The 72089-nt window shown below is 34.7% G+C and overlaps 1 protein-coding gene across 2 annotated transcripts; it reads left to right on the plus strand.

Annotated features, from left to right (window-relative positions):
• Positions 1-3501: 3501 nt before the first annotated feature.
• ube2e3 (ubiquitin-conjugating enzyme E2E 3 (UBC4/5 homolog, yeast)) lies at positions 3502-55315 on the plus strand. 2 transcript variants are annotated; one of them, XM_088930514.1, is made up of 6 exons: positions 3502-3627; positions 4826-5032; positions 6333-6383; positions 51648-51780; positions 53382-53529; positions 54677-55315. In XM_088930514.1, exons 2-6 carry the CDS (start codon positions 4833-4835, stop codon positions 54772-54774), a joined length of 630 nt encoding a protein of 209 aa, XP_088786640.1. In that variant the 5' UTR covers positions 3502-3627; positions 4826-4832; the 3' UTR covers positions 54775-55315. The 2 variants fall into 2 exon arrangements, with proteins under 2 accessions (XP_088786640.1, XP_088786641.1); XM_088930515.1 differs by having other exon boundaries at positions 3523-3646.
• Positions 55316-72089: the final 16774 nt, after the last annotated feature.

Here is a 72089-nt window from a genome sequence, read left to right on the forward strand (position 1 = left end):
TTCAAAATCTTTTGCGTAACAGGAAAAACCTTAAAGTCCAATCTAACTTTGGGGGGATTATGTGCTCGTGTAGTGCTTTTTCTCAGCACACAAAGTGTAGGATTCTGGATTGGGCAACCTAAAGCCTCTTTAGTACCTTAGGAGTTCTTGATTTTTATCACCATTAACAACACCACGAACTTTCACTAACTTTGCAAAAATAACGTTGGGAGCCAACCTGTTTAGTGCAAAAGGAACCAGATGACACAAGTGGAACAATGAGAAGTGTATTTAAAACAGTTAACTGGAAACAGCTCTTTTACATGAACAGTCTAGAAGGTCTGGAACAGGCTAAGACATGCTATTGAAACTGATACCCTGATTTGTTTTGTTTGGATGAGCTCTTGATATCAATTAGCTATTAAAAACATTTTTTTCATTGGTAATTGCCATGTACAGTACTACACAGTACTATTATCTCAGTGTATCATTTTTAAGGAAATTGCATTGGTTTAAAAAAATACATAAAGATTTCCAATTAATAAAAGACATGCCCCAATTGATTCGTTTTTTTCAAATTACACACTGGGGCAGTCAAAAAACACTGCTCCATGCTGAATGACATCAAAGAACACCCTCAATTTATGTCATTTTCAATGTTCAGAAATAATGCAGTTCCAATTAAAAACACTAAAAAAACCATTACAAAAACTGTTAAAGTTAGAGAGGTTATTTCTGACAGTTTAAGAAAGGAATCTAAACTGTATCTCATAGTAAACCCCCCAAAGAGCACTGAGAAGAAAACACCTTCTGCAAAGGTACACCTGTCTGTCTTCAGAAATGGATTACCCTGCTGCTTCTATCAAACCTTTGAAGATAACAGAGCCACTGCAATCAAACACAACTGCAGTTTACTGGTAGCAGGGATTTCAGACAAACTGGCAAAAACTTGCCATGATAAATCCTTAAGAAGCCTATTGCCAGCAGCTGGCATTGCAAGCACACTTAAGAAAAAGAAAAGTCAGCTTCGAACTTGTGGACAGATTGAGCAGTAGGCCCTATAACTGGCACCAGGACCCAAACTGGGATGCCTGACAAACCTCCTCAGGAGTGGTACAGGAAGTGTAATGTGACAGGAAAGGAGGGATTTCTGTGGCAAAACCAATTACCTAATTTAAACGTAAGAGAACACATTAAACTGAACTGAAACGCACGCCTGGGGAATCAAGGAAGAATATTACTGCCTCACGCAAAAAGGACATTGAGTGTCATGATTGTAGCCCCTCCCCCTTAAGGGCGCTCCGGCTCTTTCACATTTGAGTTGATTTTGTGCACCTGCTCCTGGTTCCCTACTAAAGCCAGAGGCTCACTCTGTTCCGGGCTCTGCATTGGTTTTCAGTACCAGCCGAGTCCAGGACCTGGAGTGCCTGGTCCCATTCCCCCTTTTCCCCCCCGACCCTCTGCTGGATACCGCTCCGGTTTTTAACTCTGTTTAACTGTCTTCGTTTTGGATGGACAACCCGGCTCTGGATATTTGCCTCATCAAGGATTTCCCTATGGAAACTCTTTGGACTGTTTGCTCCGGACTCACCCCCCAGAACACCAGTGCACCATAGACACGCCCCCTGTTTCCTTCCAGCCCCTTGCATGCCTTTTTCCCCGTGTTTTCCTCACTTCTCCCCGGATTGTGTTGTCTGCATAGGGTCCTGAAAGATCGCTTTCGTTACATTAAGACCAGTGAAATCAGTTACAGCAGATTCAGAAGATTCCAGAAAATATTCTAACAGACCGACAAAACAGACTAAATACACCTACAAGCCTTTTCGTCTGCTTTTTGGAATTCATTTTTTTAATTTAGGAATTAGCCTGGGCCCTTTCTTCATCAGTTTGAGAACCACACTGTTTTCCTTTCAAAAGGAAAAACCACATTCTTGTGTAGGGAACGACAAATTATTTCTGTAAGCTACTCCAGATATGAGGTAAATGGTGAAACAAATAACTTATCTGGAATAAAAAGTAGTATGCTGTTTAAAATTCATTTTAAACTATGCAACTTTAACACATAAAAACTAACATCAGTACAGTTCTTATTTTTAAAAAAATGACTGTTATTAGAGCAATTGATGACAACATGTGTTATATTTGTCATTGTTATGTAAATCAAGCAAGAGGATTCCCGAGGATAACTGTGGAAAGACGCACATTTGTTCTTGACAACAAATGCCAAAACTATCTTTAACATATCCTTGATCGTGATATCATCATTCCTGGAAAGCATGGAGCACGGGCAAAATTCAAGTTAGCGTGAAAGCCAGCTATGGAAGATCAATTTAAAACGTTTCACATGCGTTTTCTAATGTAATTATTTTTCTTGTAATCTGTCTTATTCAGTGAAACAAAACCAAGAAATGTACGTAAACATTCTTCTAATGTTGTGAGTTTTAAATGACACATTTTGATGATGATAATGATAAGACTTAACTAAAGCAACTTCTTTAAAAACAACCTGGTGTTTACAGTATTCAGAACAATTATCATTCATTTCTTGGCTAGATAATGCTTCTCTCTCGAGCACAGACGTTCGGAGTGCGTAAATTCCCATGGTTTAACAAAATGCAAATTATTCCAGGTGATTGCTTCTTGCACAGAGAAGGCACTTCATCCTATGTCTATTTTCCAGATTTATAATTGCTGTGATTCGTTTCTTCCTGGCTTATTGTGCATGAAGCAAATATTTTAGCGTCGTATTCGTTGAAAAAATGAAAGAATGATTGCCTTAGTTTTAGACGCCGCACTCGAGTCCAAACTATGGACACTGTTGATTCAAATCGTTTTTAATGTTGCTTGCATTTTAAGAGTCGCAATTCTGCTAAAATGTTTATCGGTCTTGAAAACATAAAAGACGAACCTGCCCCAGTCTCATGGTTTATTTGAAACGTTAACATTTAAATTATTTAGAACCATGAAATATCCAGTTATTTTCTCCAAGAACGCATTACGACCTGATTTGCCATGCTTACCAAGGTTTCTTCTTACACGACTGTCCAGATGTTTTCAAGTTTCTTCATAGTAATTACCCTTAACTGATTGGGCAGTTATAAGTCACTGAGGTAACTGGTGAACTTGCACCCTGAAGTTGGAAAGTACAGAACTTACGATTCCACATAGAATTTACACTCTGAAAAGTTTGGAACACAGCTAAATGAGAGCAGACACTTGTCCTTTCCCGGTCCTTTAATTTATTGCATAACAACAAAAAAACATTGTCCTTGGCACTTAAGAATTCTTGTAGATGCCCTCTGTTTTTAATAAATCCTAAGTGCGCGCAGGATTCTCAATTCAGAATGAACTCGCAGCAGTGGCAGCCAGAATCATAATCGCTGAGTCGGCTGTTTTGGCACATTATCCTGCGGAGGGAGTGATCCAGAAGAGCCGTCCTCCCTCCGCCTCACAGCTTTGCTCCGAGTCCCGAGACTCGTGCGCCGTGCAGCGCCATCTGCCGAAATCAAGCTGGAATTACAACCCCTCTTCTCCTTCCGATTCTCCAATGTTCACAGCTCGGCCGGAGCCTGTCGTCTTCCCGGCTCCATTTCCACAGGATTTTTACCACTCGTAACCGCCCCAGATCAGGACAGGATCGCGCTAAAGGTAAAGAAGAAGCTTTCAGGTATAGGAAGAGTCCGGGGTAGGGGGAGAATTATCGTCCTTTCTTAGTATTTTTAGCAGCTGTCGCTAGAGAGGGAGCTAGAAACTGACTTCACGCATCAGTTGGTACACCATGCTGATACTGGAGTGCCTCCTACCATAACAAACCTCTTCGTTCTACAAAGGATTTAAAGCTCGGGTCCGCAAATTTTACTTTGCTCCCAGTCCGCGGCAAATTAGTTATATTTTCTTATTCGTCGGTAAAATGACGCTCCTTCCTTAAAGTGAGCGAAACATAAAAAGGTTTTATTTAGCCCCCCTCGCTGTGAAAAGGTGCAATTATGCTTTCCTTGCAGCTCTCGAATCCGACCAATTTCTGTGTGCTGCTGGCGATGTAAATAGCCGTGTTTTTCCATGTCATTTTCTCAAAACATTCCAGCCTCAATGCTTTTAGAGGCAAAGAAAAAAGTCCACTCGCACTAAACAATAGCAATATGGAAAGAGAATTAGCTATGTCTCTGTAAAGCATGTAAAATACTTCATTACTGTCAACGATGCAAATGCACGGTGGGTAGTGTAAATATTTACAAGCTGTTTATTGACTGTTAATTTTTGCGGCACATAATCATTTTAAATATTGAAATAGATGTTTATTTACCGTTTCTGATCAACGCTTGGAAACGCGTGCATCGCCTGTCCTTCAGAAGGAAAACACAGTACTAAAATAACGTGCATACCTCAGAATTCTACACAATAATGCAGTTCTTGCGGGTCCCGCACGAATTCGTGTATAGAGTTCTGTTCATTCTTACTAAAAAGACACGTCCTACAATAGTTAATGGATAAGTTTCTAGATGATTATAGCTGCACAGCTACATATAGGTTGCCCGAGTTACAATCCCAACAGTTACCTAACAATAAACATTATTAATTTGGGGCTGGTAATGATCAGTTCGCTTGGAAATAACCTGCCTTTCAAAGCTTGCAATGGCATTTGTGTGTATTTGAAAAGTTTATCAGTAATGCAAGTAGTGCATTCAGGAAATCAATAGACAAGTAGCGCTGTTTATAAACATATCCAAAAGAGAAACGGTGCAGAAAACACAGATTAAGCACTTATGTGCTGTTAGTGAAGTACGAGGTAGGGAGGGAGGGGGGTGTAGCGACTCCAGTCAAAGTTCAGAAGTTCTTGTTGTTCAAGGGGGAAAATGTCTAGTGACAGACAACGATCAGACGACGAAAGTCCGAGCACCAGCAGTGGCAGTTCTGATGCGGATCAGAGGGATCCGCCGGTACCAGAACCTGAGGAGCAAGAAGAGAGAAAACAGCCCACAGCAACTCAGCAGCAAAAGAAAAATACCAAATTATCCAGTAAAACAACAGCTAAACTGTCTACCAGTGCTAAAAGGTAACATTTGTTTAGTTTTTTTTTGTAAATCGGCGTGTTTGCAGTTTCCTGAAGGTTAATGTTTTCTAACATATTTGTAAGAGAGGCCACCCTTACAGTCCATCATTAGGTCTAATTTAATATAAATGATGTTCTAGACATATGTTTTTAAACAATGTCTTAACGCATTCTTTTAGACAAATTAGTTTATGAAAGATGATTTTCTAGTTGATGGTTTCTTTATTTAAGGATAGGTTTTGAGTTCGTAACTCACTGAAGACTTCATAAACCCAACTTCTTAACATCTCCAGTCAGTTCTTACTGCTTAATCATGATTAAAAGGAGTCACTTTTTTACTATGTTCGTACGTCAGATATATATTGAATCATTCTTTTTTTTCTTTTGCTAATAATTTATGGTTGGAAGGATCAAGTTCTGTATTAAGGTAAAAGGATGCAATGCTTATTGGACTGAACAGGTGTGTTGGCTGCCTGAGTTTGACATTTATATACTGTTGGTTTCTGCCACTGTGTGACTTTGAAGTCTTGGGTTTTCATTTCCATATGTGTTTTTAACAACTTTCCTGTTGTTACTTTTGTGTGCCTCTAAGTCAAAAGGAGGTAGAACTGTAAGACCACATTGAATAGACTAATGACGTGGTATGATCACCTTTGATTTTGGGGGACATTAGGCTGCTGTTTACAATAAAATCACAGGCAGAGACCAGTAGCGTGCAGTGGAGTAAGATCTGACAGCTGCTGCAACAAGAAAATCACGGATTTAGATTAAGAACACTTTGTTGTCATACTTTAAATCAAGAAAAAAAAATTAAATGAAGTTTACAAAATGCGGGGAATAGAGCATAGAAAAACATTAAAATGAAAAAAAAGTGGAATATTTTCCTTTTACCTGTATGCTCTTAACTTAGTAACAGTATTAAAGCATTGGTTTAAAGCCCTTGTCAAATATGCCTGAGCAACCCCCTCCCTTTCTGTCTCATTTGCATATAAGCTTTAAAAGAAAATCTTTTGTGCAGGAAGTGGCTGGAACCTGAAGATTGCGGTCTTGTCAGATGCCTATAAAATAAACCTATATGGTGGTGTGAAGAGTGGCATTATAAGGTGAAGAGAAGGGGAGAAATAAATGCTGCAAAGTTTTCCTGTTATGGGATTCGGGTTATGCCTCTGAGAACAAAGAGGAAGCAGCCATGTTAGCTTTACTGAAGGGAAAGCCAGTCTTGCATTTAACTGCGTGGTGGTAGAGGGCAGTGTAATTCCCCAACTACTTTAAATTCTCAGAGTCTTTTCTCATTTTCTCACAGAATTCAGAAGGAGCTAGCTGAAATTACTCTGGATCCTCCGCCTAACTGCAGGTATGTAGAGTAGTTTGCGTTTGTTTTCTTTGGGGGGTAATTTGACTGCCAAATGTTTATTAAAATCTAAAACTGGTAGTTGCCATTTGATGTTTTTAGAGGTTTTGATATATTAAGCAGTTTATGAGATGCCAGTAGATATTTTCTGAGTTTTGTTATAAGGCTGGCATTCCAGGAAAATGAGATTCTTATGTTTTAGAATGTTTTTATTTAGCATTTTCAGTAGTACAATAAATACTGCACTTGAATATATACCTTGGGTTATGTGTATTAAATCTACCTGCATTTGGTAAAGGGTAGATCAGGGTTTCTGTGTTGCTGACTATATTGCTGCATCAGATTTTTATAAATGAATATTTGCTTTCAAAAACTGATTGGTGTCAGTTTGGGGGGAGTTTGTGTTTCTCTTCTGTGGTTATAACTGAATATCCCAAAGATTTTGTATTTAATATTGAATGTGGATCTGTCTCTGCAGAGATTCTTTACTCTCTGCAGAGTGTGTTATAAGATTTATGATAGCTTACTAGTATATCCAAGTTTCAACAGCTATCAATATTGTTTCTTCGACACATTGGCTAGCAAGAATATTGGGTATTGCATATTTTTATAGAATGTCATCTTATTTTATACCTACATTGCATTCTCTTAAACTGACAAAAAGCAGAAGAAAAATAATTCTGTACTTTCATAGATTATTTGCAAAGGAAGTGTTGTTTGGAACTGTTTTATTTTTTATGAAGTTGTGCAGCCTTTTAGGATTTTATGAGGTTGAATTTCTGTAATTCACTGTTATAAAGCTTATGGGTATGCATCTACATTAGGTATTTAAGTTACAGTATTACAGTTCTCTAAAGAACTTAATCAAGGCATTCAAATGTTTTCAAAGTTTTTTTACCTTCAGCTAAGGTATTTCATTTCCTAATTTAAAGGTATTTATAATGAGATCTACAGTATGTTAAAGTAATAGGCCTTGGAGTTTTACTTCAAGTTTTATTTAAATCTTAAGTACTTTGATCTGAGTAAATTATCAGAAATAATATAAGTGCTTAGGCTATCAGTTGACATACTAATGAAAAGTACATTAATTATTTTGACCATCAAAGGGCATTTTGAATTGTCAGTTGGGATTTCTTTTTTAATCTTTGTGACATTTAGTTTGAATAGTTGGTACTTTATGGATGTTTGTATTTCTAGTACTTGATTGTGCTCTTTATCAATAATTGTTTACTTTTAAATAAACGTACAATCCCTGATCTACACAAAGCAAACTAGGTTTTTAGTTCAATGCCCCTGTACCAAAACTCTGGGAATTGGGAATTGCCTGCACAGTTAGCAAAATATATTTTGAATTCAAAGCTCATCAGATGGTTTACTATGACAAATGTTATTTTTAGTACTGATATCATACAAGTAACTGCATTAGACTGCAATTCTATTTTCTTTATGATGTATTCCAGTGTAAACTTGTTCCTAAAAATGTTCTGAAGTTGGAATAGTGAACATTAATTTCTCTGGTTCCTAAATCATCCTAAGTATTATTTCTCAGGATTAAAATATGTTAAATGAAGTAGGGGTTTTGATGCAAGTTTCATAGGTTCCTGTAAACTATTGAAAGTATGGTGGTTATTTTCTCTTTGTAAGAGAAAATGATTTAAATGTTTTAAAAATTACAGTGGTATGTATGTTATTCTCTGCAGCTCATTTAGTGTTTTGTTGCAATGTCAGGTTGAAGTATGTATATACAGTAGCAGAGGTGGTATTGAGAAGCTGTTGTAAAACCTAGTTTTGAAACTGAATAATTAAATAAATTCCTGTGTCAAAAATATATATTAGCTGCTTAGTTTCGGTAATTAATAGAGCCTCCATATAATACATGCTTTTAATGGTTAGGTCTGTGTTCCAATGGTTATTCTTTATAAATAATGATGAGATTTTAGAACAATGTCTTGTTTGTTATGATTGATTAAAAATTATAAGTATTTTAGCCAAATCAGCATTGTAAGATTGTTAGTGAATTCTTTCCCTTAAGGTTGTGAAATGTTTGTTGGAAGATAAAACTGTTTTGATCTGATAGCAAACTGTACTGCACTAAGTTGCCTAGAGTAAAAGACTTGCAAATCTATAAGTCTCATTGCATTGTTGACTAATGCTGCTTTCATCAATGAGTTCCTGAGGTGCTGTATTAAGGCTCAAAGTTATTGTTTACAAAATTCAGATGATTTGTTTTTCTTCCTGAGGAACTCTCTTTGCATAGTTTTACAATTAAATACAAACCTTCCGATGTTACTACCAGAAGGCCTTAGAAAAAAGCCCTAATCATTATATGTGCATTTAAATTGAGGCAGTCTGCTATAAGACAACACCTTAAGAAGGCTCCAAAGCTGAAATATTATCTTTTTTGTTCAAATTTTCAGTGTGGAACTATAACTTGTACTATAACTGTCAAGTAAGGGAAGTACTACAATATCTGTGTTTGAATAACCGTGAAATTTCATCTTAATTTTGACTCTTCTACAACAGAATGACCTGAACATTGATAAGGCTGTTTAGCTGGAATATGCTGTATGAAAGATAAAAGCAACATTTTTCTTCAAGGTATAAAAATCTTTAGTATTGTCTTAAATAGCTTTGGTACACACTGGTTTTTTATGACATCTTGTATATTGTGTTATTGCAGAATTACATTGTGCAAACAGAATATTTGACAAGCTGTTTAAGAAGCCGGAAAACACAAAGAGGAAGTGGGATATGTTTTCAATTTAGGTGCATATGTTTGGTGTTCTCTTTTGAATTGTTGTAATTAGCCACTAAATCCTTTAAAAAGGTTTGTTCACTCCTGCTAGTAACACTATTAAGTGTGCAGAACACAATGTGGGCTGAAAGAAAATGGTAAAATTGATCTGTATTAATCATATAGGTGAGGTTGCAGAAATCTGTTGGCTTTTAAATGAATATCTCTTCATGATCAAAGGACGATTGTGTGTCTGTGTAAAATAATACAGAAAAAGAAATGCAAGCAAACAAAAGAAACAGAAATCAAACATGCAGAGCTCACTTTAACAAGATCTACAGTGTTTGCAATGGATTCTTCACAAATCAGGGCATTGTTATCCTGTTTAGAACTGAATTGGATTATTACAGATCTGTAGCACTTTACTTCCAAGCTAGACTGTTCATAGTACTGGTATTTTCATTGAGAGCATGCCTAATGGCAGTGGAATTCTCCTACCATAAAAAAGTGAATCACTTCATTATGCATCATTATCAGATTTTGTTCTTATATTATGCCATTGAATTTTGAAGAAAAAAATAGTGATTTTATGTCAGTTATTATAGGCTGTAAAAAATGGCGTTATGGAAATGGTATTTTAACAAAAGAATATGGGATTGTGAGAAAGGTTATACATTTTTAGAGAATGCTGAAGATTCGTTTTTTGTCAATTTTTTAAATATACAGAAGGTTTAAATGCAACTTCTATCTATCTGTTTTAAACAATGTAAATCTGTCAGTATCTGTTATACATTGTCACATTCTTCAGTTCCTGCATTTGAACAGGTGCACAAGATAAATTTCACTGTCATGTCTTTTTGATGCTTAGGTGTATTCTTTACTACTAAACAGTGATTTTATGAAAAGTGACATTCAGAAGGAAAGAAGCAGTTAAATGTCTTATGGATTTTGAAATATCTTTACTCTCTGATATTTTTACATTTTGTATTTTATCAATGTCCATGCTAATCTGAATTCATGCTATATAGTATTTCAGATTGGAGAGTAACAGAACAAAGGAAGACTGGCATTAGACACTGTTAACAGACTATTACATTTTATTGTCTTGATTATACGTATAAAAGAATTGTGAAGGTAATACCAAAAATGCTGTTTGCAGAGACAGAAATATTTAATATGAGTAGCTGAAGTTTAAAGTTGTAAAAGGATATACATTACTTGGAATGGGCTGTGTATTTTTTAAAGTGTATAGATGGTATAGGTTTATAACAGAGCTTCCAACTTAAATTTGTCGTTAAGGTGTGATTTGTGTGGTTATGAATCACAAAAGCTAATCATATTGCCAATAATAGTTTGAGTCACCTACAGGCGTCTTAGGTGTAAACTTCTATTTTTGTCAGATTAGGCAATAACCAGATGTCGCAAGGTGAGTAAAGAGGTATTACTTTACTATTCTTTTTTAAAGTGAAAGCAGAGTGTTATAGCACTATACCTGTTTGTTTCATTCTAAGAAAACACTGTTCCTCCTTAATGTCTAAGGTTCTCTTTTCTGTTTTGGCAGCCAAGTAGCCATTTATTATACAAGTGACAGTCCTGGTCTTTATCTAGTGCTGGCTTCAATCCAGCTGTCAAATTCATGGCAGGGTATATTGTGTCACAAAACATCTAGCAGACATTTGCACTGCTGTGAGGATCTGTGAAATGTTTCAGTGTGAATAGAATGGGTGCCAGAAAGTTATTGATCTGCAATCAGGTGAAAAAAATAGTAAACATTTTTGTTTGAGTTTGCTAAGCTGTGTTACTTTATTGAAGACTATTGGTGGTGTCCATGGACCGTATATAAAATTATTGGGGTAAATCATTGTTTTAGCAGGCTATGTGATTTTTAAAGCCAGTTTAATACACATTGTAGTAAATGGTTCGTGTTCCAAACTAAGCCATTCCAGGACTTGTCTCTTACAAACTGTGCAGTAGTTTAAGTAGGCAGTTAATTAATCCTACTTACAGTGAAGATGCTTTGCAGTTTGATTCATCATGAAAGTGTTTGGAGGAATCTACTGTTTTGAGACAACTCTAACATTGTTATTACTTGACCAAAGGGATAAATTGTGGAATCTGGTGCTTATTAGTAGTTAATAGTATCCAGTACAGCAGTTTAAGAAATGAGAAATTTGTATGCCAATTCACAAAGCCAGAGCAAATGATTTATTGTATATTCTTTATTTTTTGTACTGTTGAATGTACATTTGACTAATGAAACTGTGAGGTCTGTTTAGCCAGTATTAATGTTAATATTATTACTTTGTTGTAGGCTAATGGCATTTTTATCTGTGTAAAACAGGCTAGTTTTAATTTGAAGTCTATGTTGAAATGCCCTGTGTGTAGTAATTACATTAGATATGGTGACTCCTTGTTTGATAACTACTTGAGGCTACACTGCATTTTTTTAGTGACTAACTTTTTTTTACTATAGTCTCAACTTTCTTTCCATTTGATGGATTCTTTAGAAGATTCGTATGGTTAACCTAAAGATGCACTTGATAATGAACCAAGTAGCGTCAGTTGTAATTTACCTAAGCCTTGGGGCAGTAGAAAAACAAGAAGGAGCAGTTTCCTGTATTGTGCAAGTATCTTTAAACAATTGATTATTACTAAGCATTCCTGAAATGCTTGGGCTAAAATCTGTTTTTGGAAGCTACCACCAAAGCACCAACTGTTTGTGCTTTTTAGGTATTTTGGGAATTCTTCTAAATTCACTGTGTGAAACTAAAATAGGCAAATTGTAAATTAATACTTCTTTTAAGAATAGGAGCTGATGATTTGCCCTGTGTCTATAGCAGGAATATCCACTGGTTTTAAATTTAAAATAACTTATCTCTGTGGTTGCTTTTGCTGTCCTTTTTCACAAGATTTCAGTTACTCTGTCCCCATAATCTTTTTTTTCATATGCACATTCCTGTAGAAGGATGTCTGTTCCCCACTGAGCCCATCAGTCAAGGCTGATAACAGATTTGAGCTTTGTCATGGATTGGCAGTTTGGCCTCTTTCTTCGATAACTATACCACAATTACATTTTGCTCAAGTGATATCTTTTATGACTGCATGTGTTACAGTAAGTGCCCAGTGCAACTACATGATGAAAAGAATGTTTTGTATACTTCCTGAGTTGTACGGTATCTATAACTTGTCAAGCACTGTGCAGAATGTCATACGATTCAGTTTTGCAGATAAACCAAATCTTAGATGCATACATAATTCTGTACAGCAAGAAGCCTGAGTAAGATATAAGCCTACTTTGTAATGAGATTTATCGTCTGCCTTGTTCAACACTGAGCTGCAACACTAAGTTGTCTGAATTGCCGTCTTCATTTGGGACTCTTTCACATTGAACTAAGTGCTCCTATTGCTTAGGAAACTTTAATGTATTAGCCTTAAATTAGTTTTAGATTGTAAGGTTACTGTATGGTGTTTGTAATACTCAACATAATAGCTGCTGTTAACCTTCCAATGTGTTTTTTTAATTTATTCTTGTACCTTTCATTTGCTCGACAGCTTTCAGTTATCAAAGATGTTTCAGTATACAGTATATTAAAGTACTACAAATTATTTTTAAAACAAATGAATGTAGATATCACAGAGTATACTTAAATTGGTATGCTTAGATGCTAATCCGATTGACTCTCATGTCTGAATCTGTGATGTTTCACAGGACTGTTTGCCCAAGACTACAAAACATCTTATTTTCCTCTCCCCCTAATCTTGTACTCTTTCATGCATTATTTCAAATGGGGATTACCTGCAGGAGCCAAGTTAATAAGGAGAATGAATCAGTTCTTGCCTTCTGTAAGGCCCATAGTTTATCTTGTGCCCTTGAAGAACTACCCTGTCACACTGAAAACTGGAAATTTAGAATACTCAAAGAAGCATTGTGGAAACAAAAACTAGGCCTCTGTATAGTTGTGTTAGTTATGGATGAGCCCGTGCCCCTCTTTAAGGAGAAATTTGCTTACATATCTCCCTTGGCTTTCTGACATACTGTATTGGGTTCTCACCTACTGTACAGTATTTACTCTATCACTGACACTGAGGAATTTTTTCCATTCCATACTTGTTATAAAGAAGGAAAAGGACACTAAAAGAGTCCTGTCTTACTACATTCGCAGAACAAAAGATTTCAGACCTTCAGGCCAGCTGCTTGTCTCTTAGAAATATGCAGACAAAAGAAAGACCAGATTCAAAACAAGCCATTTCAAATTGGTTAACTGATTTTATTGCCCTGTTCTTTGAGCTCTGCAAAAGATGTTTCCTCCCATCAAAACATTGTCTAAGGGGTCTTTCCACAAACCTGTAGTTAAGAAAAAAATCTGTCTGATTCTGTCTGTCTCACGCTTTTGCTTGCTAAAATTGAGTACAAATCAACAGGAGGGAAAATAAACCTTGACTTAATGAAAATGTTTGCAACTGAAATTGAGACCATATGCAAACATTCATTCTCTTGATGGTTTATGTATCATCATGGCAATTAAAAAAAAAAAATCCTTTAGGGTGAGTCATTGTTAATCCAGAATTTCTAAACAATTTTATTTAGTCTCTTTAAAAAAAGAAGGCCAAATTATATTGTTGAAATGAATTGTCACATTTAAATTTATAAAAAGCTAAACACCCCATGTCCATTATGAGATGAACACGGATGAACCTGACTACCAGATTTGTGTTTATTCATCCATGTAGAGATGTTTCCACATTTGAAGGTGAGTAACAAAGAAAATGTAATCATTCTCCACTCATGCTTACTAGCATGCTTTTCTAGCAGCATAGAAGCACTAGGTATATTACAGGAGATTGAATGTTAGGATTCGATTATTTTAAAACAAAAGTGGAACCTTTTTTCCACTGAATCTAACCTATTTTTCGTCTGATAAGCATTTTAATGTATTAAGTGAACTCTAAACTCTCAAGTGTGATTTCTCTGTAAAGCTTGCTCGTGTGGGACAGGGCTTGAGAAATTTAATTATGCATGAAGGACGTGTGAAATCTACCCTGACTGCTTTTGAACGTGAATTTAGCTCCCGGTGTTTGTCTGTGTTGGCATAAGTGGAACAAAGCAGATCTGTACTTTTTGTTCCTGTAGTAAATAAAATACATGCATTAAACTGAATTTGTAATGTATCTTTAGTATAAGATAGCTACAGTATAAGCAAGCAGTTTGAAGTATGGGTTTTTAATGCTATGAAAAAGTCAATAACATATTGCTAAGCTTGTCTGAATTCCTTTTTGTTTGCCATTTAGCACATAACCCACAATTAAATGTCTTGGCAATTCCTTTTCCAACAAGTCAGAGCACAGCAGCTTTATTCCTAGCTCTTTAGTACAGTTCACAGTATGTGATGGTAATAATTGGAAGGCCCATTTTGTGCACATGAATGTATTTTGTTTTTGTATGGCCATGTGATCCACTGTCATTTAAGTACAGTGAATATTTAAGTGAAGATCTTAAACATTTACTAGCGATAATATTGCATGAATGTGTTCATAGCAGAAAATAATTCAATGTTCTTTTTGCTGTTTTGCTAGGACTACATTACGATTTGTAATATATGTACCAAATGTAGCAGTTAGTAACATTGAAAAGCATTCGGGAATTACAATTTTGTAGTTATTTCATTGTGCAGACCCCTGCAATGTTGCAGTTTTTGCATTTTCTTTGAAGTTTTTGCTGGCATTAGACTTATTTTTTCCCAGAAAGTGTTCAGTTTGAGCTTTCACAATTTGACTTAAAATATTTAAAAAATGTTAATCCATCATTTGTAATTCAACAAAATGCGGCTTCATTGGAAGGGGTTCAATACTCTTACAAGACACTCTTAAGAGCTGTTGTTTAGCCTACTACTTAGACTCTTGACAGAGCTATTAACATTTTTTACTTGTTTTTTTTTCTGTTGCAGCACATTAGGCATTCTGTACTTAGTCAAGCAGTCCTTAAATCAGAGTTCTTAGATGTAAACATGACACTTCACTGTCTGCGTCACACCTGGTTTTTGTGAAAGCCCAGGCAGAGGCAGCACTTGCAGCTATACACTACTGATTGAAGTTTGTAGTATTCAGAAGATTAGAGCTGAAAACGTTACATGTGAACTACATTGCTTACCACTTCCTGGTATTCATTTCTTTAAATAGAACTACTTTGCTTCATTACCTTGCAATTCATGTGGGCTGGTAGTAGTGCCCTTGCCACAATTTAACTAGATGCAATGTACACTGTTATTTAATTTTAAGAAGTTTTGAATAATATTATATAATTAGCTATTAACTGTAAACCCTAATCTCAAACGCTGCGCAAGTACATGAAATACAGGGTACAACATAAGTCCTCAAGATATTTCTTATATATACTTTAAACTGGAAATCAAAGAACCTGAGTATCTATGGTTTCAGAAACAAAAATGGATCTGGCATAATGATTAAATGATTTTGGCATCATTGTGATAATTTTTCATTCAGCACGGATAGCAATGCACTCAAGTGACTTTGACCATTGAATAAGCACTAAATCACCTCATTAGTGAGAGAGCTGATTGGGCCCAGGTGAAGAGATTATTTCAATGTTGAATGTCAGAAAGAAAAACAAAGAAAGAAACCAATATGCCAGGTTTAACAAGAGAGCAACCACTTTGCTCTATTATTATGTTGGAGTAACACCTCAGATGGCACTACTGTGCAGCCAAATCCTCTTTAGTGATAAAATTGAAGTGATGTGTAGGTTACCCTGATGCACATTAGCAAATGCTGAAACGCACAACTATATGTTACCGACTAGTGAGTACAACTGACTAGTCGAAGGGGGAGGTCCAAGTGTGATGGCCAGGGCAGGAGTATGAGGAGGACTTTCCTGTGGGCTCATGTCCAGGCCTTTTGGCAGTAATAGGATTTAATTTATTTCACATTTTCACTATTATTTCACTGTTTCACAAGACAGCAACTGCAACTTCATAGAAGTTTACCATAGCTTCTAGTGCTTCTGACAAAGTTTGAAAACAGTATTAGCCTGAGACTTTCACAGCACTTCCTTGCTGATAAATGTTGATCAGCATAATGCATTTACCAACTGTATGTCATATTTGTTCAGTAATATGAGAGTGCTTTCTCCTAATATCTTTTAGATTTTAAAATCAGGAATTTGTTGGTTATAAGCAATGCATTTTTCTTGTTCTCACTTTGTATATACAGTATGTTAATGCATGACTGCCTACTGTGATTGAGTAATCAGTTTAACTTCTTTCTGGTTTTAGGTCTTTAGTTATGTGACGTTAGAAGATGCATGAACTAATCTCTGTGGCTAAATCTTACATTTCAGTAATGTACATTATAGTTTAGCAAACCATAATACATTTTTCAATGAAAAGGAAGTCATTATACAATTCTGGAACCATTCATTGTGAAAGGGCATATATGCAACAATGTCTAGACTTATAGTTGAAATTTAGCAAAAGAGAGCAAAATGTGTTCATGTTGTAGAGTGTTGATAGTTCGTACTAATCCTTATTATTAATTTATAATGTGTTCTTAAATATTTCTAATGATTGTAGAAATCCAGATATTAGTCTAGAAAATGTAAGTTGTCACAGCATTCCAATTTAGCTATTATTATGTTTTTTTCTGGATAAGCATTACATTCATGGAATGGTATTATGCTTTGCAGAGTACATATACAGTCGTTAACAAGGATTGTAGATTTGTCTGTTCTTTTATACCATAAATATAATGACGTTTGTAGCTTCAATTCTAAAACAAGAGTAAATGCCAATAAAATGCTATTTTGTAATACTGTGTATGCTCTTATTAAACCCCATTTTATAACTCATTTGATATTTATTCAGGCTTCTCATTATCAGCTCTACTACTCAGACAATCAAAAGAAACAGTAGAAGTGTGTCAGTGCAGAACTGATAGAAATTGTACATGGTGTTATGCACTGTAAATTGGAACATGCATTATGTTATTTTGTACTTTGGATAATGGAAAGTGCAAGCTGATGTTATGTACGAGTAATCCTTAATTCTTTAATACTTGACTGACAGCAGATAATTAAAAAAAACTTCCCATATTATACATATCAGTGTTTCAAAGGAAACAAACATGTTTCCTTTTAATAAGTCATATTACCCCTGCTTAGGGCTTTAATAGCCCTAGTAGCCCTAGCCAGCAGAATACAATGCAAATTCCTTTTCCACAGTGAAATATGATCACACAGTTATTGAGTGCTATAGTTAAAAAGAAACAAAGTGGAAGGGAAGAGACTCATGAAACAAACTTTTAAGCTGTGCTTTAGAAGTGTAATAGTGTCCTATAATATATATATATATTAGTGGTGCTGTTGTCAGAAGTGAAAGTACTATATGTACAGATGCAGCCATTCAAAATGCGCGGGCGATACCGCATTATTTTGCGGCACGCTGTACGCAGTCTACCGCAAGCTACCGGTAAATACCGCGAGTTACCGTAAATTCTCCTATAATACGACAAGCAAAATAATAGTATCCGGAATTTCCGCAAGGTGGAGCTAATAAAGCTCAACCTCTCATGTTTGAGCTGTGGCCATCAAAGTCTTTAACGAAGATATTACTAATAGTATTAATAATGAATGACCTTGGACAAGCTGTAAGTGTAAACTCAAAGTATTGCCCTGGTCAACATTCTTTTTTTCATTGACCGTCTTTGTAAAAGTAACACCACAGCATTTTGCAATCACGCATTTGTTTCCAATCATGCAAAGTACAGTGATTCACCATGCCTTTCACATGCTCATAAAAGAGATTGATTTAGGAACATAAACATATTACCGTATGCAAACTGTACTGTATACAGTATGTATATGTATATTTAATGTCTTAACTGTGCCCGTTTAAGTATTGAATATTCATATCTAATTTTACCACTGAAGGGAAATCTTAGTAGCTGAGCATAAAAAGAATAGGAGCATACTGCAACGCGTGTGAAGGCCATAAACGATATTAATTTTGGAACATAAACATACAGTATATGGCTGGTCTCGGTACTTTAAAGAAAACATACACGAAACATGGTTTCATTATGACCAGAATCGGTCTTGAGATATTTTTAACTTGATTTACAGTATTTGAGAGGTATGTCTTAACACCGATACTACAGTGCTTAAGTACTGCTCACGTATATGTTTCTAGGTTTATATTATGCATTTCATACGGTCAAATTACTTTTGAGCAACTAATAAGAAGCGCGAAACGGTATGCGTTTTACTTTCGTTTTGTGCTGGGACCCGTGGATTGATTAGAGATATCAAGTACATACAAGTCATTTTTTAAATGTTGTAGTTCGTCTTGAAAAAATGTTACGAGTACATCATCTATCAACAATTACACAGGTTCTGTTTCCATATTGCGGATTTTGGTTACGTAATATTATTTTGTGTTTTTTGATTCACAATCAGACAAATGCAACATAAATTGATATCTTTGTCTTCTAAGTATCTTAATAAACTTTCAGCATAGCTTTCTCCCCGTTTAGATTTATTTTGGGATCAAACGTGGAAAGATTAGATTGTAATCGTTTTTATTTTTTAAATACATTTTAGAAAAGTGTAATCTATACTAAAAAGCTGTACACCACCTGCTATAAAGATACATATTGTAATACTTTCGGGTTCGGATAGGACAGACACAAGAACTCAGACTTGCGGAGTTAAAGCAAGTTAAAGCCTTGATTTTATATATCACCTTTAAAAGTGGCATCTCAAAGCAAAGTAAATACCCAACACTGATTGTACCCATCTGTCATGCTAATAAAGCAGCTTGAATTGAATTGAGGGGGGGGGGTATATTTGCTTTGTGTATAAAGTACATTGTGAATGTTTTCACAGCCTTCACTTTGTCGTTTTTATGCCATTTTTTGACCACGCACGAATATTCCTATGTCCGTATCTTCGCAAGGGAATCAGTGCGAATTTTAATACTAATTAAATGACCGCGGGCACTTTCCACCCCCTCTACATTCTCAGAGTAGAACAGACTAACCTTCTAATGAAAGACGGTCCACCCCCCACGGACAGGAAAAGTGCCCACAGGCACTTAAACTTAATATGGTCAGTAACAGTAAACAGTAACATGGTCAGAAGGAGCACGTACAAACGTTTCCGAAATAACCACATGTAAGACTCTGATGCTTAAAATGTTTAGGGAGAAAGTGGAATACTGGTGTGTATTTTTTCTTTAAACTACCAATACCAGCCATATACAGTCTGTAACGTAGGGATTTCTATATGTCTTTATTTAGTGGTTACATTAGTGACAAAGGCTAAACTTTTAGCTTCAGTAACGTGTACATATCTCCCCTTTTTATAAAACGACATGGTTAAAAACTGTTCCAGAGCCACTGTTGTTTCATCAGTGAAAAGTACATCATGAAATGCCTCTCCCTGTTCAATCCACTGGAAAAAAGAAAAGGAGCATAAAGCTTCTGATGGTCATAAACGATATTCATTTAGGAGCAGCATCAGAGGTATGTTTTTAACTGCACTGCATTGGAGAGAATACCATAGTGTGTTTTTTTTTTTACTCCCTGGCGGAAACTGGCTTCCAGAAGAATCAGTATGGCTCAGAGATTAAATAAAACTTCACTCGCACCAAACAAATGTATATTTCTAAATATCACAACATGATCGAATTTAAGTCATTTTAATAACAATGAATAGTCACCTATGCGTTACAATATAAACATTTATATTGATTTAAATCGCGTTTAAATCACCTTTATTTAAAACCCATAAATAAAGCTGATACTGTTTAGACTTTTAATTATTTAACACTGTATTAAAGCAGCACGATACACAATGCAACGTAAATTGCTATCTTTGTCTTCTGTGTAATAATGTTCACCTCTCTGTCCAGCAAATTTACAATAGTAATAATAATGAACTTTATTGTATATGGCGCCTTTAAAGGTGGCTCCTCAAAGCGCTTTACAGGTTAAAAACAATACTGTTAGGCTGGGAAAACGATTTTTTTTTAAGAAATACAAAATGAGATATAATGATATGTTCCGGCTTAGACATTAACGAAGAGCATAACGCGTGTACTGTATACACTCCAAGTACAACCCCCCTCTCTGCAGGAGTGCTGGCTGTGACGAATTGAACCGGTTTCACGGGTATTTTCAAAGTAGGAGGCGAGATTTCCAGCGAAAGACACCTCCCCCCCCCTCAAAAACCCAGTAAGTACAGTACTTACTAGTTAAAGGCTAGGCTCCTCAATGAAATCGCTTTAACATGCTAATGCGATGGTGTAACAGTCCGGGCGTGGCAAGCTTCTAATTTCAACCCGACTACGGCGAAAGGAACCCTTCTTTCATTAGAAGACAATGAACATATTTTAGCCCTGAATGAATTAATAGCAAACATGGTTTACATAAAAGTCATTTTTCCAAGAAAGTTTAGCCTTTGTCACTAATGAAACCACTAAATGAAGACATAAATATAAAAATCTTAAGATTTTTAAAATACATGACTTTGCTAAAATTTATTTGAAAATAAAAACAATTACAACCGCCAGGGGAGGGATGTTGGTTTTGCATAAGGGGCGGGGCTATGGAAATTAGGTCTGTTTGGGAATGTGTAGTTACATGTTCTGGCTGTTTGTGAATTATCGTTGTTGAGTATGGAGTGTTGAGGTATTGATTTTGTGTAATGCTTTATGTTGAAAATTGAGGTGGATTTTGTTTATGATAAATAGGATAAACTGGGATGTGAGGAAGGTTTGGTTTTGCATAAGGGGCGGGATTATGATAATTGGAGGACTTTGCGAGAGTAAAATGGTTTGATATATTTGATTTTGTATTGTGGTTGTTATCTATGTTTTTGGTTGGTATTATGTTTATATGGTTGTTTTTGTTGGTTGGTTGTTATTATGGTTATTAATAATACGATCTATAGTTGAAATCTGAGCCTAAATAAAAAGAAAAAGAAAGTGATTAGGTTTATGAGCAATCTAATTACTTATTCGTTTAAAACGCTATATAAAATAAAGTTTATTATTAATTTGCTGGACAGAGCGGTGAACATTATTATGCATAAGACAAAGATAACGATCCTGATCAGTTTAGAAATCTGTGTACGCTGTAAGGTTTTTACTTCTTAAACTTTTAAAATACACGTTTTGAATGGAAAGAAATCCTCTTCCTGGTACAGTATGTATAGCAAACCAGCACGTCTTTTTTCTCCAATCAGAGGGGTGTCAGATGGTGTCAGCCAATCACCATTCTGAAGCCCTACCATAATCTCTGGTATGGGGAGACCCCAGAATTCTGTCCCATAGTTTAGACAGATGATAGATACTTTTATTGATCCCGTGAGGGAAATAAAGTAAATCATTTTCATTTTAGGAAATTATTAAACGCTCGGTTAAAAGCAAAGGAGATTGTCTGTTATAGTGGACATAAAAACAAGAGTTCGCTGGCATTATATCCTGGAAGACACAGACCGGCGCCAGACCGGTAAAATGCCTGATGAACTAGGGATTGGACAGTTTCCAAGTGCTTGTACAATCGATGGAAATGTTCAAATAAATGTGCAAAAGAAATAAACAAAATAATCATTTATTTCTTTATCATATTGGGTAGCTAATGTCCTCTCTTTGCTAGTTAGTGGCTGTGTTTCTGCATTGGGTAGCAACGGGTGACTGTTCTCAGGCGGAAGATGTAAACAGCTTAATGTTCGTGTTAAATAATTTTTTTAAATTAAAATTCATTCTATACAGCAATCGCATATTTGGGTACCGTTTCATAAAACTTTCATGCTTAAAATGTTTAGGGAGAAATGGAAGACTGGTGTGTATTTTTTCTTTAAACTACCAAGACCAGCCATACACAGTACAGTTTACATACATACAGTAATGTTTATGTTCCTAAATTAATATCGTTTATGACCTTCAGATGCGTTATGCTCCTCTTCTTTTTATGCTCAGCTACTAAAATTTCCCTTTAGTGGTAAAATCCATATAAATATTCAAAACTAAGCGGATTAAAATGTGCACAGTAAAGACATTAAATGATTAAATCTTTGCACTACCAACCAATGCACCACGAGTGCCCCTATCGGTCATTTTGGCCAGCCAATCACTTACCGCGGTGCCCTCCGGTGCCCTGCGGTGGCTTGTGGGTAGGTTACTGTACCGCGGGTTTTTACCGCGCATTTTGAATGGCTGCATCTGTAGTAAACCAGATTGATTTGACCACATCTGCAGCCAGTGTCAAGTATGCAGCTCATGCTATGGGTTGTCCCTGTGCCAATATGTGAGTGTGTCTGTGGCATGTTACACAGCGAATTTCACAGGTTAAGAGCATACTCCTACAAAACATTAATGCAATTCTATTTTTTCAATCTGAAATTACCTATGAATACAAGAACACCATCTTATTTGAAGTGTTTAGGGCTATCTAGCTCTTTTTGTTGCTAGCCATTAATTGATCCACAGACCTTATCCTGCCGTTCTTGAAAAATAAACTGTGTTGTCAGCTGTGTCTTCTAGTTTGTATTTCTCTGTTGATTCTGAAGAAGGCCTTTGGTTTGACTTTCTCAGTCCCCTCAAGGATTTTGAATGCTTGAATGAGGTCCTGACATTGTCTTTATTCAAGACTAAGAAGACTCAGTTCTTGAGATTGTCAGTTTAGGTTATTCTTTTGAGCCTAACAATGTATATGATCTAGTGCTTTGGAGAGGTTTTGAAGCATCAATATCTCAGTGTGGAGATGAAAATTGGGGTGATGAATTTAGCCTACTTTATGAGCCCTGTATCTGCTTTTTAAAATTGTTTACAGACTGTTACTTTTTAAAACATTTTTAAAAGTTAAAGGGGAACCGCAATGCTATTTTTATATTTCAGGGTTCGAAAGAATCAGCATTTTTTTAAGTACATTTCAAATCACCATAAAAGTAAAATGTGCACAGTAATTTTTAAAACCTCCAATTTAAATCACAAAACAGACAAAAATTTCTAGGTATGCACAACTGAGATTTAGAACGAGGCATCAAAAATTCCAGTGATGGAAAGTGACCGTATTACATTGTAAACAAGCAGGCTCTTGAATATTGTACATTTCTTTCAATCCAATAGAAATATTGCGATTTCAAGACAGTTTTGCCAGCAAATACTACTTGTTAACTCTACATGCAAATCACTCTGGAACATTTAAGAAGTGAAATGTTTGCTGCACAACCTGTATTTATTCACTCATACGTTGCATTACATTAGTCATTACAGTGACTAGTGAGCAAGAAGGGACACTTCACAATACAATTTGCACAAATTTTTGCTCTGGTGCGTGGTGAGACCAGCAGTTTCTGACAACTGGTGACCTACAGTACTTTCACATAGTTCACTATTTTGTGCTTCATCTGATATTTGTAACATTTTTCTATACCTTTGATGAATTTATTTTGTTATCTGGATTTAATAACTGGTATGAGAAACTAGGACTGCACTTCTCCTTTAATTTTAACAATGCAGAATCTGTATAATTTCCATACAAACTAATATTCATGCACTGTACAGGGCAGTGTTTTCATCCGTGGGCAGTAAAATTGCAGAACAATATACACAACTTATGTATTCCTATGTTATGCTTACTATATTGAGTCAAATCAACTTCCATTTTAGCAGATTATTGTTCTTTATTTGAGATATGATCTAATTTATTTTGGCGTTCTTAAGCCAATATTTATGCACATTGATTTACTTTTGATTGTTAAAGTGAAAGTAAGCCTAGTCTCCAGAGTGACTAGACTGATAAATGCTCTCCCCAAGTGCAAGTTGATCTCTATAATGGGCTTGAGTCTGAGCCCTGTCACGTTTCGACTGTGATCATGCTTCCCAGAATGGTAGCCCACAACTGAGTGCCTCTGAGGGTAGGGTGTGATTAGCTGAACAGGGCTCCTAGCTCTGCAACACAGAGACTCCTGCGGCCTTCTGGGCACAAACAGGCACGTTAGACCTCTGGTAAATAGTTGTGTTGACTGTGAAGTGTTCATAAATGAATAGCTCAAAGGTGGGCAGGTCAGAGGAGTCTGCCTACAATTTCTCATTTTATTCCTGTGTGCGGTTACAGGTTTTGGAGTTGCTGTTTGAGATGGTAAAAATGCATTTGGCTTTTCCAAATAGGGTATATGTAACAAAAATAATCAGTGGCTCTAAATTTAAAAATATATATATAGATCACAATTTCTCCTTAACCTATTATATATAAAGTGCGAGTTTATGATATTGAAAAGCCATAGTCCTACACAATTTATTTAAAATCTGATCCAAGCGAAATCCAGTGAATAGTTACAATAGTTAAAGACATGGATTTGGGTAATTTATACCATTTGTGTCACTAATTGATTCAATGAGTTTGTTAAAAGCTGGTCCTCCACAATCAGGGATAAATAACACTGGTCTTTATCAGTGTGCCAGTAAGAATTTGCCATATCTAATTTATGACAACGCTTAACATATGGAATTCTGAAGCTGATATCTTCTTTTTTTTAACAAAAAGTTTGAAATACTGAATTTGCGCTGCTTCAAAATTACTTCAGTCCGCTAAGGGTGGTGCAGCAAACGGTAACTTTCAAGTGCCATGAATTTTATTTTCATTCATGGTAAAGCCCTGTGTCTAAAATAAAAAGACTGTAATTGAACAAAGCTATATCGCCTTGCCTATAAAAGTATGCTTACTTAAAACTAAATATTGCATAATGGAAGTAGTGGGTGTAACCTGTTTGCTTTTAATGATTTATTCATTTTTTCACAGCGCAGGCTAGGGAATCAAACTGTACAAATTTGTTTACCTTTATTTCTTAGTTACCATGTTATGAATCTTTAGATTTCTGTTATGTCTACTGATTTTTAAACCCTGCTGTCAGGCATTTGTCCATTTCAGTACTGAGGTAGAATAAACTCCAGAAGTTGCCTACAGTTACTTTATATTTGAGTTGTGGGTAGTGGGGTGCAGGGCAGGAAATGAGGAAGACGCTTTACAAATCTTCAGGAAATGAAACAGTAGTTACAGCCGCGGTCCTCTTGATGTCAATTTGCTTTGTAAATCTGTGACCTAATGGGAAACACATTCTGCAAGTGAGTGATTTTGATCCTTTCTTCCAAATAAGTTACTGAATAATAAAGAAAACCTGCTGTTAAAATTACTGATAGTGGAATGGCAAAATAAGTTACTGAAGAATGAAGCTTCATTTTGTATTTCAGTAATTGCCGGTCATGTTTTGTATTATTTCTTACTGTTTGTTGTATTGAATGTTTTTTTTAGATTTTTGGTTTTGGGATACGTCCTTTTTTTCCCTCTTATGGATCAGTATTATTTTAACTAAAAACAGTGCAGTGTTCATCTAATTTAATTTTCATCAAAGTATTGTTTGTTCTTAACACCACAGTGTAAATAAATCAAATTATTGTTTCTAAAGATATTTCAGCCCTGTTTTATCTGTTAGAGATTCCTACCGTATAGATGAGCAATACAGTGACAGAAAGATGTGTGGTGTGAATTACTTCATTCAGACCAAACTCTTTGATTTGAGTGTCTATTTTTATCTTACTTAGAAGCTGTGAAGGGAAAGTTTAAATGTGTCAGACAGAATTTGTAATTTTACAGATGTGGCCCTTATGATGTCAGAATATTTGCATTAACAAAAATGTTAGGAGTGATGAGAAGTAATATCAAATAGTTTGGTTTTGTTTGAATTTAAGATACAAAATGGTAAAATAATATTTCTGAATTAATCTGACAAATAACTAAAGAACATTCAAAATCTCAATTGCTAAAGAGAAAGAGGAGATTGTGAAATCATACTATTCAAGAAGCCCTTAAAGGGCACATTTCTGGATTTACTGAGGAGAAAATGCAATTTCAGTTCCAGTTGTACAGTACTATAGAGAATTCTTGTTGGTTTTGTTTGAGGATGATCATATGCTCCCACGATTTGGAGATACGGATTAAAATCATGTGAATGTCTGTCATGGCTATTATCACATACTGAAAACATGCTCTGTTTTCTGTAAGTTAATGAACTTTCAAGGCTGGCCAAAGTATCTCTGTAAAAGTAAAATAACTGTGGTTGCACACACATTAGCCATTAGAAACTAATCATCTCATTTGTTGGCTATGAAATCAGTTGTGCTCTTCGTTGTTTGTTTCTCGCAGCTATTGACATACCACTGGCATTGCACCTTGTCAAAACACCTTTAACTAGTCACTGTTGAGTGCTAACAGTACATGTCATTAGATCAAGCAATGTACTCAGAAGATGACATCTGGCCTTGTAAGAACCACACTGAGAATTTGCACATCTTGGGTGTTTTGGAAAAAAAACACTTATGTACAATGATCAAACACTGCTGAACTCTTGCCACATTGCCATTTTCAGAAAAAGATATAGTAGTCACTTTGAATAATTTACTTAGTGTAGGTGCTATGGTGTGTTGAGATGTTTGGGGTTGTTGTTGTATATTGTTTATTTTCTAGACTGATAAAGAGCAGATGAAGTGGACCCCTGAATTAGGATTTAAAGCTGGGTAAATCATGTGACAGTGACAGTGGGGTGGGGAGGATTACACTGACCTTTGTAGCAGTACAGCAGTCTTTTTGGTGACATTGTCTGGATGCTAATCATTGATAAGGCCATCACAAGCAGCACCCTTCAGAAGACCCTACTTCTTTGGCTTTCATTTGGAAAAAGCTGAGTGAAAGTATATGATCAATAAGGTCTAATTAAAGTGCTTAGCTGGAAATTTGAATCAAGCCTGCAGGAACTATAGCTGGTGGGAAGGGTGATAAAAGAATTGAACGCCATTATATGATAACTAGAAAGAAATTCTGCCAGAATTACAGAACAGGATACATATTGGGTAGCTTTACACTGAAAGTGAACAGCCTACTGTAAATGTTCAAATAATCAAAAAGGCATTTTGTTTCAGAGCAATTCGTTTGCATTGTAACTATGACTGGATTCTAAATATGCTTATGTCAACCTTTTCTTATATTTTTCATTAATATAAAAACAGGACTTCACAAAAAGAAATTGCTAATAACTACCATTAAATAGCTTTTAAATAAAATTATGATGGATGCCTTTTTTCCTTAGCTACTCTTGTTGTATGCTTTTTATATGCTTTTCTTGTGGCAGTTGCATTTTTTAATTACCTTTCTGCCTTTGAATTAATGTGAATATGTCATGCTTAAACTTTGGCCTCGATTTTAAGGACATTGACCTTAGTAGTAAACAGGAATGTTATTTAAAATGTTTTTTTGTTGATTGAAAGCAGTTCTATATGGCTTATAAAGCAAAATGCATTTTTCAACATGTCATTTACTATTGTGTGTATGCCCTCAGTTATTTAAGTTGAATATGCATTTGTTATCCCAAGTGTTTTGACTTATCAAGACCGAATGAATCTGACCTTACTCAGTATTTGTATTTCTGATCACATCTCACTAAAAAGAACTAAATAAAGTTCTAGGTATACTTTGAAGGAGCAATAAAGTTTATTTCTGTGTTATAAGTTATGAGTAGACTGTTGCTTATCGTTAAATAGTGTTTTTAAAACTTTTATTTAAAAAAAAGTGCACTTTGATTAAAACACTCCTAAAACCTTGAAGAAAGTTGACTTCATCACAATATTGACAGTGCATTTCAAAAGCAGTCTCTAAAAATAACAAATCATTGATACACATTCCAGGCTGTAGTATGTTTAAGACTTTATGTAATTGCAAATAACAATTGGTCTCGTGTACTGTAATATAATTTTATTTGTTGGTAGTGGTGAGCACATTTTGTTAAGTATGCACTAACACTCTTCAAGGCTTACAACAGCTATCAGTGGAAAGTAAATTGTTTAGTTTAATTATTATTTGATAATTATTCTGTATTTTAAGGTGATACTCTGAAGTCATTGTTTAGAGAAATGAATTAACAGGATTGTAACAAAACACAGAACATGTGAAACCTTTAATGACAAAATTCTAGTATTCTTGATTGGTTATGCTTGTGCTTGGTTATCTGCTATTTGTGACAAAACGGTTAAACGTACTTTAAGTGGGAATCTTGGATATTTCAGATATTTATTTCCTATTTATATGAAGATGCAATTAAAGCATCTTTAGTTGCTAAAACATTTTAAATGTACCTAAATTAATTTTATCAGTAGGAAATCATTTTGTATTTCCAGTACTTTTAATAGCTAAAGTCAAAACTTTATTTGAAAATAAAGGAGTTTTGTAAAATTTAGCAGAACATCTAAAAATTACTGACATCAACAGTTGTAGAATCAAGTTAGAAAACATGTTGGAATGGATTATGCATTATTTACATATACATTTACAGCAGACTGCTGTTGAATGAAATATATACATTTCTTTCTAAGGGTCTCTGGTTAATATCAATAACTGTATTGAACAGGTGAGAATGTAAAGTATGTTGCATTGCATTTTAATTAACATTGCTATCCAACACTCCTGCACAAAAAAATCAATATCTTGTTGAAAACATGAGTAATGTGATTAATTAATTAAATTAATTAAATCTGAAACTTGTATTTCAGTGATGTATTTCCTATAATTAGTATAAATGTAATATAAAATAGCTCTGAATGGCTTTCCTTGAATCAGTCTAGTGTGAGTTCTGTGTATCATTAAAATAAAGACAACAGTAATAAGGTAATTGACCAAGTTGATGGTAGCGTGATTTTTTTGTTCTAGAATGCCTTAAAAATTCATTATAGCCCAGTCGTATCTGGGGTAATATAATGGGTTGAAGAATGAACAGAGGTACTTGCTGTAAGATACAAATTCTGTTTTTTTTTATGGAGACCCTACAGTGTATCAGGTGGTCTAAAGTTTGGATTAATTCCAGATATACTGTACAGTTGAAAAAAAAAAGAAAAGCAAAAATAGTTCTCGGGGAATAGTGACTGATTATTTCATGGAACTAATTTTGATGTCACTTTTTATTTTCCTTGTCCTTTTACAGCATGATTATTATGTGAAGAGCATTCAGACAGTAACTCTGTCATGTGCTTTATTTTACATGCAGTGATTAAAGAGCACTTTGGGGACTTGTTTGCCCATGCAGTGTGACAGTCAAAAGCCTTCAGACATTTTTATAGAAGCATCAAACTCACAGTTAATACTATTAATATATGATGGGACTGCTCATTGTTTTTTTATTTTCTGTGATCTAACCAGTGATGTCAGAACTTTATGGTGTCACTTCTTAATTGTGAATTCTTACTTTTTCTCATTTTGTCCACTAATGTAACATCAGCTATGCTCTTTTAGATAACAGTAATGCTCATTGTAAATCTAACACACCAATTGCAGCAGCATAACATTTAAAAATGCATTCTCCTAATAGTGCAGGTGATGAAAGGGGTTTTGAACTAATGATATCCACAACCTTGAAATTTAAACTGCTCTGTGCATTTTAGCTCATTTGTAGTTAGGGTGCTACTCTAAACTAATATGTAGACTCAACTATTATAAAAACATTTACAGTAGTAAGTAATAATACTGTAGATATACGGTATGTGTTCTTATACTAGACCAACAATAAACTTATGCTTAGGTTTTGAACTTAAATTCCATATTACTCAAACATCTTATGAACATCTTATTTTACATACAGTATTTACCATAATCTAATGTTGTACATTTCTGTGAACATATTTAGAATAGTGCATCCTTCATGTTCTTCCTGTTGTTAAGTGAAAGACTGCATGTTGGAGTGGTGCCATAGAGCTATAGTATCACCTTTCCCTTAGGCGTTTGCAAAGAGCTCATTATAAAATGCATTAGCCTAAAGGAGGAACATGCCTGAAAAGGTATGCTGTGTTGTTTTTAAGAACATACTGCCAGAATCTCTCTAACTATGCAGTGGCTATTATACCATATCTGATTTTTTTTTAAATTAGAATAATTTCTCTACTAGTGTTCTGTAGATTTAAATTTTAACTTTTCATCTTCTGTGCAAGTCTTTTTGCAAAATGTAGGTGATTAAAAATGAAAACGGTAAAACAGTGTTTAACTTAGTTTTTTTTAATGTAGTGCATACAAACAATATACAGTATATGCATATGTTAGTTATCATTGAGAAGAAACCCATAGTGGCCCTTAAGTATGAGTGACCATAAGTTGTCATAGTTACACAGTAGATACTGTAATTGCTGTATTTAACAGTAGATTCCTCTTTCTGTGTTGTAATGCTGTTGTCAACATCTTCATTCTCAAACAGGGAGAACATAAATGTGGACTTTAAAACCATGTTCAGAACAGTACTGCTGAGTGTGACCGAATGGCTGTTTTTTACTGCTTTGTGTGGTACAGTGTTGAAGACAGTAGTTTTTTTTTCTTCAGGATTTGCCCAGTGTTCTGTGGGCATCTCTTGATCTGACCAGGCAGAAACAGAAATGATGCAAAATTCCTGGTTAATTTGGTTTCTGCCTGGAGTAGCCAGGAAGTTGCAAAGTTTCTGACTTTGACATCTGCTGTAAGACAAACATTTTATACATTTTGAGCAAATGTATTTATGGAATTTAGTATGGCTTGAAAGTATTCTGTTAGTTGTCCTGTATTACAAATTCCATATAGAACAAAAGCCTGTTGATGAAAGCACGACATTACTGGGATTTTGAATTGTTATTAATAATGGTTATTAAAACTTTTTTACATGCCTTTATATTTAAAGATGTATTTATGTAGTCCTGTTAATTGCTTTTAAAGGTTTGTTACTATAGGAAAAGTGAATACCTTAATACCTTTTAATATCTTTGGATAATACACTATAAATACAGGCATTTTACACAGCTACAGCGAATTAATTTAATTGACTCTAAATGTAAAAAGATATTGTAATTATACTATTTCTAATGGATAGCTTTAAAGGTACATAAACTGAATGACTATAAGTTGTTTATTCTATACAAATTCATAGTTGTGTAAAAATAATTCTATGGTGTCAAGTGGATTAGTTATTGGTTCTCTCCATAGAGAGAATTAGGGTGACTGGAATAAGCTAAATTAAAAAACAATCAAAAGGTATTTTTGAAAGCTTCAGTCTTATAAATTGATTAATTCTAGTTAATGTTTGTTACTAGTTGTAATTCACTATAGCGTGTTATTACATTTTTATGTAAAGTGCCAAGGTGATAGTTAAACAAGTTATGATTAATTCGATATTTAAGACTGCTGTTGGTTGGCTGGCAATATCTTGTGTCATTTATGACTATACATACTTCATTTTATAGTGCTTGCAAAAGTATTCGGACATTTGAAAAGTTTTCAAATGTTGCTGAATTACAAATGATATCTGCACATCTTTTTCCAATCAATATTTTTGTTGCAAGCTCACCTGCTCAAACAGAAAATGCTTAGGCAAAATTAGTTATTCGTCAGCAGATATCTTAAAGAAAGTCCAAAACTGAAATATGCGACTTGCACAAGTGTTCAGACTCCACACATTAATATTTGGCAGAGTAAACCTTTTGCCACAATACCAACTCGGTAAGTCTTTTGGGGTTAGGTGTCTACCAGCTTTGCGCTCTGGTTAGGAGTGATGTTTGCCCAATCCCCTTAGCAGATTTGTTCCAGCTCATTAAAGTTTCCTGGACTGTGCTTGTGGACTGCAATTTTCAAATCGTGCCACAGATGAAGTCTAGGGGTTCCATCCCATACAGTCCAGTGTTATGCAGATCATTTGATGTAGCTGACTGATGCACCATAACTCCAATCTCATTCACTGAATTCTGCACAGTTGGTCTTTCAAAGTGATTGTTGGCCTCTCAGTGGCTTACTTCACAAGTCTTCTTCTTGTTTGGCTGATGAGTTTTGGGGAATGGCCTCTAGGCCTCTAGGCAGTGTCTGGGTGGTCTGATGCAGCTTCCACTTCTTGATTATTGAGCCAGCAGTACTCATTAGGATATCCAAACACTTTGACATTTTTTTGTTCCATTTCCCTAATCTATGCATTATTATCACTACATCTCTAACTTCCTTAGAAAGCTCTTTAGTCTTCATTTTCATACATTTTCTTCAGATTCACTGCCTGACCAATGATTCCTAAACAGACTGGGGTTTTTATCCAGTAAAAGTCACTTCAGTGGTGCACAGGCAGAGACCAATGGTAAGGCAATTATATCCTCGTTAGGAATGCTTTCCTGGCAAATAAATTTCTTTCACCTTTATAAACTTGGTGCTACCAGAGCACAGGGGTCTGAATACTTAATGTGTGCAAGCAGCATTTTTCAGTTTTTGATTTTCTTTAAATTATCTGCTGACAAGTAACACATTTCTTTTTTGAACATTTTCTGTTTGAGCAGGTGAGTTTGCAATAAAAATAATGACTGGTTGAATACTTTTGCAATGCACTGTAACTCTGCATACCTTAGGACAGACTTAAAGTTTACAGAAAGTTACAACATGTATAGTAACATGGAACTTAAAATATCAAATGCAAAATATATTACAATTACATTTCATGCTTTTATAAAACACAATCTTATAATTTAATTTTAACTAGTTCTTTCTGATAATACCACCGTTACGAATACGAATTTCATTAGGCCTGTCTTCAGTCTGCTTTTCTCTTAAAAGTCTGTGTGATCTGTAGTAACATGTATTCGTAAACAGTGCAGCTACAGCACTGAAATTAAATATGATGCAATCAAACCTGGTCTATTTACCATCTGAAAATTTAATTAGACCTTTGAAAGATCATTACGTGGTAGCCCTTACAGTTTGGTTTGGAACTCTGCCAATGTATGTTAGTATGTTTACTTTCCATTCATTATTTAACTTCTCAAGAGCTGTCTTCCATAGTAGATCATCCTTCTACAGTGATGATAACAGACAGGCATTATATCTCACCTCTACTAAACGCAAAGTCACAGGAGGCAATATAAAAAGAAGTAATAACAAATGTTTCAGGTGGAAAGTTGCGTCACCATGCGTAGTCAGAACAGAACAAGTAATAGGTTTATGCCATGCTGAAAAGAGAAGAGAGAAAACACAACTTTTCAGCTGTAGCGCCTTCTTCAGGTGTGAGCTTTACAATAAATGTTTATACCTCTCCATCCTGAAGTTTGTCTGATGTTTTCAATGGTCATTACTGTATTGATGTAGTTGTGCACACCACATAGAATTCTATTAATTGCCAAAACAATCACAGTCATGTCCATTCATCCATTTTCGCAAAGTTGCTTATTCGTGATGAACGCTGTGGATTATGCCCTGGATGGAATGCCAGTCCATTAAAGGCCATACATTCAAATAGGCACTAGGGGACAATATAAAGCTAACAATGTACTTACCCAGCATGTCTTGAATGAAAATGGATTGTCATGTGGATGTAATTTGCACAGTCTGAAATTGAACCCAGGATCCAAGAGATATATAGCAGCACTAAGTGCCACACCAACGTGGTGTTAATAATAATAATAATAATAATAATAATAATAATAATAATAATAAACAAGGCAGGCAATATTCCACTAAGGTTGTTTTAGTATGATTTCAAAGGGGTTTGCCTTACTTAAAACAGTCTTGTTTCTCAAGTGCAAAGTGAAGTTCACATTCTAAAATAGTTGACAGTTTGGATTTTCTGTATGTTTCTGTTTTATCTGGGAGAGTGTGCTAGTGTACATAATATTCTTCTATCACAAGCACTTTGCATTGATCTCTGCATAGTTATAAGATGAGTACAATGTGGCATTTTAAGAGCGGGGATTATAGTTATTCATTTAATGTCAGCATAATTATAGACTTGAGCCTGACTTTACTCAAATTGTCACATGAAGAAAAGAGTCCAGTCCTTATCCTGTCACTTGATTACAGCCTTCTTTGCCGGAAAGAAGGAAATCGCTAGATCAAAGTCTTTCAAGCAAAGTGCGGTAGGTTACAGGAATTAATTTTGTAATTTCAGGTTTTATATCTGTAAATGCCGGCTTCTTAAGGGTAAAATATTTGATGATAATATTTAATGGGTCCTGCATTTTAGTTGCTAATGACAGTCTGTCCTCCATGGGGGCTTTGCTTTGGTATTTAAAGCATTCTGTATGGTTACAGGCTGCTATGCAGACAAGGTGAGAGTCATTCATAAATTAAAAGAAATGATTGAAAAGATGGTGGTTTAACAGAATTTGCCTTTTGAAGTTATTAATTCTTTAAGCTGTAAGTGAAGTCTTGTGAAGGAATGATTAAGGACACAGAAGGGGAGAGAGATTGTGTATGACATGAGATTAAGCACCAAAGCACGGTGAAGCAGTGTAATTGTTGAGTGAAAGCAACATAAAATTGAAATGTAAAAATACAGCAACAACTGAGAAACCAGATGCAGTTAATTCTTTTTTTAAAAAAAGGGGAATTTCCAGGCTTTTTATGGTTTTAGTGACTGTGGGGGTACTCTGGCTCTTTTAATACACTAAAATTGTACAAAATTCTATGTGCTAAAAGTGACCACAGAAAGAAAATAGTGGGTATGTATTGAAATAATAGGTAACTCACTACAGGTGTAACAGTGTGAGGTGACATTACCTTACCACTTCAAAGCTTTTCTTGACCATTGTTTCAGTTTCTAAAAGGAAAATGTCTTAGAAAAATGTACCGCTGGATTATTTCTTAAATATTCTTCCTTCATTAATACTGTTACTAATAATAGTGTGAAGAATGTGCAGAATATTACACGTTGCTGTAAACTGTTAGTAAATTAATAAAATAAACTACACAATTCTATTCTATACATATTAAAGTGGTTTTGTACAATTATTGGTTTAGTATTTTGGTTAATGTAAAGAATTGGCTTTGCTCAGAAAAAAACCCTCATTCTAGAAAAATTACAATATACAGACAACACATTCTTGTCTAGCAGCCATATCACCCTGCAACTCACAACTGGCAACCCACTGAAGCTCAGCAGGTGTGAGCCTGGTTAGTACCTGGATAGTAGACCTCCTGGGAAAAACTACGTTTGCTGCAAGAAGAGGTGTTAGTGGGGCCAGCAGGGGGCGCTCACCCTGTGGCCTGTGTGGGTCCTAATTCTCCAGTGTGGTGATGGGGACACCATACTGTAAAAAAGCTCCATCCTCCGGATGACATGTAAAACCGAGGTTCTGACTCTCTCTGGTCATTAAAAATCCCAGAGTGTTTCTCGAAATGAATAGGGGTGTAATCCTGGCATTCTGGACAAATTTCCCATCGGCCTTTACCAATCATCGCCTTGTAATAATCCCCATCTATAAATTGGCTTTCTTCATGTAAATGTTTCCCAGTTTTTTTATCTCTGAGACTTTACTGTTCTATTGCTGTTGTAATGCCAAACACTTTACTTGTTTCAATACCAACAGTTTTATTGTTTATTTAAGTTTATTTTAGTCTCTATTTCAGAAGACTTTTCCATCTCTGGAGAAGTGCCTAGCAAAACTATTCAGACCTTTATATTGTGTCCCATTTTGCGAAATTACAAACTGAAGCATACATTTTTTTAAACTTAATCTTTCATTCGAAACCTTAATGTCCAGACTGAAGACTTTTAAAGGTGAGACAAGTTACAGTAAATATCAGCAAAAACTAAAGAGAAAAAAAAAGAAATATGTTGATTGCAAAAGTATTTAGAACAAAACAGGCTTAGTAAAAGTTTTGCCTATTCTTAGGTGGTGTACTCAAGGCCTCTCAGATTGCTTATGGACAGCAGTTATCAAGTCTTTCAGCAGATTCTGAGTAGGATTCATTTCAAGACTTTGAGTCATTAAAGGGCATATATTCAAACATTTAAGTTTTTTTTTCTTGAGCCATTCCAGTGTAGTTTTGGATGATTGTTGTGCTGAAAGGTGAATTTTCATTCCAGATTAAAGTCTGAAGCAGGTTTTCCACTAAGATTTTTTAGGACTTTGGTCCATCTGCAGTACGTTCCCTTAAGTCTTGACAAACTTCCCAGTCCCTGCTGATGAGAAGAACTACAGTACCATATAACAAAATGTTGCCACCACCTTGCCTGAGAGTAGGAGTGTTATTGACTGAGTGATGCCCTATGTTAGGCTTGCGCCACATGAAACATTTTACTTTCAGACCAAAAAGTTGCAGTTTTGTCTTGACTGAAAGCAAAACCTATTGCCACATATTTGCAGTATCACTTACAGTATGTGCTTTTCTGCAATCCCCATGTAGGATTTGAGATTTTATTTCAGTTCCATGCAATTCCCATTTGTGAAGTGACACACAGATGTTTTCTCCCATCTGAGCCACTGTAGTTTGTAACTGTTGGCCTCACTTTGACGTCCCTATCCAATAGTCTGATCTAGCCAGTGTGTCTTTCCACTTCTTACTGATCGACCTCACCATAAGATTAAATACTTTGGAATGTTTTTATACCCTTTTAATCAGTCTGTGCATTGCTACATTTTTTTCTCTGAGTTGTTTTAATGCTTCTTGGTGTTAGAATTTGCTTCCAGACTGTCAGACCTTACAGAAATGTGTATTTATTCTGAAATCACTTTTATTGCACACAGTGGCCACACATAATTGTGTGGCTCGTTAAGATAATTTTGTTCAGCTAAATTAATTTAGGTTTGCCGAAGCTGTTTGAATACCTACACACTCAAGACTTTTCTGTGTTTCTGATACTGTATATACATTATTTACTTTTGTCATTTTGTTTTTTGTGCTTTGACTGTGTTGAGCAGGTTGTGTACATAACAGTTATTAATTGCTGCTTCAAAGTGTCATGACTGCAAACTTTAAAACAACAAGACTATGAAAACTGTGCAAGGGCCTCTGTGCTTTTGCAAGGGACTGTATAAATTAAACAATCAGAGCCATTATTTTGTAGGTTTTTAATTGCTTACTCTTGGGATAAACCTTTTCATTGCTTCAAACAGAATATCTTAAAAATGCTGTCATCCATTCTCTGCTAGTTCCACTTTCATCCTACCCATTCTGCCTCTCTTAAACTCTGCCTCATTTCTTCATATTTTGCTTGACTGGAATTGTAAACCTTTATTTTGGACTCTATTATCACATTTCCCTAATGTTTCGCTCTCCTGTTTTATTTATTCTATCTTAATTGTTTGAAAAGCTAAATCAATACAGGTATTCCCTCTTGTAAAGTGTTCAGACAAGCTGGGTAAGGAAGCAGTACTTAGCCACGAGTAGAGATTACTTCCACACTAAAAAGTAGACCGGAAAAATACATCCAGTGAGCCTTATTCAAGTGTTATTCACAAATGAAGATGTTTCACCAGGTAAAATGCTGTGTTTTTCTTTATGTTTTTAGTGTGGAACTAAAAACTACTTGGTGTTTGCAGGCATTAACTTGCATGCTAATACAGCCATGTGTACCATGTCAGCTTCAGCTGTTCTAGATCCAGTCCCTGTTGGTTTTTCTCAAGTCTACATAAGAAAAGTTAAAATATCCGGAGATAATTTCTTCTCATATACCTGTGGTCACAAACGGGTTAATCATGACCCATTAATGCTCCAGAAGCTATTTCATGGCATCTCAGAAGAAGTTACTGAAATTGATCGGTGAAGGTTGCACTAGCTTGATTTCTTAGTATTAAAGTTTAGAGGCTGTGGGAGGAAAATAATTGTTGTTAATAACTGTATTGTTAATAATAGTTGTTGGTTTTACATGATGAATTTCATTAAGAAACCATTGAAATTTTTTTTTCGTGTTGTTTCAAAATAGTATGACTTTTTAGAAGTGGGGAATATTGTTTGGATGTTCAGCTCTTACACTAGCAATTGTGTTGATAAGATGTGGAAAACATGCATTATTCATTTTCTGCTTTTATACTGTCTGGGTGATACATCAATGATTCAAGGACCTGTTCCTGAAAACCTCCACCTCTTCCATTTTCCTCTCTTTAGAAAGCTGTATATCCACTTATGTTGTATTTGTCACCATCACTGTCTCTTAACTATGTTTAAGTGATTTTAACTGCATCTTAATCACCTGTTACTGCAGTAGGGTCCTTTTTTAATACTTTTCTGGTATGAGCCTTAAATTAATTAGTCCTTTAATGTTTTATATTTCCTTTGGGTTATCTTTTTGGTCTACCACCTGTGAATCTCCATTGCAGATTTGTTTGAGTTTTCTCTCACTCATTTTCTCTGTGAATGCTTGCCTAAAGTTGGCAGGTTCCCACGTTGTTCAGATAGAAACCTTGAGTTGGCCAAGGAAGGTAAAGCCTTGTTTAGTATACTACAGTATGTTCTCAGCTACTGTATTTTGATTGCTTGACATTTTCTGTTGTTCACCTATCAGTGAAGCAGGCAAGTTCACTGAGGAAAAAAAAACATTTTTAGTGCTGCTGTTAGGTTGTCCAATGTCTTTGAAATTGTTTTTTTTTTCATGTTAAGTGTGCTGTTTATGCCAGTTTAATTTGTACAAACCAGAGCATAAGATTAGTCTTTATCTGTCTACTCTAGCAGTATATCTACTCTTCTGAGCCAAAGAACGGCCAACTCTGCTCCGAGGAGACAAATGTGTTGATTGAGGAACAATGCATATGTATCTCACTTACAGTTTTTCTGAAAATAAACCTCCAGTAACCATCACTTCTCTTATTGTTTTGTGTGGTATTAACATTGATCAAAGTAATTGTGATTGATGTCTTATATTGCAGTATCTGTGATGATGGTGTCTTGGGACCTGTACAAAGCTTCCAGGTTTTTGAGTGGAGTGGAGTTTCACAATATGATGTTACAGTATGTGGCACTGTAACAATACGCTGTAGATTCCTGCTTCCATTGACAACATGGGAACAGATCCTCTCTTTATTAATTCTCTTGATGATTAGGGGTTCCACAAACATGAATTTGTCAGTTTCTCCATCTCAGATGCTCTCAGTTTCTGTATTTCCTCCTCTATTTTGTAGTATTGGATATCTTCAAGGAGGAAGTGGATTTTGTTGCAGTTTTCACACATAGATGTGGCTATGGGGACTCTTCAAGAATGTTCCATATGTTGCACATTACAACGGTTGGAAATGAAGCTGCAAATTTGCAAATGACTGCCTGATGATTATTTTTCAGATGGATATGTAGTAGTATTTTTAATATAAATATGTGAAATGTACACAGACTTATGGAATTAAACTTTAAAAAAAAAAATTTTTTTTGAGAAACAGTGCAGCTGTTTATGTGCTATCCATCTGTAATTCATGTATAATCTGATCCAACCTTTAGTACACACTGGTTCCTGCAGTGTCTCAATTCACTCTGCAGTCAAACGTAAGGAAGTTTACGATGTGTTGATTAGTAAAACAAATAGTAGTGGTAGATGGCAGTAGAGTATGGGGGGATTTTTTTGTAACATTTGTTAAAGTGTTACTTTTGTTGCTTAAACAAGCATTGTACTTTTGAAACGAATTGCAAGTAATAAAGTAGTTTTTATTTGTATATAAGACACAGTAGTAACTCTTAGGAACAGTAGCCTCTGTATTCACAAAAGTATGAAAGTATTTTTGGAAAGCAAATCAGGATGCACTTTTCATACATAGTGTTGTGAAAACCTAAAACAGGCCACCAAGCGATGTGGTTGAAGCTATTAACTTGGCTCATTCCAAGAAAGGGCTTGATAAGGTCTCTGCATTATTTAGGTAGTAGCAACCAAACAGGCTAAATGAATGAAATAGCTCTGTCTTGTTCTTATTTTCTTTTGTATGGTCTGTTATTTTTCTCCATTTCTTTGTCTGCTATGTATGTTATAAAATCAAGTCAGTCCTATAAATATCAAGCTACAGTTTACACTTTAAAAGCTAAGCGAGTTTTTGCAATATTGTGTCATGTTACGGGAAGTAAAGAAAACAAATTATAGCAAAGTTTTTAAGTGTTCTGGAGAGTTATTCTGTGGTGAATAGGAGATCACTGTTTTATGGATGACTTTTGGTTGATTATAGGATGCATATCAAGGAAACTGTGGATTGCAGTCTCCACTTGAAACACAGGATTGTTCCCTGTGGTGCTGGGACAGATGACAACCCACAAACTGGAGGTTTTGTGGATTATATGGGTCAGCCATTTCAAGGGGGATTATTACTCGAAATTTGCCACTAACAAGCTATGGATTACATTTACATTGCACAACAGGGAGAGCTTTTCCTCTTACACATGGAGCATAATCACATAATAGAACATTTTGTTGGTTTAGTGGCCTGGAAATGGCAGGTTTACTGTTTCTGTCACATTCCATCCACCTGTACTGCATCTCAAAGGGCAACAGAGCAATGGGAAATCCTCTAAGTCAATTCATTAAGTATGATTTATAGCCTTGTTGGGTCTGAAATACCTTTGTCTTTATTAACAATTGAAATCCACAACATTTCATGCCCAAGAACAGGCCTAGGATAATATTTCTTCCCCAAAAAACACCAAGGAAAAAGGGAAAAAAGCTTTTTCAGACACAATAACTTTAAGTCTGTCATAAACTACAGTGAACACTTGGAAGGCTAAAATAAATTGAATACAATAACAGTGTCTGAGGAGAGATTGTACTTTTAGTATCTGTAGCTGTTAGATATATTTTGTAGCACAGCTGTTCTATATCAGTCTTATTGCGAACAAATCCTGTTAAAGCTGTGGTGCTTTATACCAGAAATTTTCATCTCCAGTCCCCAGAGTGCAGACCACCTGATTTTGTTTCCATTCACAGAAAAAAAAAATACGGGTGAATACTGATGTAACCTCAGTCTTTTCTACATGGTTAGAAAATGCACTATTTCTCTGGTCTGTGCACTGCATGTACCCTTTTTTATCTTGCGGTTCAGAGGAGTAATCATTTATTCTTTTTACAGCGTTTCTAAAAAAGATGCTTTTGTATTTTTACAACCATGTATTGTCAAGTAGGTGATAACCCAATGTGGGCATTTAAAGTATCACTACAACCTGTGAGCTGCAGTCCTAAAGCAGAGCTTGATGTAATGAAACCTAATGAGCTTCAGTCAATCTCTGCAGGGTCTGATTTTTTAGGACAAAAGGTGGTCTGTCATTGTGGTTTATGCTGGAACCTCATTTCACCATACATCAACAGTATTGCAACTGGAATGATACCTACAAAATCTAGTTAGCCAAACAATCCTTGAAAGAAGCACTTTGTGTAATAGGTCACACGTTGCCACATCCACCTAATGTGGATGGGGGAACATTCACAGCAACTTGTGAGGTGCAAATGAGGTACAGATTTGGTTGTTCGTGAAATCTGTCAAGTTTCGCTTCAGTCAGTGTAGCAGTTCCAAAGACCGACAGTTTGATTTGTGAGAATAGAATAATGTCATGCCACCATTTTGGCCTACACTGGAACAGTGGTGCATAAGATGTTAATGCTGTCTTAATATTATGCGAAATACAGTGATACATACTAATTTCAGTTCATTGGCCAAACACTTTTTAAACAGTAGGTGTTTGTATAATTGGCCGCATACTGGCAACAAAGAGAAAGGATTGGCGGCCAGGCAGCCAATTTAGTTTACGTAGGAACTCTACTTTCACATATATATCCTTTTGATAAGAGAACCATACCTGTAAAGTTCTGGTTTTATTGGCTAAACAGTTTTTGGGCTGGCCTAGTTTTCAGGGTGGGTCGCATTTTCAAAAATGACTACGTGACCCATTTCGGGTATACAGTGGAACTGCTCATAAGATCATATTGAAAGGGTTTTGAATACATGTGTCAGCCACATATTGGTTAATGCAGGGGGATTTGTCAGAAATTTAATAACTTATTTATTGTGTATATACAGTGTATATGATGTTGATACCATGACTTCAAACATGATCAGTTTCAAAAATGGAAATAAAAATCTTTACAGTAATTAAATGTTTCTAAGATTTGGAATCCTAATTAATGAACGATAGGAACCAATATCTCAAGTGTGGTATTACTGTAGATATCTGTTTTACATACTAAATCTTATCCTGCACTTTAAGAATCTCTGATATTTTGGATTCCCAAAACTCTCTTGTACAGTGTACAGTACTTCAAATGAAGGCAAAAAGTGACAGTAACAGTAGCAGGTACTGTTAATGGCAGAAAAGCAGCTGCTGATGATCAGAAATGCACTTATCACAGTGAAGTGGTTTATTTCCACTATACAATTTTAACTGTTGTTGTGTTCTAAAACTGAAGGAATTTGATTTCTATATAGAAATATTCCACAGTAGAATAGATTAAGTAAAATGGCACATACGAACAAGGCACAAAGAAACTGGCCTGTAAAAATGCACTACCAAGTAGTGTGATTCTGAATGTTAAATGGTACTCTTATCTTCACCCATCACTGGTAATGTAATAATGTCTAGATTGGAAATGTAGGAAACGCTAAGAAATGTAACCTTGCAAGTAACTCATTTGTAGCAGTGTTCATATTATTTTAATTATCTTGCTGTGTTAAAATGTTTATGAAGTAGAATTACATCTTGTAATGGATTTAGAGTAATTGGAAATTACATCTGATAAATGTGTCCTTAACAAGCAGCCCCTAGTTAAGGCTTTTTCAAAAGCCATTGATAGCCACACCACTACTGTATATACTTTATAGAGCATACACAGTGCGTATAAAAAGCATTCACCCATATTGTCATTTTTCACATCATTTTCTTACATTGTGAAATCAAAATTTGGGAATTCTAACTACTAATGAACACAAAATATTCTGTAATATCAAATAAAAAACAAATCTAAAACTTTTTCTTATTAATTACAAAATTCAGACAATAATTGTCTTCAAAGGTCACATAATATTTGATGGGAGTCCAGCTGTGTACAATTAAACTGTTTCAGTTGATTGCAAAATTAATACACCTTTCTGTGACAGCTCCGTGAAGTTGGCCCCCCTACAAACAGCACAGATGATGAAACCCACTGCATACGCTAGTGGTGTGTTTGTGCCGGTTTGTCCCATTGAAAGTAGCGTTTGTGCTGCTTTTGTTTCTGAGATATAGCGCCTGATTTTTCCCTGGCATGATGTCACTCAGCCCCCCTACAATGGCGCAAGAAACCAAACCAGTCTGATTCGTTAGTGCTGCTTTTGTGAGGTTTTGTGCCTTTGAAAGTAGCTTCCCAGTTGCTTTTTTTTCCCAAGATATAGCGCCTTCTTTTTCGGGTAATCACGTGACCACGTACGAAAACTTTGACCGTTAGTAACCCTGTCTGGGAAGTTTTTGCAATTTTGTTTCTTTGTTTGTCTGGGGGGGCGCGGTTGATTTTGCATTCAATACCAGTATTGTCTGAGCCGTTGTGTGAACAGGAAAATTAAATTTGTCTCCGATATCATACCGTAATCACAAGAGTTGGGGGTTTAGCCTTAAAAAGCGAACACTAGCAAACAATTGTATGTTCTTAAAAAGGCTTTAGCTAGCATGTATTAATAATTCAGAGCAGTGTCAATATTTTTTTTATTTTTTAAAATCTGAAGAAGTAATCAGTTTCTCATTGTGTCCTTTTTAAAAAAATACCAAGCGGAGGAAGATTCTATGGTCGGATGAAACCAAGAATGAACTTTTTGGCCACAATGCTAGTCACTATGTTTTGCATAAAACTAACACTGCACATCATAGCAAGAACACTATCCCTACTATGAAACATGGCGAAGGGAGCATAATGCTATGGGTTTACTTGTTTGCTTCAGGGATTGGAAAACTTGTCAAAAGAGAGAGCAAAATGAATAGAGCAAGATATAGACACATATTGGAGGAAACCTTGCTGTAGTCTGCAAGAGATGTACAGTAGGACTTGGGAGAATTATATTCTAGCAGGACAATGACCCAAAGCATACAGCAAAAGCCGCATTGGAATGGCTTAAAAACAACAAAAAAAATATCCTGGAGTGACCCAGCCAAATCCCAGAGCTCAATCCCATTGAGAATCTGTGGAATGATTTGAAAATTGCTGTTCACCTACAGCCCCCATCCAAACCGAGTGAGGTTGAGCAATATTGTAAAGAAGAAGGGGCGAAAGTTATGGTGTCCAGATGTGCAAAGCTGGCAGACACTTTCCCAAATAGACTCACAACTGTATCTGCAGCTAAAGGTGCTTCTACCAAGTATCAAAACAAATAATTTTTAGTGAATTGAGAAAAAGCTCTTGATGTTTTTTATTTGATACTACAGGGTATTTTGTGTTGATCAGTGGTAAAAATTCCTGAATAAATATGTTTTGATTCCATGTTGTAAGAAAATAAAATAAGGAAAATGTCAAAGGCACTGAATACTTTTTATAGACACTGTAGGTGTTTATAAAGTCATTCTGGTACCTTAATCATGAGTTAATCATTAACATACTGCTGTTTGTGTGAATAAGCATGTAGATTAACAAAGATGTCTGGTATTGACACTTAATCACTTGTCTGCCTTATGCAATAGTATCACAGACAATGCATGGTGGTGTTTATTAGGAACATGTTTATAATGTGTCAACAAATTGGTTTTGATTTGAAGAGATAAAAAATACAGAATTCAGAAATTGAGTGCAGTATCTTAAACTGGAGGAGTTTAAAGTGCTAAAAATAAGTTTACATGGAGCATGTAAATGTCACTTACATTTCAGCGAAAGAAACCATTGTAATGTTTTACTATCGAATTAAACATTGTCAGTCCCTGTTATTCTTCTTTCATGGATTGACTTTGCTGTGTGAAAACCTGCTTGTACTGTATGAAAAAACACATTTTTCAGTATCCACAGAATTGGTAATGAACTGATAAGTATAGTTTAGCCTTTCGTATAAAACTAGGAAATATTATAGTTGTATTACTTAATGTATCCAAATACATTTCATTACCATGTTCTTTTACATAGTGTTTGAATTTCAGAGCATGCAAAAGAATCTTTTAGGAGGGTATCTATACTGCATATTTTTGGGGGCTGAAATCTGACCACTTTGAGAACTTGTGAGCTACTGTAGCTAATAAAACATGTTTTCTCTGATCATAGATATGGTTTGAAGTATATAATCAGCTTTTCAGTAGCTTCACTGAAGGTTTTAACACGTGCGTTTATAGTGCTGTCTGTGCTGTGCATCTACTGTGCCAGTGCTCGGAATTCATTTATTAGTTCCTAAGTTTTATTCTACGTTTTGTGGACTAAAACACTCAATAACCGTCAAAATTTATGACCATGAAACCACTGTATTAAATCATCCACGATCAGATAGAACTGAGTTTCTTTACCTTCAACATCCTCAAGCACTGCTTTCTTCTTTTTGAACACTACCATATTTGGTGAAATATCCATTTCCGCTTTCACATTTTCTGCTCTTTTGGTACCAGTTTTTGGTGAAGTATCAAGCTTAGTTAAAAAATAATGTATTTGGAATGGTATTCTGTAGCAGAGTGTGAAGTGCCCCATCATGTTGTATATAGCCCAGAAGGCAGCTTTTTGAATAAAGTACAGTAAACTATTTGGTTAGATTTCTCAGATGTTGTTTAAAACATAGTGCCCCTTTTACAATTTTTGAAATGTTTATTTTTTTAGTTTTTCATTGTTATACCTGAAATAAGTTTCAGGTTATTGTCTGCTTATGGGAAAATATTTGCCCACCTATTACTCTCAATAGTTACTTCACGGGCATTACATATCAAATTTGCTAAATTTGGCAACAGACCTCTAAACATGTCATTGTATATCTTGACCATACAACTGACTTATGTGAGACAAAGCTCCAACTGTTTTTAGATCCACTGTTGCCTCCCAAACCACTTGTTTCTCAGCTTTACACTTGCATCCATTTCCTGTCAGTGTGATGACTAGCCTGAAGAGCCTTAATAATGGGTACTGTGGTGGGAAGTGATAGATTCATCTTGTTGTGGAATTGTTTTAAAACCATCCCCAACTTGGAGGTGGTCAGTGACTTTTTTTGTGGTGGCCAGTTTGCTCTTTGAAGAGTTCTCTTACTTTAACCATGATGATGCATTCCATTGTAATTGAGTAGCTGCAGGTGAGGCCGATGATACCAATCCCGAACGCTTTCCACTTTATGATATTTTTTGTTATTCGGGGTATGAATAAATGCACAGTGGATGGCACTGTGCTTGTCATTATATTTTGTGGCTCCCTATTCTGATGAAATTACATAATTCTAGGGAAATAGGAAACCACGTAATGTTTTTGGGTTCGATTTCGGTTTTCATTCCTGACATTAGAGGGCATTTTGTTTTGTATTCCAATTTGACATCAGGAGTTTTACCTTTTACTTTGATAAAACACCCCCTAATTTATTACAGTTATTGCCCTAATTCATAGTAATTGGCATCAGTATGGGATATATGTTAATCTGTATTTTCCAGTCTAATCATCACCTTTTAATTTATAACAATTGATTTCCATACCAGAATACATCATACATGGTATTGGGGAAAAATACAAAAAACTGAAACAAAAACATATTTCCTCCTTATAGGATTTCTTTTTTGTTGCATGTTACCATGCAGAATTCATGTTAGTTGTTGGATTTCATTTGCTGGTTATGATGTAATTCCATTGATTTTTGGTTTAAAAACCTAATTTTATTTCAGATTTTACTTCTTTAAGTCAGGAAGACTGCATAGTTTGTCCAGTACTATAGTTAGTTTTTAGTGAAAAGAACTACAATTTTGTTTCTTTAACTATTCATGCAGTCAGTAACCACATCAGCTACGTTGTGACTATTTGAGTAAGTACACCACGATGTGGCTGAAAAATGCTATTAAAAATTGTTATTCAGCAAGACTTTAACAGAGGGTGAAAAAATAAATTACAGGTTTTCGTCTCAGAATATGAAGTGACTTACATACTTACAATTACATACTTATGAAGTGTAAGTAATTGATGTTCGATTATTTTAGCCCTGAGTTGTAAGATCCTGTCTGCTGTTGAGTCCTGTAGTATGGTTCTTAGCTAAATGCCAGAATTGTAGATTTCTATTTCTGAAGCATAAGATTCTCTGAGTTCTTTCAACAAACTGATTCAGTGGTCACATTTAGTCTCTGCAATTGCAAATGCAATTTCTTGCACAATTCCTATCAGAAAGCAATACGTTTTTGAGATCTGAAGCAAAGGAAAACCTACATACCATTAACCAACACATTCGTTTGTGTAAAACATTTTTTATTTGCTCTTAATGTGGTTTAAGTGCGGTATCATGTCATCAGTATGGTTATCAGTGGAGGAGACAGGGAGACACTGGAAAATTTCCCTTTACTAAAATTGTAGTTCAAGCTTCATATAAGATAAGATCACTTTATTAGCCATATAAAATTTCTTGCATTAGGAATTTGTCTTTTCGCATACCCCAACTTGCTCTCCATGAGACGCACAGACAGGGAGAGAGAAGCTTGGGGTCAGAGCACAGGGTCTGCAGTTGGGGTGAAGGGCCTTGCTCATGGGCCCAATGGAGTAGGATTCCTCTACTGGCCACCAGATTTGAACCGGCAACTTTCCAGCCACAGGCACAGATCCTTAGCCACAGAGCCACCACTCCGCCCCAATATATATATCAGTACATGCAATAGGTAATGGAAAAAAGTGTTAACTGCTGTTTTTACGCAGTATGATGAGCAGAATAAGTGATGCCTAAACAAAATGAAGTTTTGTAACTTCAAGTGTAGCATTTTTGTTTAGTACAAAAATGTATAACGTGATGTATGGAAAAAGGCATTTTTGTATATCAGAATTTTTATGTAGAGTGCAAGTGGAAATATTGTCAAGAATATTGGAACGTGTTTGTGAGGATTTGTATTGGTATCTTTTTTCTCTTTTGGATATTTATCGAAAATTAGACTTCTTTACTTACTTTGATTGCCTTACTGTTTTTTTAAGTAGCTTATACTCTATAAATTAGATTTTACATAAGATAAATAGATGTAGGCAGAGCAAATATAAATTAATGTCAAACTGCTGATGGTTGCTCCTGATGGACGTTTTGAACATTATCTTGGTGAAAAAAATGTGTGAAAGATATAAAAAGAATTAAATATTTCTGGTGTCTACTATTCAGTACTGTAACTTTTAGTGCTATAATCGGACTTCACTTGGTTTACGTTAAGACTTTCTTGCAGTTTTTGAATCCTGTTTGGCAAATGAATTTGCTTGTGTAGCCCAGTGATACTGTAAATTTTATAGTCAAAACTTTTTTCATCGGTCATACCCTTTTTTTTCTCCAACCAGTTTGTTATGGTAATAGCTCAGTAGTGCAGTACATTACAAAAGCCCTCATTGTTTCTTGAGTATGCTTTGTTTGCAAGGTTAACTAATTCTACAGTGATTTCTGATGGCATTAATCAAATCCATGAAAAACAGACAGCTTTACTTGAAACCTTTGGATCTCGGATTTGATTCCGGTTGTATTGCATACAGTATGTTTTTCTTTGTAGGGCTTATATACATTTGCAGTATGTTTTTCTCTACAGTGAGCAGAAGATTATCTTGGAAATGATAATTTAGAATTTATAACCATACTATTATTAATGCTTTTAAAAGTATCGTATAATATGTAATATTATGCTTGCTGAAAGGGCTGTCTTTTTTTGTTTGTATGATTGATTTATCATTCTAAGTGTAGTAATTTATTATTCATAAATTGTTTTGTATGGTTTGCTCTCCTCTTGATGTCCAGCACTATTTTGAGAAGCAGTGTAACTACACTAGTTAACATGTTTTAAAGGCACTAATGTTTGGAGTGCTGTAGTCTGCTGGTTTGTGTACAAAATAATTTTTCTGGACAGGTTTTTATAGTTAATGATACTACAGAAATACACAGTGAGGCAGGAGCTCATATCTGTTTAGATTTCCACTCGTGGATTTACAAGCGAATGTCTGCTTATGCACATCCGTGACACTTTTGATTCACACTACTGTGCATGCGGAACACTGCACTACACTTTCCTGGCTGACTACTGTGTCACGATCCTTTCCGTGCACACTCTATGTAATTGGAAATAGGATTGTTCTTGAGTAAATATTTGCCTGTTGACATTAGATAATAGAAATAAAACAGTCTGTGCTTTCTGCTCTAAGTGCCTTTGAGATTACATTTTTTGTTGTGTAGACTTAGGTTCTATGATATCATGAGGAGGTACATAACTTACTGTATATTTGTTGTCCAGACACCAAATACTGTTGCTTCTTACATTAAAATAATGTTTGGAACAAGAATTATCAGCCTTTTCTTACTGAAATGCACCATACAGGGTGTACTAAGGTGAATTTTATCACCACGCTAAAGTATTGATGGCATCCTTTTTGCTGTATTTTAAAAAGGTCTTTACAGCATTAAAAGTGTGTCTTCTGCTTTTTTTGTGAAGTCATAGAGTTATGTTGTTTGTGGGTTTTTTTTCCACTTTACTGAAGAATCATGAACACTAATAATGATAAGCGACCATTTTATGCAGAGTTAATGTTGGTGTATTGCAAATTATCTTACATGCAAAATGTTGTTTACATTGGAGATATTTTCATTAAACCAAATAAAATGATCAAAGAAGTTTTTGGAAGTCATGGTGAATTAAAATCTCATTTACACGTTTTGTAGAATTTGAGAAATTCTACAAAAAAAGTTTTTCTTACTGTAAAAATATATATAACAATTAAATATTGTTTTAATTATCAGGAACAATCTGAACAGTGTTCTGTAATGTTACTTAAAATGAACCAGATAGTCACTTTCAGCAACAGGAATTACAACCCCCCATTTTTGAACCACTTCATCAATTTGAGGGTTGCAGGTAGCCAGAAGCAAAGGGCGCAAGGCAGTGTACACTGTGGACTGGACTCCAGTCCGTTGCAGAACACACACAGACACACACACTCTAACCCAAGATGCTTTCCCAGAGGAACCTCTCGGGAACAGGGGCGAACATAAAAAGCACTCAGATAGCCCCCCGGGAGTTGAACCCAGAACTCCAGCGCTGCAAAGTAGCAGTGATTATCACAGCACTCTCGTGCTACCCTCAAAAATTACACGTAACACCTTAATTTATTGCTAATGTTTTGTTTAATTCTGTAATTTATTTAAATTGCAATTTAAAGTGTAAAAGAAATCTGTTTGAAAGTCAAGTGCTTTGAAAGGTTAAGAGTGGATTTTTCAGCAGGAGTGGACATCTCGTGTGTCTTTTGTGGAGGCTTTGTTAGCAAAATCTTGATTTTTGTTTTTCTGAAAGAAGCTTGTGGGCAGGTAGTTAAAATCTCTGTTCTTAGATAAACTCCCTAAATGAGTAAATTAGTACATCTTCTGCAAGATGCTGTTATCATCTATTCCTCGGTAAAAACAATAAAAGAAATGGTTTGCCCTATCTTGTCAGCTTTGCTGCAGTAATGTAGACAATTTGCTAAAGTATTAGTTTTCCTGTGAAAAGTTCAATAAATTTAAAGAACTAGTGCCAGTTTTCTATTTACTTTAAATAGCAGTTCTATGTTAATGTAATTATAGGCCTGTCGTATATAGACAACATGTATATGGATTTCAGGGATCTTATGCTTAATAAGCTTGTTCTGTTCAGCAAGTTCATGGCACAGAAAATTACCCGTGATCATTGCAGCTTATAGTCTGTCATTTACTTCACAACAACTAGGAGTTCAAAACACTCCTAAATCTAGACATAGTGCCTATAAAAAGTATTCACCCCCCTTGGACCTTTTCACTTTTTATTGTGTTACAGCATGGGACCATGATGTATTTAACTGAGAATTTCTGCCACTCATCAACACAAAGTACTCTATAATGTCAAAGTGGAAGAAAACAAATCCAGATACATTATTGGTATCTTCATTAACCAAGTCATGTTTACCAGCAAATATATAAAAATAGCACTTTAAGCTACTGAAACAAGGTTATCTGTATTGTTCAAATAGTATATGGAAATCTACTTTGAGATAGAAATATAATTTAATCCTTTCTCACCGCACTAGCCTTACAAACATAAATCATGTATTTATTGACTGAAATTACCTTTTGTCATCTAAAAAGTTTATCAGGACTTTTTTTTCTTTAGTAAATCATCCTCTGGTGTTAATATGTTCAGACTACAGTTTATTTTTTAATAAAAAATAAATGTTATATTGTGCAATTGTAAACTTCTTCTATGAAAGATTCTGAATTTCAGTAGGACATTGAATAGTTTGGTAATGCCCCTTAAGTCTGATTATATTCATTGTTATCTTTTAAAAATACAATAAATGTTCTTGAATGAAGTTAGTTCCTACTGCAGACTGTATTGTACAGCACTCTTCAAATCTGCTCACTCTTTCTTTAACACAACAACAGCTCACACTAATATACTATAACCTCAGTTGCCTTCATAAATCTTTTCACAACTCTTCCTTATTCTTTGTGGAAAGAAGAGATTGAGAAAGTTTGAGTTTCATCAAAGCAATGAATGTCAAGAGAGAGAATTGGAACTGTTGTTGCAGATTATTCCTTATTTTGGAGAAATGGATCTTTGAAATGTAATGAAATAGCAAACATGACTCTCCTGCTTACGCAACTTTGTTTTCTGATTGTTTTCAGTGCTGGGCCAAAAGGAGACAATATATATGAATGGAGATCCACCATCCTTGGGCCTCCTGGCTCTGTTTATGAGGGAGGAGTGTTCTTTCTGGACATAACCTTCTCATCTGATTACCCCTTTAAACCACCAAAGGTAGGCTTTGACTTTACTGAATAATTCTGTAAATTAATTATATAAGTTCCTTCTTTCATGGCAGAAGCTGGGTGTTTATATAGTTTTGCCATAGTTTTTGTATTAAACTCTTATTAAGTAAAATGTAACAGAATGAGAACATCTTATAGCAGGAAACACTTCAGTGGAAAGTGAATTTAATAAGCAACCGATGATTCTAGTGATGCCAGTCTATATTTATCACTTTGACGTTAACTGAAAGATTTCCCAACACTATTCTGATTTAATTAGTAGCTGACATTGACATGTAGTTTTGGAGAATACTTCATGCCCCTGAGCTTTTTTGTAATTTAAACTGTTAATGTCGTTTTTAAATTAAATATTTAAACAAACCATATTAGAGGTAGACACCTTCCTCTGTGATGCTGTAGGACTAATAGGTTTCTCACACAGCATATAATATATCATTAATGGTACCACATACTTTGAGAATTATGGAATTAATAGTTGTTAATTCACATGTGTATCATTATTAAATCTTATATACATTTAAGAAAAACCTTCCTAATCACGTCATTAACAGTGACGCAATTATTGTTATTTTGAATTAAACAAGCAATGCATATTGAAGCTAAAGAATAGCATTTAAAAAAAAAAAATTCAGTGCTACGTGTTTACTTAATACCATGTGAAAAATTTATAGATCTCAATTCTAAAAATAAAGATATAAAAAAATCTTACTTTTAGAAGAGAATTCTATCACACTATTAATTTCTATTGTATTTAGCTAAAACAAATTTATTAGATGAGTTGTTCTTATTTTGTCATTATATAATACAATGATATATTGTGTGAAAATGTTTAATGTTTAATTTATTGGTCTGGATGAAAGACTGGATAAAAGTGAAAGAAGTACATATTCTTAACTTTTTTTTTTTTATGACCAGCCTCATTAGTTCTAGGAACAGAATAATGTGTTGATACTTTTCATATGAAAGTCACAAGACAATGCAAATCCCAGAGAAACAGCTGGTACAGATGGTCTCACTGAATAGTCAAACTTAAGCAGACTTATCCATTTGCAGTCATTTTTGTGGTGGTTCTAGGGAGCCTTTGCACACAATTAGAATTTAAAAGACTATTTTGTCATAATAAATCCTAGCTAAAGGTTGTTTTGGTGTCTGGTTTCTACATTTATATATGATTTTTTAAGCTGTTATTATGGTTTCATTCAGATAAAGAATTACATCATATAAAAATCTTCAGTCTTCCTTTTTCATCATTGTGTCACTAAAGCATGACCTGGTGGCTAAAGTCCAGTATTCCATTTGTTGAATTAACTGTGGTACAGAGTGAAAAGGCATCGAAGCCTACAGACAGATCTTTTTAAATTAATTCTCAAAAAATAATTATCCTTCTGCTTAGGAAGGCAAATAAAAAGATTTTGTATAAAAATTGTGTATAAAAATGCACTAAAAGAGCCACAGAATTGCTGTCCAGTTTGAAAGGGGTGCTTTTTTTAAATGTTTTTCTTCATCGACTTTGATTGCTTGTTTGTTTTTGCTTGTTACCTTCCATTTAAGTAACTTTCTGATGAGTTACACACAACTGTTTTTCTTCAGGTCACTTTCCGCACTAGGATTTATCACTGCAATATCAACAGTCAGGGAGTCATCTGTTTGGATATACTGAAAGACAACTGGAGCCCTGCTCTGACTATTTCAAAGGTCCTATTGTCGATCTGCTCCCTCCTGACAGACTGCAATCCTGGTGAGTGCATTATTATTAAAATGAATAAACCATGACTGTGAACGGTTTTACTTTCATTACTTTTCTAAGGTTTCTGCCTTAGGCTTTGCCTAATAGATGTATAAAGAGAAATTAAGATAATTCCAATAATGATAACAATACAGCTTCAGTATCATTGACAAATGCAGTTAGATATTTTATTTTGTGCAGTTAATTTTTCACTTTATATTAGAAGACATTATTTGCATTGATTATGATGTTTCATTTTTAAAAACAAATGTATCTTAGACTTTTTGGTGAATATTTGCCAACAAAAATGGTGACTGGCTGTCGGCAGCAAATTAAGTGGTGAATGTCTCCCAAAAAAATAATTAAATGTATTTGAAAGAATTAATGCAAATTTTCACTGCTTAAATGGATCTCTGTCTCCCTGAAACCATATGTGATGTTCATTTAATGTCACTTTTCTCTGGCAATTTTATTACTTATTACTTTATTAATATTATAATTTTTTGTACAGAAATTTCATTTTCAACTGTATTTTGGAATACAAAAAATATATCCTGTGTATCAGTTATGAAGTTTTTGTTTTGTGGCCTTTTGTCATGGAATTTATTAACAAAGCTACATTGAATGCTCAATCAATTTCATTTGCTGCTTTGTCTAATGTAAAACGTACGTTTATTTCAATGACAGTACAGTACACAAGTATGCATTTGTCTAAATCTTTTTGAAAAAGCACATTAGTCATCTTGATAAAGAAATGGTGACAGGTGTAGACTCTATATCCACATTGCCTTAAAAAGCAATTGTCTTTTAATGGCCCATTTGTTTGATGAATTGATTAGTGGTGAATCAGTGGATTTAAGGTTTCTTAAAACTGAAATGTTTAAATCATCTTATTAGATAGCTAATTTTAGGTGTGGGCTCCTTGACAGTAATTTTTGCCTAATATATCGTAAACTGAAGCAGCACTTTCATCACATTCAAATTAATTTAATATATTGTATTTTTTTCTTAATTCAACGAACAAATCTTTGAAATGTACTAATGTATTCCCTAAATTAGATTAAATCTTTTTGTCTTACAATTAAAAATAATACAGCTCAAGTATAAATTTTACTGCTGAATTCAAGGCTTATTTCCATTATTTCTGCTTCTTTTTCAGCTGACCCTCTTGTTGGAAGCATAGCCACTCAGTATCTGACCAACAGAGCAGAACATGACAGGATAGCCAGACAGTGGACAAAGAGATATGCTACATAGATGGCAGGAGCTCTTGTGCAGTGTGAAGAATCAGGAGGCAACTTTACAACGTGCAACAAATCTTTATAGCCTTTACAATACGGACTTCTGTGTATATGTTAAACTGATTCTACTCTATGCTTTTATCCTATGAAGACTGGGAAGAGTTCCCCACAGGTAAATGCTACTGGAGTAGAATTTTGTAGCTGTAGATTTAGTTATGTTTAAATGCCTACTTGCAAGTCTTGCTTCTTTGGGATATCAAAATGTATTTTGTGATGTAATAAGGAAATTGTTCCTAAAGTCAACCAAATATTATGGTGCATTTTAGCCTAATCCATTATCTGTATGAAGTTAAATAAAATAGCTGTAGAATATTAGGAATTATGTCATTTATATTAAACCCAGATCCATTTCCAGTTATGTGGTACATGCTGTTGTGAACTCTGTTTTACCTTTGTCAGTTTGTAATGAAGAGATTTCATTTAACCTTTTGTAGCTCAGCGATAATGAGCAACCGCTGTAACACCCCAAAACACAATAAACTTGTTCCCCAGGGTAATGTGTTGTGTTTACGATTCACAATCGACATTTAAAATATTTTTTTATAGATCACAGAACATGAAACGGAATATCAAGTTTACTGTGTTTTACAGCAAAAAAGAGCCCAGAAACCTATGGACTAAGCATTCGAACATTTGATTTTCATTAAATGATTTCATGCATGAGGTTTGAATTTTGTGCACATTGCTGCATTTTGATATGGGTAATGTGCAACTTGTATTTGTATTTTAGCAGTGTTCTGTTGTCATTTGCAACAGAAATAATGGAAGAGTAATGTTTCTTTTTTTAAGAATATAATTATTTAAATAACTTTTTTCCACTCATTGGGAATGTCCATAGGATATGTTAGAGTGTGTACTTTGGTAAAAATTCACATGGCAGAATCCAGACAAAGGGGAATGAGCATGCAGTCTCAGTATAGTATTGTTACTGGATTTGACAGCATATTAACCTTACCTTTACATTACTTAAAGTAACAGGCTTCCAGCTGGTATTAGGTGTTTGTCTGTAATACCTTAATTGGAGCATGAGGTTCATGTCAGGGTTGATTCTCAGTCAATGAGATGTTGGAAATCAAAATTTCTTGTTTCGTGTCCACCATCTCTTTCCACTATGTTTGCACCAGGTGTCCCACTTTCTTTGAAGGTTCTCCCTTTCTTTCAATCATTTAATGAAAATCCTGTTGAAGAAGCTGCAAACATAGGATGCTTTCTGTGTTTCAGTTAAATGTTAGGTGTATAGTAGTTCTATTGACTTTTATTCCTCTATAAATCTGCTGAATTACTCATCATTGGTTTATTCTTTCTCCTCTGCAAAGAAAGCAGCAGCAGTAATGAAAAATTAATTTACATGTGTAGATTTTCATCACTATATCTGTCAAACATTTAATAAAATACATGAACTGTAATTCTAACATGTGTTCTCCGATTTATCAGTATTCTAATTTATAGTTCCCTCTTGTGGTATATGCTTTTAATTACAAGTATTGCTATGTTAAAGAAATAAGGCAGAATTAGCACTTTTCAGTGGGAATAAATTAACATAACCCTGCCTTTAAATAATTTAAATGTAATTGTCAAGTCCTTGTGTATCTAATTGTTAATGTTATAGGTTATTCTATAATCTTTTTACTGCATAAAAGTTTTGCTTTATTGAAAGCTGACATCACTTATACTGTATGTGTATAATTTAATAAGGACTTGCAAATGACCATTTTTGGAAAGGGTGGTGATTATTTTAGGTTAGTTAAATCACAGTTGTGTGTTATCTATTAAACGTAATTGTGTTTTACTTGGAAGATAGGCTGACTTCAGTATAATTGGGATCTAACTGTAACTTGCAGAAATCGTCTTAAGTGCTATCATTCGTCTGTTTTTAAAGCAAAAAGTGCAATTCAGTTTTGTCTTGTGGTAGAAATAATTTTTTCAGAATGGAAACTTTATTTCAGGTATTCTTCAGTGGGCTTTGTTGAAGCTTAAACAATAAGCAAGCACTGTGGGGAATTCCTGCTTGTCACTTTTGTTCACAGTCGGAATGCTGCTTTTTTTTGTCGTCTCTTTTCCACAAAAATGACATGCAACTCTAAAATAAACTTGTTGGAGTATGTCATTGTTAGGTTTTTACAAGCCATATTAGTTTTATATAAGGTATTTTCAGTATTTTACAACTCTAGTCCATTATGTATTTTGTGGTTGTTATTGCCATCCTCAGAGTGCCTCTTCAGAAGAGCTCTGAACAGTGCCAAAAAGTATTATGTTGAAGGTTAAAATAGATCTTCCTATCCTTATGGACTTGTTGTATCATTAATATTTTTGTTACTTTATGTAGTTTTGTCATGTGAAATGTTTACAAGTGCTGAACCAGGCACTACTGTATATACAATTTGAAATGCTAAGAATGAAAAGCCTTAATTGAGGCTAATACAAAAATAAGGATAGATTTAAAATGCATTGAATTTCTCTGCTTAAAAACTGAAGAGTAAAAGTACCCTAAACGCTGCCACTATAGTAAGTAAAATCTGGTATTTTGCATTCAGTATCTAAATGTCATGTCTGATCATGAACATGCATACAGTATATTATTTGCGACTATTACATTGGCTTGAATAGCTTCACATAACATTTATCTTAAACATCACATCTATTTTTAATTTTTAATTAAAAATGCTTTAACCTTTTAACTTTAGACAAAAGTAAAATAAATTCTCTTTGTACTGAAGGAACAGAATATCAGGTACGATTAGGTTATTGTTATAAAATGTATTAAAAGCCAGTAGTTGCTAGTTTAAATACATTTAATGCCAAGCGTGTTGGGCAATGCTGGGTACTCTAACCTTGGCCTTAAGCGCTGATTATACACATTAAGTCGTAAGAAGCTGCACATTTTGGAAGCAATTATGTGTGTAGATGATTCTCTTCATTGAATTTAAATTTGTGTTTCAGGGGATATTGAACTAAAAAATTTTAGAATGCACTGAAATTGCCTCAAATGTATTTAATGTGCATGTTAATGCATTTCTTGGTAATTTTTTCCATATTACTTAATGTACACTGTATGTCTGTGACCTGTGCATTTCCAATTGTGGCTTGTTTAAAATTATAATTAAAAAAATTAAGTGATAGATTAAGTTCCGACTTAAATATTTGGCTCAGTATAAGATCAAAGTTGGCCTTAGCTGTAGTCTGATGACAATGAATGAGGTGTGTGATGGCAAGTGTTAACATAATTAAGTGGTATTCTCGATGGAAAGCTGAAAAGTGGCTGCAAATAGGTTGCAATTACAGTGATGGGGAAAGACAATCAAAAGTGCTTGAGGAAATGTGTATACTGCATATATACACTATATATTTAAAACTAAAGGTATTAAGCATTTACATGGAAATGCCCAGGCTGCAGACAAGTACTTCAAGCACTAGATAAAGCTAAGCTATGTGCCTGAAGCTGTTAAGACAGAGCTAAGTGTTCTGTCAGGTTGTTGTTCACAGAATGAGGTGTCCTGAGCTCTGTGCAGTGACTCTTGTTAAGGTGTCAAGTAATCTGAACTAAGTTATCAAAACTGTTAATGTAACATCTAAATTCCCAAAGCTCTAGATAACATAAGGGGCATGTTTTTCAAGTGGTAGACAGTGACAGAGAAGTGCCTCAGGCTTTGATTAACTTAATTAAACATCCAAAGAGCAACTCTGTTTCAGGTTTAAAAAACTTAAATGCTACTTGGTAACTTTGTTGACTACTTCATTGGTGTTTTATAGCCATTATATAATACTCATTAAATCTGAAGTTATTTTCCAGCCTCATTGTAAACAGTTGGTAGTTAGTAAATTAGCAAAACTTTGTTTTTATTTTGAAAAAGTACATAGTAAAACATGAATGTTAAAAATATATTTTAATGTTAATTCCTTCCATCTCAAATGTACTTATTGTCTCTTATCAATCAGCACAGCCCAAGACCGTATAGTACATTTATATACAGTAGGTTTACCAGATTGTTATAGACTTATACACCTATTGAGGAAGATCTATAAAATATTCCACATTACTTTTTCTGTGATTAAGCCTAATTAAAGTAACCACATCCAAATTTTACCCTCTGAAAGCCTTCACACCAGGCAGCCTACAGGCTTTTATCTGTTAAGATATTACAGCAAAAACAACATCTCCTGTCTTCATATGCTTTTTATTTGATTTTACAGCATTAAGAGTAAGCTTTCACATTTGTTCAAGCTACATTTGATTAAATCATTACAGTGATTTATTCAATCGCTTCGCATCACTCCAAATAATGTGTTTCGGCTTGATTAATTCAACTGGATATGAAAGGAATTTATAAACTACTTCATTAGACTCCCGCAAATTCAAGACAGCTCAGCTCACAGGCTTTTTTAAAAAACTATTATAGCAAGGTACATTCTGTCTGCTGCTATTTGAAATGTTGTTCATTTCATCATGTGCATTTGAAAAAAAAATTGTAAATCACCAGTAATAGCATGAGTGATTAAATAGGATTAGATTTCCACAATTTGTAACAGTTAAGAATATAAAGCTCAAAATTAATTCATGTTTACTGAACTGGAGATTTAATGCAGCTGTTATTTAATCAAAACAGAAAGAGAAAGAAATATTTAGTCTTGGGCCATGACATTAGTGCCATAAGTCGCTAACAATAAATTGTCTGAACAGATGTTTTCTAGTTATGCATTAGTTCTGCTTCTTTATTTTGCCATTAATATCTTGGAGAAAATCCATGCTTTTCCCTGTAGAAAATAAAGCTTTTTTAAAAAAATATTAAATAATTCTGCGTTGAGTGAACAAGAAGTTTGTTTTAATGAAGGAAGATTTTTGCAGTGGTCATGAGATTTCTGTTCAGAACAAGATAAGAGGAACAATTTTTTCTCATGACTCAACTGTATGAATGTTTCAAACTGAAAACAATACACTGTGTTTTCTGCTACTAGACATTTTAACCCACATATATATTTTTAGTTAGATTTTGCCTTTGATATCAGCTTTCCTAAAAATATTAACAGAAACAGCATTGTTTAAAATGTAGCGATTAAGAAAGCTTGACAACAAATCATTGCTAATTTTAATAGTAGCAGAACTGCTAGCAGTACAAATATAATACTCATAAGAGCTTATGTTAAGGAGAGGTTATTCATGGATTGTTATTGTTTTTTCACCAAATGCTGTTCCCAATGAGGTGGAAATGTTTAAGATGTCCCACTAGATGTCACTCTTACATCATATGTCTTTGTGTTGTTTTAATTTTCAGAGTAGGAAAATAGATGAAATAATTGTCTTGTGGGTGTTTTATTTACCTGCCATAGATAGTAGAAAAATTAAGTGTAATGTACAGTAATGTGAACATCAAGTCTTTGGCCTCTACACCAGTTGAATTATAATTCATTGATCTAATCATGTGCAGCATATCTTATTCTTTGGTATCTGAGATAGATGACATATACTTGAAACATATCCATTTTGAATGTTATTTTGTACCTTTCCTGTTGATATTTACTGTTTTGAAAGCAACCAGAGCTTCAAAGTAGCACAGTATAATGATCTGCTGAAGTGTGCTTCAGACAGGCAAACTGGGATTGTATTGTAGCCTTGCTGTTGCAATGCTTAGCTTTTAAAATAATTTTGTTTGAAAGATCGTGGAGAGGTTAAAAATTCATATTACACTACCAACACGTAAATATTCTGTTGTCTTTAGGTCTATTTTAAACCTGCTATTGCATAGTGCTATTGCAAAAGACTATGAATTAACACCAGTGTTTAATTATCTAAACACTGGTGTTAATAAATTAACTCTTTGTTTAACACCAGTGCACTAAGTCTGCTATGATGTCACACAGTGAATGTGTATAACTTGGTTGTTTTACATTTTTAAATGTTTTTTTTTTGTCGAATGCAATTGTTGCATGCAGAGATGTAGAACACAGCTGTTAACATATGCTGTGTATTGTTAATATGGCCTTTTTGTTGCCTTTTGGTGATATACTGTAGTAAAGCATTAGGGTCAATGCACTGGGAAAATAGAAGATGGGAAAATGTCAGGAAAATCACGATGCTTGTGGACAAGGATGTTAAAACTGTTCATGAGAATAAGATGATGGAGTGTGTGAGTGCTTAGAATTCCATGAAAGGGAAAAGGTATTGCTGATGCCATACACCAGAGTGCAGCTGTTAATAACCATGCAGAGTGAAGGAGCTCATGTGTTGCAAATCCCACTGAAGTCTATGAGTAATGATCATGGTTTCATTGTCCGACTGAGCCAAATTCAGTGGAGATACTAGACTGCTCCTCTGGACATAAACTTCTGCCCTCATATGGAGAATTTTCTTACTAGGAGCTCATACTGAGACCTTTGATTAATGCTGACAGAGTAAATACTGAATTGCCTGCCAGGCTGAAAAATGAGAGTTCGCCTCAAAACACATCTACTTAAAAATCTGGCTAACTGTTTTAACCATGAAAATTAACCAGGAAGTTCCCTCCAGATAATCTCCTTGTCTTCTTTTGTATCAGTAACAATCCTCTGCTAAAGCCTTTTGTGCCAGGATGATCTTATCTTCAGTTATACCACTCAGTGTGTCATATTCTATTACAGTATTTAAAAATCTCATTTAGAATCATGTAGCACTTCACAATGTACGATTTCTCATTAGACGGCTATATCAAAGAAAATTATTTTTTAGCTACTTGAGACTACTACTTGAGCACTGTCACTTTTTGCTGTTGTGGTTTTATGTAAATGTGTTATTTTCTTACTAAAATACATTCTTTCTTAGCATCATGAATAATTATGTCAATAATCAATCAATTATAAATAATCACATAGAAACTGGATATCTGAGATGTATTAAGACAAAATTCTGAAATTACTAGCAGCTGCTTTAAGAACGAGTGCTTTAATTGAATATACAATGTATTAAACCATAGGTCTAATTTGCTCTACAATTTCCATTTTAATCATTTCTCCTTTTGTTTACATTTTGAAATGTTCTGTACTTGGTTATTTGGAGCAATTCCCTTCAACCTGATGAAAAACATTCTAAGTTTACAATGCATGTGTCCCTTGATTCATTTACTGAAAAGGATGTGTTTATGTTAATTCTCTTTAAAATGCATAATAAATTTTATTGCTTAGCAAGGGACAGTTGCCAGACATTATTTCAGGAGACCTCTTCGTTTTCTGACAGTCAGGAATGTTAAGTAGCTAGGTGCCACTGAATTTCTCATAGGATACTGGACAATGCTGAATGGATAGATAAACAATATACAGAACAATAGGCAATCCATTTCTGTTTCCAGGAAACAAGGTAATTCAATGCAATAATCATCCCTTAGCATTTGCTCCTAAGACAGTTATTGTTATTTTTAAAGTACATTGGTAACAGGTTTTTATTTGAATACAATCATAGAGTCCACTACTAAAGTCATACTGATATGAACTGTGGTAATCCATACAACACCACTGAAAAAACCACACAAAAAATCTTGCATGCCAGGGAAGCATACTGTGGCATTAATCAAATAATACTAAAACTGTAGACATATTCTAAATGCATGGACACGTGTTGTCGTAATTGAGAATGTGCGAGTGTTGATTGGAACGAAGTATAAAAATAGTTCAGTAACCATGTTATACCATTCTTATGTCCCAGCTGTAGGAAATCTTGTTTCAACAAGAAGAGTGCAATCTTAAATGTGGATATAAAGTAAACGGTTCTTCCGTATTAGGGTTGTAACAGCCTAATCAAAGCAAGGACAGTCCCTCTTTCTGTTATCCTGTTTGGAATTGCTCATGTTTTATTGTAATGTGGTAGCAGTGTAATCATCTTCTGATCTCGTATAAAGACCACTCAACCCTCAGTATTCTCACAACCCTTCCTCGTTCATCTGGTGTCAGCCTGGATCCAAGTGAATATTGAAATGTTTTCTCAAAGGCAGAGCACTATAATTTCATATAAGTTCATTTAGCTGTCTCTACACAATGATTATACAGGGAACTGATGTGTATCACTTTCATATCTATAATTAAAATCGCCACATGCAGTGATCAAGAGCAAGCTTCAAAAATGACATCTATGACATTCTTTATAAATATTTATTACAAGTCCATTCATAGCTATTATACGGTGTATTTGACATTTATTAAAGATTAATAGAGTTACTGTTTAAACTTATAATGAATTTAGAGCACTTTTTTAGGCACGAAAATATGCAGGAATACTTGAGGTTAATTAAGCCTCGGCATGAAATATAAACTTCAGTATTATTGCAAAGTAAATAAAAATGTTCAACTGACAAAATGTAAGTATTGTATGAAGTATCTAAATAATTGTGTAAATACATATATTAATTATAATATTTTGTTTTGTGAAAAATATCTATGAACATCAGTAATGTTCATAAATGTTTTTATATATATAAAGCTATATTAAAATACACATTAGAATGGTTCCTGTATGCTAGTGCCTCTGTTTTTATTTTCCAAAGGGAACCTAACTTGGCAGTGAGACAAGAAGGCAGTAGGTTCAAGTGTGTCCTGTGTTCCAATCTAGACTCTTGCAGAGCTGTTCCCAGTGGTGTTAGTGTTTTTACAAGTGGCAAACACAATGAGTTAATTGAGATGAAGTGAGCCGTAGATTATGCTCCTGCTTTACACTGGTTGCTGTTTTATGTAGTTTAAGCCTGAATGACAACAGTGCCCTTACAAAGGTGACCAGGTGAAAGTAAAGCCCATTCTTTTTATAGGATCTAGATTCTTAAATGAACACATGGCATTTTCCAAGGATATCATTGTTTCTGTAGAGCTATCATGTTTAACTAAAATAGTAATATTAAATCTATTAAAAATAACTCTGAGAAATCTAATCTCGGCTAACGGACATGCTTTTGTAAGAACCATAAATGGTACATGATTCACTTTTTTATTCATTCAGTAATTTATTTTGTTTTTGAACAGCACAGTACAACTCTATATAATTTTTTTTAAAGGCTAAAATTAGTTGTTAATGTTGCAGACACATAATCTAAAAACAAAGCTCTAGAAATTGTCCTTGAAGAACTAATTGAACAGCCAAAAGGTAACCTTAAAGATTACCTTTGTACTACTCTGGAAAATAAATTACTAAAATAATTTACCAAAATGTACAGTATCTTTCATTTCCTTTGACCAATATGTAACAAAATCACCTGCAAAGATTTGTTCCTTGCAATGCAAAACCTGTGAATAAGCATTTAAGCTTCTGTCACATACATGACTTGCTTCCTGAAACACATAACAAAAAAAACACATTTACGTTTTGCCATGTAAGAAAGCTTAAGATATTAATCCAAGTACTTTCTAAGCTTTCATAAGATTATAAAGCAAAGTTAATTGCGTTCCCCAAAAAATCCTTTATTTGTTACATATAATGAATATAAAATCAAATAAATGTAACTAGTAAGCACTGGTGAAAGAAAAAAATCACTTCCATGACCTATGTGTTATCAGTGATGAAGAAAGCAAAGAAAGCAAAACTCTCTTCATGACATAGTAACTGCTTTTCAGTGGCAATTATTTTCTAAATCACTACACATGGTTATCACGACTGATTTAAACACACTATTCTAAGAAAAAGCTATTTAACTATACAGTATGTGATATTTTACTATTGATATACTAACATAGTGCATAGGGTTTTAATAGCATTAAAAAGCCATTGGTAATTTGAGGCATATTTAATAATTGAAATAATTTATAAAATAAAGTATGTTTCAAATTATTTTAAAAGAAAGCATGTCAGAAATAGCATCTATCTTCTTCATGTGAATGAAAAAAATAGGGAAGCTATACTGTACTTCACACCCCCACACATAAACCGAAACATACAAAGGAAATATAATCTAGTATCTATCTGCATTCACCCCCTGTGAGAAAAGTTTTGATTTCAATCATTGCGCTGAATAACAAAAAGTTATGTAAGGTGATGCAGACATTTGTCATTGCTAGTTAATACTACAAGCCTTTTAGTAGCATGAAACAGTCTTGTTGCTCAAATGAGAGTACTCAACTCAAGCAACAGTATACAGGGCCCCAAATCCCAAAAGGGAGAATTGATATGTTTTGTTATTTTATTACAAAACAACAATTAAACAGTGTTTTTGTTATAAGGCAAAAAATGCTGTTTGCCTCTGCATTCATAATTGTATGAATTACCTTAAATGCACAATGCTATGATTTTATATTGCAGATTTGAAGCTCATTGTTACAAAAACATACTCATAATATATATATACTGTACATCTATTCCTTATTCCAATAAATTCGATCTGTTCATTTCCATAGCATTCATCTTTTTTAAAACACAAAAACACTGCTGGGGTAATTGTCAAAAACTATGGATTACTAGTAAGAAATATTGATGTATACATCGGCATTTCAAGTCAAATAATTTTAAACCAACATACCTTTTTCTTTTTGAAAAAAAAAATACTTAAGGCAAATAATTGTATTAGTTTTGTATTAGTACACTTAAAGAAAATGTATAATATAGAATACAAAACTGAGAGATGGCTTTGAAAGTGATGTGTACAGATATACCTACAGTATATAAATGAAAACTTTCTAATCTCATGGAAATGGACTACAAAGTTCAAGAATTACCACAGCTACAGCACTGTTTTAGTACCTTTACTTTCTTTAAAGTGGTAAGGTTTTATGGATGTTTGCTGCAAGTATTGTTTGCTACAAATGTTCTTGGTCCTTTAATTAAGCAAAGTTATGGTTTTAACCCAAAGCATCTTGAATATAGGAGGAGAACTCAATCCACCAGTAAAATATTGCATTACAGTCATTATGCCCCAACATCCCCTCTACACAGCAATTCAAGTGGAGAAGTGAGAAATTGCTTCACCAATTGAATTAAAGGGGAAGTATAGAAAGAGCAGATTGCTCAAGATCAGAGTGGAATTTCACACAAGGGTGACACACCTACTTTATTACAAAGTGCCACGAGACCTTTACTGTTCAAGTACACATGACCTTAATGTAACATCTCATCCAAAGGATAGCTGTGATAACAGCCCCCTGCTCTGTCTTTACCCTTGGTCAGGAATACTGTGCACCAACATGCTACTTTGATGGCAGGGGCATAGTGTGACTTCAAAGGCCAAGAAAAGCAATGCAAAAAATGGGACTAAGTAATTTATTAACTAGCCAAAACATAGTGTAATGAAACATTCTTTTGACTGAAATGAATAGGATGTTACTGAGAACAAGTCATACTGACATTTCACATAACTCTAAAAAAAGCACAGCTTACGGATTATACTGTATATATAAAGTATGAATAACTGTGTGACAATAAGTGACATTTGGTTCCAAGTCAATTTACATTTCCTTATATACGCCAACTGATTTGGATGGTATCATGCAATATTTTCTTTCGGACAACAGATGGCGATGTAACTGTTCACTGTCTATCCATGCAATAAATAACGTGGTGGCTTTGTCTTTCTCCAAAATGTTGCTCACATGGTTTGATAAGTGCCTCCTCTGGGATATTATTGTGATTGCAATTTAACAGTCACACACCAACATTAAATACCTACACAGCAAAATAGTAACAAATCGGCCGTTACATGCTGGATTATTGTAACATTGAAAAATAAAAAAACAAGCTCTCCTTTTCCAAAAGAAGGATACTATGCTTCTTGACTAGAAGCAGCGAAAAGCTAAATCTGAGTTTTCAATAGTAAAGCAAAAAAAGGTAGTGCTATAGAAGGTAATTTGAAGTTCAGATTTTATGGATTATGAATTCTTATGTGACACAGGCAATTTCTGTGTTAATCTCTGTGTATAGATAAATATTGTGTTGTTGAAAACATTGTGACAACAGATTGCCTCCTCAGTTACATTTTAGGTTCCTGTGAACTGTCACACCATGTCCTGAAAGGGTTGTCACCCTGTAAACTCAAATATCCATATGAAATTTCACGTTTTTACTAGTGGTCAGTTCAAGTATCATGAAATACTCACAGAACTAACCAGTTTCCGAAGAAGGCTTCTCTACCTTTTTAGTGTCTTATTCACATGCATATTTTAATAATGGTTGATACAAGATAGACGACTCATTACCTGACATATGCTGAATAAGTTATTTAGCACCAAGAGGTCTAAATGTTTACTGAAAATAATAATGTTCAATCTAGTAGTAGAACTTGTATGCTAATTATCAGTAATTGTCACAGATTGCCTTTTATGAAGAATGAAATAATGGTATATACAGTGCGTAGCAAAAGTATTCAGGCCCTTCCAATAGCATCAGATTTCGCAAAATTTCAAAATGATGTATATATATTTTAAAGTATTTTTTTATATTTTAGACATAACCTGAATTCTCACATTGAAGACTTCTAAGGGTAAGATCAGTTACAGTAAATGTGAGCAAAACTAACAAGAAAAAACCATAGCAATCCCTTTTCTAACATGGGTTTGTCCAATCCGGATTTGATTTACATTAAAAAACGAATATCTGTGAAACATTATTAGCTATGCAGATCAAAAGCGGTCCGCCAAACTCCATGGTAACGCACGCCCTAGAGTCACATCTCCATAACTCCCGTACCTTCATACTCCATTTTCTCTCTCAAGTCACAAGTTCAGTGTTTAACCATTTTTGTACTTTTGTTTTAGTTGATTCCCTTACAAAGCAGTTTGGTATCAAAACACAGGGCACCTGAAAGTGGCACTACATGAAAGAGTGTAAGGCTATGATATTGGCAAAAGACAATGTCAAATGACCTCAAACAAGTAAATCATCAGCTTCCGAGTGCATCATTGACACCCTTCATCAATACCATTAAAAGGTAAGTGTTTAATAATTTGTATTTACCATTCACAAATGTAATACAGCTTATGCATTTATTTTACAACATAATATGTTATTAGATTTTAATGTCATACACAGTTTAGTACACATTAGGTAGTGCTATTTGTTTGTGTGTAATGCTATACCAAATATAGGTATTAATGGGTGGCATGTTAACTTATCTCTATTTTTTACATAACATACTGTATTAGGTCACTTTTTGAGGAATGAAAGCCCCATGTCGGACAAGGATGTACTATACTTTGTTCCATCCATTTTCCCCTTAGCCTTGACAAGTTTCTAAGTCTTTGATGATGAGAAGCAGTCCGTTATCATAGTGCTGCCTCTACCATGTTTGACAGATGGTGTTGACTGAGTGATGCAGTATGTTCGGTTTGCATAAGATGTAATGTTTGCATTTAGACTAAAATGTTCCAATTTTGTCTCATTTAACCACAAATTAACTTTACCACAAGTTTGCAGTGTCTCCTAAATTATTTGGTGTAAACTCCATGGAGGATTTGAGACAATTATTTTCAATAGTCACTTCCTTCTTGCAACTCAGCCATACAGTTCCCTCCTTGCCTGGTTGCTCAGTTTGGGTGGACAGGCTGAACTAGTTTTTCTGGACAGATGAGACAAAATTGGAACATTTTAGTCTACATTTTAGTCTAAATGCAAAGTAAAATAAAATCCATGGCTGATAGTGCTGTTGTTTTCAGGTAATATTGTGTACATTAATGCTGTGTAGAATATAAGAAGTTAGTCTTATATACTTAATCTTGAAATGTATACTGTACATAGGAAAAGTGAGCACATCAAGAAAATGTTCTTTTGACCATTTCATATTGATGTACAGTGTATTGTAGAGAACATACAGAGAACACTGCATGTTTTTTTAAAGAGTATGCATAATTATTTTTTTTAATTATGAATTAAGATCAGAACTGTTTTATAGCAAAACCTAAGAAAAATGACATCATAACCTTTGGAAATCCTTATTTAATTGAAACACAAAATGGGAATTATCTTGCTCAGTTCTAAAGTATACAAGACCTCTTCACTCTTATTACCATATAATCTTCCCTGCGCCTTAATATTAAACCCTTTCTTCCTCGATCTGCTTTTGCATTGTTTGCAACCTTCTGTCCAAGAGATTGTTTGCCTCCCTTCACTTTATTATCTTCTGTAAAAAGCAAACCATCGTGTTGACAGAGAAAATGTGGCAGAATCCCTGTAAGCCTTGCTTGTAGCCATTTCTGAGTGCCATCTGGAGAACTAATGCTGAAGTCATTCAGCAAAATCTTCTCATATTTTATTTCTGAAACTTTGCATCGGAATGGCCGTAAAAAAGCTTCTGGTTCATTTTCTGGGTCTCCGCTCCTCATGCAGAGATGGTAACCAGTGGTGATTTTATTGAATTGCTGCATCTGTTACAATTGCCAGCGGATTAAAGTAGGATCCTATGCAGAGATGTGAGCCAAGTCCGACAACCGACAATCCAAAGTCTTAAAGTTCTTAAAGCCAAATAATCTACTGAGGTGCCGTAACCGAAATTGCTAAGCCAAAGTCATAAACCAAAAGTCAGAAAATCCAGAAAGTCGGAGAGCCGAAAGAAGCAATACCAAACACAACAGCCAGAAGCGAAATCCCAAAACGAGGTCAGGGAGAAAAGCAGTCATAAACCATAATCCAAAACACAAAAAAGTAGCGTTGAGTACCAGGAAAAAAAGTACCAGAATACTGAGCAGTGAAAGAATGAAGAGAGCTTCCTGAAATATTGAAGTGAAGGGGGTGTTCCGGATAGGTCTATGCTTTCTTAAAGGAATCATGTGTGATGTAACAGCATCTCCAGTAATTACTGTGATTTCTGATAATAGCGTCAACGCCCCAAGCTTTCAGTTTTCCTTTAATCTGAAAGTGGAGGGTTTTTAAAATGTATTTCTTCTTATTGGAGCGTGGTGTAGATGTGACAACCAACTGACAGAATACAAAACTGATGACAGTTACTTTTAACTATAAGAAGGTAAAATTAGTGCCAAATGTGACATATTCATATGGTCTATAAAAAACAAGAAAGAGACCTCCTAAATGGCTTAACTGGTCACTCAGTCAAAGCTCTATGAATATGGATTTGAAACTGGGTCATATCACTAGCTGACTTATGATTCCCCAAATGGCTACGTTCCATCAAAGGTAATGTGGGAATAACCAGCAAGGGTTTTTTCAGCTCTCCACCTGCCTACACTCCTCATTGACCCCTGTGTGTGTTCAAGGAGTTCATAGCCATGATGTCAAAAACATAAAAATAATTGACCGCTCATGTTCTGCTTATGCTCATGACATGCAGATAGTAACTGTTAGTTTCTTGGTACAGTAAGTATTGATGAGCAGTTTTCCAATTCTACTAAAGTGAATACAAAAACAAACACCTCTTGTACAGCTCTCCACTGATCTGCATATTGTTATATAAAGTTTTGACTGATGGTAAGGCACTGTTTTTTAGTCTGTGGATGGCCTGTGTTGCTCTACATACTCTTTAATTTTCCTCGAAATAGAATTTCCCCAACTTGTTGACTGTGATCCCTAGGTCTTGTATGTTAGTAAACCGTGTCTTTATCAACTGAATTAAGGTGAGTAAAGCCACTACCTAGAAATCCTTCATCAAAACTGAAATTTCCTCAAAGTATAAGAAGTTGAACAAACTCCAAGTAATTCAAAGCACTATCTCCTACAGTGACACAAAACAACTCCCTGAACATGACTAAAGAGTGCAAGTCAAAACTTGAGATGAAACCTAAAAAATGCTCATTGTAATGTTCTGTCTTACACACATGTACTGTACATACAGTACATGACATAAAAGTTCTGTAGTCCTCAATTCAACTCTATGAACAGAGAAGTGTGCAAAATAGTGTAAAATTTCTCAGGTAAATCCCCTCTACAGCATCTACTTTTTCAAAACTCACCCACTTGTAAGAAATATAAGAGACGAGAATCTAAAGAATACTAGGTCCACTTAGATTCAGAGGTCTTCAATCATCATTCACCACCCTCTAATACTACACATCTACATCTAAAGGAGATGTTTACTACTTTACCTGCAAAATATGTGATCAGCTGTACACAGTGGAAACCAAAAGACATTTAGCATATCTCTTTGATGTGAAGGATACAAAACAGTAATGATACTTCTGAAGACATCACCATTTGTGGTTCTTTGTTAACAAATGGAATGTGAACTTATCTTCTAAATCCAAACTTTGGAATTAATATTTTATTCTGACATTATCTCCTGTATATACTGGGAATAAACTTAAAAGTATGCATGTATGTTTTTAGAACGTTTTTAAAACGCTTTAGACTCATTTTTATTAAATGAACATTTATGATCAACTGTGATACACAATCAAAATAATTTTGACTTGTTGCCTAAACACTAAATCACCTCAATAGTGAGAGAGTTCAGTACTTGTGATGAGGTGATTTAGTCTTGAATGTCAGGCCTGGTGAAAATCAAGAAAGGAAAACACATAAACAGACAATGTGTTCCAACTATCAAGAGAGGAACCTATTCATTTCATCAGTTTTTTTAAATCACCTCAGTTGGACTTGACAATAGTGGAGCAGAATTCTCTTGAATGAATCAAGGTTTTTGTAGGCCATCATGTGATTGTGGCACAGATATGTAGAATGATCTGTTTGTTGCTGTATACAACAAAGCAAACAATGAAGTGTGACAGTCTGATTAGGAGTATCTAGTCGCCATAGAACTCCATTTGTATTGATTGATGTTAACCTGACTGCAATGTACTGTACTACATCGATCAAGCCCAAAGACTAACCCCTGCTGCTCTTCTTGGGGGCTCTTCCTGACAACATTCCAGCAAGAAACATACACACTGCTCATGTAAAGATGTCTTTCTTGCAAAATCCAAATGTTATAGTCATGTTGTTGATACTCTACTCGCAAGACTTGAGCTTCATTGATTATTTGTAGTATTATACATTATATAATACTGGGATAACATGTGATACCTCAGAGACCAGTGAACAGGTACAGTACATGCAGGTCCCTGCTGTACAAGAGGAATAGGAATCTGCAGCATGGTGCAGATGTACATGTAAGGCTTGTGTTTTATATAAAAGTGGTGACACGTGCTTTTAACCTGGGACTTTCACAGTAGACTGTTGATCATCACTGTTAATGACAAATGTTAATCAGCATGATTTTTCCTATGTCATGTCTGATCAATAAAATGACAGAGCATTTATTACATAAAAATGTTGATTGATTCTGTTGCACCCAGGCTAGGTACTTGATTGGCTAAAAATTTTTAAAAATGTTGGACTTTCTGATAATGGATGGAAAATTGAGTGTGCATATTTTATTCATATTATTTGGATAT

The sequence above is a fragment of the Atractosteus spatula genome, chromosome 13, assembly GCF_055471065.1.
Source record: "Atractosteus spatula isolate fAtrSpa1 chromosome 13, fAtrSpa1.hap1, whole genome shotgun sequence".
NCBI classification, from domain to species: Eukaryota; Metazoa; Chordata; class Actinopteri; order Semionotiformes; family Lepisosteidae; genus Atractosteus; species Atractosteus spatula.

Bases quoted from the DNA above. Each gene is read 5' to 3' on its own strand.
- ube2e3 (XM_088930514.1), top strand. From the start codon at position 4,833: ATGTCTAGTGACAGACAACGATCAGACGACGAAAGTCCGAGCACCAGC. The intron at 5,033-6,332 runs GTAACATTTGTT...ATTTTCTCACAG, and splicing joins CTGTCTACCAGTGCTAAAAG to AATTCAGAAGGAGCTAGCTG. The intron at 51,781-53,381 runs GTAGGCTTTGAC...GTTTTTCTTCAG, and splicing joins ACCCCTTTAAACCACCAAAG to GTCACTTTCCGCACTAGGAT.